Source organism: Solanum pennellii, chromosome 11 (genome assembly GCF_001406875.1).
Source record: "Solanum pennellii chromosome 11, SPENNV200".
NCBI classification, from domain to species: Eukaryota; Viridiplantae; Streptophyta; class Magnoliopsida; order Solanales; family Solanaceae; genus Solanum; species Solanum pennellii.
In genome coordinates this window covers 9,514,739-9,586,285 of record NC_028647.1, presented here as the reverse complement: position 1 = coordinate 9,586,285, position 71,547 = coordinate 9,514,739, and the positions used below count along the sequence as shown (strand labels likewise).

General features: G+C 32.3%; 8 protein-coding genes and 1 long non-coding RNA gene across 10 annotated transcripts; 4 read left to right on the top strand and 5 right to left on the bottom strand.

Moving 5' to 3' along the window:
- Positions 1-10,292: 10,292 nt before the first annotated feature.
- LOC107003631 (uncharacterized mitochondrial protein AtMg00810-like) lies at positions 10,293-10,856 on the top strand. Its single transcript, XM_015201952.1, has one exon. The coding sequence runs from the start codon at positions 10,293-10,295 to the stop codon at positions 10,854-10,856; it is 564 nt and encodes a 187-aa protein (XP_015057438.1).
- Positions 10,857-15,755: 4,899 nt separating this feature from the next.
- LOC107005043 (uncharacterized membrane protein At4g09580) lies at positions 15,756-19,782 on the top strand. The gene is made up of 4 exons (XM_015203507.2): positions 15,756-16,357; positions 18,002-18,272; positions 18,384-18,554; positions 19,231-19,782. Exons 1-4 carry the CDS (start codon positions 16,074-16,076, stop codon positions 19,360-19,362), a joined length of 858 nt encoding a protein of 285 aa, XP_015058993.1. The 5' UTR covers positions 15,756-16,073; the 3' UTR covers positions 19,363-19,782.
- A 209-nt stretch (positions 19,783-19,991) lies between these two features.
- On the bottom strand, positions 19,992-24,260 carry LOC107005042 (calcium-dependent protein kinase 11-like). Its single transcript, XM_015203506.2, has 7 exons — positions 23,470-24,260; positions 22,274-22,417; positions 22,004-22,156; positions 21,809-21,924; positions 20,892-21,059; positions 20,492-20,716; positions 19,992-20,315 (listed from the first exon to the last, which is right to left on the bottom strand). The coding sequence occupies exons 1-7, from the start codon at positions 24,038-24,040 to the stop codon at positions 20,175-20,177; spliced, it is 1,518 nt and encodes a 505-aa protein (XP_015058992.1). The 5' UTR covers positions 24,041-24,260; the 3' UTR covers positions 19,992-20,174.
- A 3,457-nt stretch (positions 24,261-27,717) lies between these two features.
- LOC107003630 (short-chain dehydrogenase reductase ATA1) lies at positions 27,718-29,332 on the top strand. Its single transcript, XM_015201951.2, has 3 exons — positions 27,718-27,794; positions 28,235-28,608; positions 28,727-29,332. Exons 1-3 carry the CDS (start codon positions 27,736-27,738, stop codon positions 29,149-29,151), a joined length of 858 nt encoding a protein of 285 aa, XP_015057437.1. The 5' UTR covers positions 27,718-27,735; the 3' UTR covers positions 29,152-29,332.
- On the bottom strand, positions 29,166-31,156 carry LOC107004360 (subtilisin-like protease SBT3.10). The gene is made up of 3 exons (XM_015202570.2): positions 30,990-31,156; positions 29,899-29,996; positions 29,166-29,551 (listed from the first exon to the last, which is right to left on the bottom strand). The coding sequence occupies exons 1-3, from the start codon at positions 31,130-31,132 to the stop codon at positions 29,484-29,486; spliced, it is 309 nt and encodes a 102-aa protein (XP_015058056.1). The 5' UTR covers positions 31,133-31,156; the 3' UTR covers positions 29,166-29,483.
- A 2,031-nt stretch (positions 31,157-33,187) lies between these two features.
- Positions 33,188-41,741, bottom strand: LOC107004729 (long chain acyl-CoA synthetase 9, chloroplastic). 2 transcript variants are annotated; one of them, XM_015203051.2, is made up of 12 exons: positions 41,564-41,739; positions 39,761-40,217; positions 39,470-39,550; positions 37,928-38,194; positions 37,293-37,424; positions 37,023-37,196; positions 36,690-36,919; positions 35,548-35,665; positions 34,346-34,477; positions 34,116-34,250; positions 33,770-33,976; positions 33,188-33,534 (listed from the first exon to the last, which is right to left on the bottom strand). In XM_015203051.2, the coding sequence occupies exons 2-12, from the start codon at positions 40,205-40,207 to the stop codon at positions 33,367-33,369; spliced, it is 2,091 nt and encodes a 696-aa protein (XP_015058537.1). In that variant the 5' UTR covers positions 40,208-40,217; positions 41,564-41,739; the 3' UTR covers positions 33,188-33,366. The 2 variants fall into 2 exon arrangements, with proteins under 2 accessions (XP_015058537.1, XP_015058538.1); XM_015203052.2 differs by having other exon boundaries at positions 33,367-33,534; positions 41,530-41,741.
- A 2,123-nt stretch (positions 41,742-43,864) lies between these two features.
- On the bottom strand, positions 43,865-45,283 carry LOC114074879 (subtilisin-like protease SBT3.12). Its single transcript, XM_027912962.1, has 3 exons — positions 45,099-45,283; positions 44,900-44,997; positions 43,865-43,944 (listed from the first exon to the last, which is right to left on the bottom strand). The coding sequence occupies exons 1-3, from the start codon at positions 45,281-45,283 to the stop codon at positions 43,865-43,867; spliced, it is 363 nt and encodes a 120-aa protein (XP_027768763.1).
- A 5,843-nt stretch (positions 45,284-51,126) lies between these two features.
- Positions 51,127-52,136, top strand: LOC107004297. The gene is made up of 2 exons (XR_001454716.2): positions 51,127-51,448; positions 51,810-52,136. It is a non-coding gene; the product is annotated as an uncharacterized LOC107004297 (long non-coding RNA).
- Positions 52,137-60,538: 8,402 nt separating this feature from the next.
- On the bottom strand, positions 60,539-66,399 carry LOC107003157 (50S ribosomal protein L25). The gene is made up of 3 exons (XM_015201423.2): positions 65,901-66,399; positions 64,343-64,472; positions 60,539-61,095 (listed from the first exon to the last, which is right to left on the bottom strand). Exons 1-3 carry the CDS (start codon positions 66,306-66,308, stop codon positions 60,875-60,877), a joined length of 759 nt encoding a protein of 252 aa, XP_015056909.1. The 5' UTR covers positions 66,309-66,399; the 3' UTR covers positions 60,539-60,874.
- Positions 66,400-71,547: the final 5,148 nt, after the last annotated feature.

Here is a 71,547-nt window from a genome sequence, read left to right as displayed (position 1 = left end):
AAGACAAACAACAAAAACTAAAACATCTTCCTCAACCAATCCCGCAGAAACAACAAAATGGTACCAACTGTCTGATAACCTCCGCTGATTGATAAAACAAGAGGAACCTACATGTAAATGGTATATGTCTCCACATTCATTATCAGGATATATAAAAGTTAGCATAGTAAAAGTTGGGTCTGTCGGAAAATATGGAGTTATTAATTGTGGTAGCAACTACATTAAACAAAAATTCACAATAAATTAATTCATTATTGTACAAAACAAGCAAATAAAAAAATAAAAGCAAAATTAGTGATATACGAAAAATTACCATTGAAAATTACCATTCCCACTTAACGAGACAAATGCTGAATTTAGTTTAATTTTGAACAAAGGCAAAGGAGGATTACACACTGGAGTAAAGGCTCCCATTGGTTTATTGAGAAGAGATTGAGATTAGAGTATGGTGTAAATTGATACCATGAACCAAGAGTATACCCTAGAAGAAATGGTATTCTCAAATCGTGGCACGACGTAACCAATCGCTCGGAGGTCTTGTACAAGCCCTTTGACATCATTCATTGCATATATATATATATATGAAAAGTAGTGCGGAATTAAAACTTTTCACACAATCGAATAACACTTCAAAATATCTTTCATAGAAAATCATAGGAAATAGGCTAAGTCCCTTCTAGCCATCTAAGACACACGAATATCTTGGGTCATGACTCATACATCAACATAATAGAAACATCTAAGATTATTACAATGTCTTTAACAAGAAAAGCTAAACATAGTTATGTCCTCAAGTCAATTAAGGACATACCACAACTTTGCATGAATGGATATTAAAGCCCAAGCTTCACTTCAATGACTCCTCTAAATTGCCACCTACATCTTTAGAGATAAGACAAAATATATGAAATTAGTCAATTAGAATGCACTAAGTATGGTGTAATGCAATAGAATTATGCTAAAAGGACATTTGTATAAAACATGATCTTTTTGAAGAAAACTTCACAACATAAGCACAAGAATCATATACAAGTCAACATAAACACATACAAGTCACATTCCACAATATAGCATAAACATCACCTCAATACATATAAACATACAACCCTTCTACCAAAGATTATCCTAAGACTTACTTAAGTAAGACAAGAAGAGAGCGCCTATACACCCTCTTCAAGCACACCTAACTAATCCTTAAGACTACCTACTATAAGATTGTTCTCATTAAAACATTCAACTCACCTCCTAAGGTTACTCTAAGATTCACTTGAGTAAAACATGAAGAGACCGTCCATACACCCTCTTCAAGTTTATTTAAGCAACCCTTAAAGCTACCCTAGATAGGGATCATTCTATTCAACTTGCATTAACCTAAGTCATAATCATTCATTAAGTCAACTAAGAGCCATTACATCAAAAGGACTTCACATAATGGTCTTGGAGAAGACCTAATGAACCTACACACTAGCATCTTCGAAGCCTAATCGTGCCATGTCTAGTAGCGTCCCATTCCACTTCCTAAAAGTTTTCGAACTTATTCAACACTAGAATATATCCCACACGATGAGAATAAGCAATAACCAACATAGAGCATACTAGCTAGCATGGAATTCGGAGTCTACCCTACTCCGATAGAGGGTGTTCTACTTGACAAGGGTAGAACTAGGACACATCCCGTGTAGGCACATGGTTAAGGAATATCAAGGGTTCCTTTGTACTCTATTCTCATCTTAAGTAGAGTCACTCCCCAAGCATACTCACTCGATGCTAGCTTTTGTTTTCATAGAGTAATTCAATCTCAAGGGCATATGAAAAGGTACCATATAGTAGTCACAACCAAATCATAATACACCTTACTAAAGATGGAAACACTAGGGCTGCCACACAATGGTTAAATAGGATAGCTTATGACTTTCTTAAGGATGGTGTCATGCCATTCCAGCCAACCTGCCCCTAAGTTCATCATTCACACAAGAAGGATACCATCACAACTTTCAACTTCAAGGATATCATAACTTTCTATCTAGTTTGAAGGTTCCACATTAATGACCCTCTTAACTATATTCAAGGTCATATTTTAATAACACATACACATACATGACAAAGGTGCTTTAGCCTACTAAATCAAGAGTCATATTCATATTCTTCATGTATCAAGTAGAAGGACATAGGTCTACCACCACAAAACACATTTCATCATCTTACCATATGTACAATAACATTCAAGTAGCACTAGGGTCAACTAGGTATACTACAAGTCACCCCACTCATTCCTATTGAAACATCAACATAGTACATCTTAGGACTCATATAGTCAACTAGGAAGATTCACAGTTCAACATCAAGTAACACACATTAAGCATCACCATAGTCTACTATAGACATATATCATCCACTAGAAAAACTCATGTTTTGACTTCACATATACACATAGGTCATATATAGCTTCACAATGATCACAAATCCAAGTTATAACATGATAACATCATAATTCATAAATTAATGCCGACGAGTCCACATTCTTCACAATTATCTCACATAAAAATTGTCATAATAAGCAGACCATACCAAACATCACAATTGGAACACCTATACTACACAATATAGAAGAGGTTAGGTCAACGTACCACCATTCAAAAAATTGACAACTCCAATACATAGCCAATCAACCAATTCAATCCACAAAGGCTTTTCCTATAACCATAATCACCAATTTAAACCAATGGTCAAATATAAATGATCTAACATAATAAAATATAAAACTCATCAAATTAGGACATCCTATATACAATCCTAACATGTTTCTTACATAATTCAATAGCCCAAAGTAATCTACATAAGAAATCAATACAATAGAGACATAATTAAATCACCCATAATATAGTCAAAATTAGGATTTCGTGATTTGCATGGGTTCATAAGGAATTTTATCCAAAATCATTCAATTAACATCAATCATATTATAAATCATTTAATGCAAGAACTCATGGCTAGATATCAAAATAGGAGAATTTATCTTTTGAGAAGTCTTAGAAAATACTTTGAAGTTTGACTCCTTGAAGAAAGAGAGTTCAAGGATGAAACACCATACCTTGATTGATGAAAAGCCATGAAAATGATGAAGAATTGATGGAGAAATCAAGCTCCAAGCTCCCACCTTGCTTCAAGCTCCAATGGAGTTATAGAGAGTTCTCGTTGGGGTTTGGGTTTTTATTTTTGAATAATGACTTAACTTGGGATTGTAGACTTATAAAACCACTTAAAATACCCAAAATCCCTTAAGTAACCTCCCAAACTATTTTTATAATGCTAGGTGAAATACCCAAAGTATCCCCAGCTTGGCCGAGACACCTGCTGAAAATCTGCAGGTGTCAATCGACGGATGCATCAACGACTCGTCGATCCACCAACGAATTGTCCTGTAGGTTCGTGTCTTGGGTTATAAACTCATAATCAAGGGGGCTAAGCTCCCACAGTAAGTATGATCCACTCCCCCAAACGACGGGGCGTCAACACGACAACGGTCTGTCGATTGGCCATCATTGATGGAGACTGCCTTGGGCAGTTTTGATCCAAAGGTTGGGTACTCCTAAAGGACCCTTGGGGTGGTCCTTGGGGAGTCATGCCCGGACGTATCCAACTCAAATACAATCGTACAGATGTTAGGAACCTCTCACATTAATTTGAACCAAAATGAACACGTAAAACTGCAATGGCACACTAGAACACACAAACGCGTCTCAAGGCTAACTTCCAAACGTCTTAGACGTTTAACCTACAAATTCTTCCAAACTTCATACACTCACTCTAAACACTATTATTAACCATTTTAGGACTTTATAACCTCATGACACATGTGTTAGGATCTAGCTTCTCCTTGTTCATTTTAGAGGTGTTACATTCTCCCCCCACTTGGACAATATTCGTCCTTGAATGACTCTTGCTACATTTTAGGCACTATCAAGAGATAAAGACTCAAGACTAGTAGATCAAAACCATACCACACCATGTACTATACACATATATAGGAGGAATATCAATTTCCACATAATCAAGAGACTCAAAGCATAACAAGCTAGTAGAAACAATCTCTACAACTCATCATGCAATAAGACTCAAATTTCTTTATTTCATATAAGATAAACTTCCTTCTCCACACATTATCATGCTCATTTACAGAATTTCTAATCACATTTTAATCACGTGCTCACTAGATCACTAATGCAACATTTAAGAAATTTATTAAAGAAGCATGACTATGACATACAAATTTATATAAACTCATTTTACAACATAAACATAACTTCATGAGATGCACAATGCAAGGAGATCAATGAAATTCATTTTCAATAAGACTCCTAAACAACATGCAACATTCAACATGCTACTATGACATTCTATCTCTCAAGCTTGAATAGAATAGAAGAGAAGAGACAACAATCTACAATCCAACTACTCACCATACTCCCCCACTAAGAAGGAACCCATCACAACACGAGAGAGAAAACCATGACTTACCGGCATCATTACCCGAATTCGCTCCTTTAGCTTGAAGAACATAGAAGCAGTTCCTCTTCGGAGCATCACCTTCCGGAGCACTAGGAGGAACTTTCTTGGCCTCTCTTCCTCTAGCAACAATAGTAGGACAATCCCTCTCCTTCTGACCATCCTTACCACAGCCAAAGCAACCACCGGTACCAGCTAGACATTTCCCGAAGTGCTTCTTCCCACACCTAAAACAAGTAGGCTTAACACCTTGAGAACTACTACTACCCTCAATCTTGACCTTAGGAGCACTAAATCCATCTTGGTTTGGAGCCCTCTTCTTAAACCTAGGTTTGTTTTGTTCATCGAATTTACCCCTCTTCAAGTTCCTTGAGATCCTTCTAAGTTTGGACTCCTCAATGGATTGAGCATACATCATAAGTATAGAAAAGTTCATGTCATTATGGAGCATGGCCGTACGACATTCTTCTTTCACAAGGTCGGCAACACCGGTCACAAACCTACTCATCTCATCCCTAGGGTTAGACACCAAGGATGGAGCATACCTAGAAAACAAGGAAAACTTCAAAGAATACTCTTCAACACTCATATTACCTTGCCTAAGGTTAATGAACTCTTCAACCTTAACCTCCCTCTTATCCCAGGGAAAATACTTTCCTAAGAAGGCCTCCTAGGACCCGACTCAACCAACCTATTATCTTTCCATTGAGTGTACCATAATTGAGAAACTTCACTCAATTGGTATGAAGCCAACTCCGCCTTCTCCCTGGAAGTCACCCCAAGCACTCAACACCTTGTACACACAATCAACAAACTCTTGGGGATTCTCTCCCACCTTAGAGCCAAGAAAGACAGAAGGATTCATTCTCACAAAGTCTCTCAACCTAGAGGTTGTAGTACTCTCTAAAGTATTCACCCTAGTCTCAATACCTCTATTCACATGAGTTGTCATTGCTCGGTCTAAAGCAAGTAAAGTCTCTCTAATCTCCCATTAGTCATGTCCGGGGGACCACCAGAACCTCATTAGCTCCACTTACAATAGGGACTTGATCAACTTGGGGAGGAACCTGGGCATATTGAGGAACTTGAAATCCTTGTGGGGCTATTCTACCATGGGGAACTCCCTCATTCACTCTTTCCTTTTCCAACCTTCTTGCGACCATTCTTCTGGTAGTCATCTCCTATAAACACAAGAGAACAGATTAGGAATAGACACTTATAACCTCAAATCGATTGGCGCAACACAAGAGTGATAAAGAAAGTGAAACTCTATCGTCCTATAGCCCGATGAACAAGACTCTACTAGACGTGGACTTAAAGAGACTTTGGATTCCTAAGACTATTTCATAACCTTATGCTCTGATACCTAGCTTGTCACGACCCGAGAGTATACACTAGAAGAAATGGTATTCTCAAATCGTGGCATGGCATATACGACCTCTCGGTAGTCTTGTACAAGCCCTTTGAGATCATTTATTGCATACATATTTGAGAAGTAGGAATTAAACTTTTCACACAATCGAATAATACTTCAAAATATCTTTCATAGAAAATCATAAGAAATAGGCTAAGTCCCTTGTAGCCATCTTAGACACAAGAATATCATGGGTCACGGCCCATACATCAACATAATAGAAACATCTAAGTTTATTACAATGTCTTTTACAAGAAAAGCTAAACATAGTTATGTCCTCGAATAAATTGAGGACATACCATAACTTTGCTTGAATGGATACTAATGCCCAAGTTTCACTACAATAACTTCTCTCAATTGCCAGCTACACCTTTAGAGATAAGACAAAATATATGGAATTAGTCCATTATAATGCACTAAGTATAGTGTAATGCAATAAAATTATGCTAAAAGGACATTTGTATAAAACATGCTCTTTTTGAAGAAAACTTCATAACATAAGCACAAGATTCACTTACAAGTCAACATAAACACATATAAGTCACATTCCACAATATAGCATAAACATCACTTCAAGACATATAAGCATAAAACCCTCATACGAAAGATTATCTTAAGACTTACTTAAGTAAGACAAGAAGAGATCGCCCATACGCCGTTTTCAAGCACGCCTAAATAATCCTTAAGACTACTTAAGATAAGATTATTATCTTTAAAATATTCAACTCACCTCCTTAGGTTACTCTAAGATTTACTTGAGTAAAACATGAAGAGACCTCCCATGCACCCTCTTCAAGTCTATTTATGCAACCCTTAAAGCTACCTAGATAGGGATCATTCTGTTCAACTTGCATTAACCTAAATCATAATCATTCAATAAATCAAAAGAGACATTTCATCAAAGAAGGACTTCACATAATGGTCTTGGAGAAGACCTAGGAAACCTAAACACTAGCATCTTCGAAGCCTACTCGTGCTATATCTAGATAACATCCCATTCCACTACCTAAAAGTTGTCAAAATTATCTAACACTAGAATGTTCCCACATGATGAGAATAGGCAATAATCGACATAGACCATACTAGCTAGGCATGGAATCTGGAGTCTTCCCTACTCCAATTAAGGGTGTTCTACTTGCCAAGGTAGAACTAGGACACATCTCATATAGGCACATGGTTAAGGAATATCAAGGGTTTCTTTGTACTCTAGTTTCAACTTAAGTTGAGTCACTCCCCAAGCATACTCACTCAGTGCTAGTCTTTGTTCTCATAGAGTAATTCAATATCAAGGGCATATGAAAATGTACCATATAGTAGCCACAACCAAATAATAATACACCATACCGAAGATAGATCTACTGGGGATGCCACACAATGGTTAAATAGGATAGCTTATGACTTTCTTAAGGATGATTTCATGCCGCTCTAGCCAACCTGCCCCTAAGTCCATCATTCACACAAGAAGGATACCATTACGACTTTCAACTTAAAGGATATCATAACCTTCTATGTAGTTTGAAGGTTCCACATTAATTACCCTCTTAACTTGTTCAAGGTCATATTTCAATCACACGTACATATACTTGAGAAGGGTGATTTAGCCTACTAAGTCTAGAGTCATATTCATATTCTTCATGTATCAAGTAGAAGGGCATAGGTCTACCAGCACAAGACAAATTTCATCATTTTATCACATGCACAATCACATTCAAGTAGCACATAGGGTCAACTAGGTATATTACAAGTCACCCCACTTATTCCTATTGAAACATCAACAATAGTACATCTTAGGACTCATATAGTCAACTAGTAAGATTCATACTTCAATGTAACACTTCGTATTTAAAACAGACCAGAAATCAGATTTTCAGAAATCTACAGATGCAACTGATGGTTACCATCGACAGACCGTAGTCTGAATCTACGGCTCGTACTATGCATCCTTCGTTTGAGTATGAAGCCTCCAAAAACTCAGCCCAGAAAATTTGACTAAGTGTCGAACAACGGACGGACTGTACGAACCTACAGTTCGTAGTCTATGTCCGTCGATCAAGCCCCCATTTACCCACTCTCTGACAAAAACCATGAATGACCAGTACAGACTGTAGATGGACCTACGGACCTTAGGTATGACCTTAGGTGAAAATTAGCAGATAGTTAAGGGGAAAATATTGTTGGGTCAACTTCAAATGGTCATAACTCTTAGCAAAAAATGAATTAGTGTCCCATGACCTATAAAAAAATAGATAATCGATTTAGCTTTCCATATCCACCGAGTTTGCTAAAATCCAACCTCCGAGTAAAAGGTTATGCCCGTTTTACTAAAGGCATGTCGAGCAGACCCAACATACGGACCCAAACGATGGACCATCGATCTAACGACGGCCCGTTAGTCCAGGTCGTCATTTGGTCCGACAACAATTAACTCAGGGGTCTTTTAGTCTTTTTCCACTTCGTTTAAACCCTAAGATACGTTGTTTTGACCCTAAATCATCTGATTATAGTCAATTTAAGCCTAGAAACATAACTAAGACTTACCTAAGTCAAATCATTAATAAGAAACTTGGAAAATTAGAAGCAAGAAAGGAGAAAAAGGTCAAGAACCCTAGTTCAATAATGCAACAAGGTTCTATCAGTTCTAGCCCCGAATTCTAAATATTTCACTATGGATTTCATCACCAGGTATGTGAGATTTCACTTGTGGGTTCCTTTCACCCATTGGGTCCCTGGTTTTCAGTTAGATTTTTTATTCTCATATCATGATTAGACCTAGGGTTTTTAGAACTTCAACAGAACTTCATGAATTTCTTAGTTATATATTCTAAATCAAATTATCATGTTATTACTCAGATTATTGCATGAATTTCACAACCCTATCTATGTATTTCTTTAGTTCTTGAATTACACATGCTAGGTCAGATATTTCAGTTACTTCAGATATACTTGCCTCAGTTATAAATTCATAATGACCAGATTAATTGTTGCATTCTCAATTTGCATGTTCAGTTTTGAGCTATCCAGTATTTACAGAAACTTAGTCATAAATAGTTAATTACAGAATTTATTGGGAGTAGTGTAATACCTAGTTGGACTAGGGTTCAGCCTACCCAATTAGTCCCAGAATTACTAGCCAAGTAGGTTGTAAGTCCCCTCTATGGGCAATCAGTTTAGTGATCATGCCAGCATGACTTTATACCTCTGGCAGGGTATATTGGGTCCTTTCGATGGGGCGTACACATCGGACTCCACATTTAGCTCATATGGTTTTATTATCGGTTATAAGTAGCCCCACAGTTCAGTCAGACTCTAATGCATTGACCATATTTACAGTTCAGTTATCATTCAGTCTCAGCATGTTATAAATTTGGTCATTGCATCCAGTTAGCTCAGAATTCAGTATATCATGTTCAGATTATTATACTTGCTTTTGTGCTTGTTCAGTTATGTTCTATTTTAACTTTACCCTATACTACATGCTCAGTACCTTCAAGTACTGACGCAAACGTGCACAATATATTCTCGTGATGTAGGTTCAGGTTCTCAGCATCCAGATCATGTTTAGATCGATTTCTGATCTCCAGTTCAGCAGATTCAGTGGTGAGTCCTCATTCTTCGAGGACAATAGTCATGAGTTTCTTTTCAGTATTTTAGTCATTTAGTTTCAGTTTTTGCTAGACTTAGCTGGGCTTGTCCCAGCATTTCTAGTCAGTTAGAGGCTTATTTTAGACATAGTTAGTTTCATATTAATAGTGAGTTAATATCTTCTTTATATTAAACTCATCAGTTTTCAGATATCTCAGTTTTAGCATATAGGTATTCCCCATCTTTTCATTTTAAATTATGATTTAGTTTCCGCATGAGTTTATTATCTTTAGTATGCTCATGATCATGCCAACAGGGTTAGGTTGGGATCACTTGTAGTCCTAGGTCCCGTGTCTGCATCTCGAGGGTAGCTCGAGGCATGACAAACTTGCTATCAGAGCACTAGGTTTAAGTGTCTTCAGATGTCTGAAAAGCCGCGCTAGGCAGAGTCTTTTTCATAGGTGTGAAGTGCACCACATCTAGAGAGGGAGGCTTTGAAGTGTTTTAGGAAAAACTTCACTTTCTTGTTACTCTTATCGTGCGTAAGGTATGATCCAGTTCCATTCTAACACAACATTCTGCATTTCAGATCATGCCTCCTCGTAGAGCTAACGCCAGGAATGCGAATGCCAGGAATACAAACACAGCTCCTCCAGTCCAAGATCAAGAAGTCTCCAATGCTGAATTCAGTAATGCCATTCAGATGTTGGCTCTGAGATGGACTTTTACTTAATCAAAGGAAGTATGTTTGCAACTTATTTCAGAAGTTGGGTTGAGTGGTGCAAAAACAATGAGTACTCCTTTAGAGTTCAATCACAAACTTACCAGTCTAGAATATGATCAAAGTGTTGGTGTTTCTAATGATCCTGAACTAGATGATGTTACATTTTATCAGAGGTTGATTGGGAAGCTGTTATATCTAACGATTACTAGGCCTGATATTTGTTTCAGTGTGCAAGTTTTAAGTCAATTCATGCAACATCCTAAAACTTCTCATTGGGAAGCAGCACTAAGAATTGTGAAGTACATAAAGAGGTCTCTAGGATTTGGAGTTTTGCTAAGTAAAGGAACTGAACCTTCAAAACTCACTAGATATTGTGATTCTGATTGGGCTTCATGTACAAATACAAGGCGATCAGTCACAGGGTACATGGTAAAACTTGGAGATTCGTTGATTTCTTGGAAATCGAAAAAACAGCAGACTGTTAGTCGAAGCTCTGCTGAAGCAAAATATAGGAGTTTGGCAGCTCTAGTTGTGGAGTTAGTGTGGTTAGCTGGCTTACTCAAGGAACTTCATTGTCCAGTTGTTAGTCCAATATTATTTTTCACAGACAGCAAATCAGCTACCAGATAGCAGAGTACGAAACACATAGACATTGGTTGTCACTTCATTTGGGAGAAAGTGAAATCCAATTTTATAAGTCCTCAATACATATGTATTGCTATGCAACTTGCTGATATCTTCACCAAAGGGTAGGTGCTACTCAGCATCATTTTCTATTGACCAAACTTGGTGTGTTAGATGTTTTCTATCCTACAGTTTGAGGGGGAGTATTGAAATATAATAATACTAAAGAGTAGTCAAGTTGGTAGGAAGTTAGGCAGTTGAATCAAGTGGTTTAGAGTTTGTTAATTTTCTGTTATCAATTCTGTTAAAGACATGTCATACACATGTGAGTTGGTAGTTTCCTATATATAGGAACATTCTGTATTCGGCATCTCATTCAATCAATTTGAAATGAAAATTGGTTCATTGGCTACAATGTGAATTTGTTCTTGTAAGCTCTCAATTTAGTTAAGATCACAAAGTTTTCAAGTTATATGAAAGAGCCCAATGGAGGAAATACATGTTCTGCCTAGTCTACGCACTACAGATAAAGCATATGTGGATATGCTATTAACAATCAGCAAATACCGAAAAAATTGACAGTGGAAAACTAAAATAAAAATAAAATTATATCCGCATTATTTATTAATATAATATTTTATTTCTTCAAAATTTGTTTATAATTAATTTATTTTTTATATACTTAAAATTTATTGTATACAAACATAATCAAGAGATTGTTAAAGATAAACTTTTTTTTAGTGTTTCCTTGTCTTACTTTGCCAATGGTCATAATTGCAGGGATATGACAAAGGATTGAAGTGGCCATTTCACCTTATTCTGGAAATTAAATATTCCTTTAATAGATTAAAAAAGAAAAACTTTTAAAATGATACTATTACCTCGAAGTTACTAACATAGCCCAAAACATTATTAAGTATTCCCGATCTATGTTCAAAATAATTGATGTACATATAAATTAGGTTAATTTTCACCTATAGCAAACATAAAATTTATATTTGTATGTCATAGCAAAGTTTATATAATTGCGCTCCATAGCAAACATATATATGTATAATTCGCTATACAAGCAAATTGTACAAAACGAAGTGTATAAAACGAGAAAGAGAAAAAGACTCATGGGCAGAGAATTGTATAAAACGAAGTGTATAAAGCAAAATATATAAAACGAATTGTATAATTATAAGTGTATAGGACGATTATATACAATTTGAATTTGTATAAAGGGAGAAAGACAAAAGAGACTTGGACAGGAAATATATAATTAAATCGAATTATATAAAACGAGAAAGAGAGAAATTATTAATATTGATTAAAATATTTATATAGGCTATTATTCATAATTGATTCATAAATTAACTAATGGTCTTAGACCATGGTGTTGGAGTATCCGGTGATGTATGAGATGGTGTATAGTCAATTATTATTGAATCATCAACCTCCATTTTGTAAAGCTTGGTTCCACTTGTATAAGCTTCATTTGATTTAATTTCTCTTTTTTCAATTCTTCCTGCTAAATCTTATAACAAAGGGAAAAAAAATTATTAACACTATATTATTATAATACTTGCAAGATGAAATAATTGTGACATATGAAAGAGTTGCACTTACCTTCTGCTACTAAAACAATAGACCATAACAAGAAAATTATCTTCAAAAGAAGAAAATAATTTGTTGCAACAACCTTCATCATGATTTTTATTTTTTTTTGGTAATTAGAGATATGATATTTTTTTTGCACTTTGTGAAACCTTTAAATAATAAAAATGTTCACAAATTCCTTGTTATAATTATGGTAAAAACGATTAATAATATAACATGAAAAAATTGACTTCTTTAATAATGAGGAAATTATGTTAATAATTATTCCCTCTAGTCCATATTTAGTGGATGGTGGGATTTGACGTATCATTAGGAAAGATACTTTAGGGTATATAAATTGATTACCATTTTCCATTTTTTTTAGCAACTAAAAAATGTGAATGAAGAGCAAATATGGAAAAATAATTCCGACAATCTTGAATTTTTAACTTTATTTTATTCAATAAAAATATAATGGACAATTTTCACATATAGCAAATAAAAAATTTATATTTGTATGCTATAGCAAAATTTGCATAAATGCACTCTATAGTAAACATGGAAACTGTATAATTCGCTATACATATACAGTTGAAGCAAATTGTATAAAACGAAATGAATAAAACAAGAAAAAGAAAGACACTTGGGCAAAGAACTGTATAAAAACGAAGTGTATAAAACGAATTGTATTATTATAAGTGTATAGGACGAAAATATATGTACTTGCATGTGTATATACAATTTTCTCACGCTTTATACAAACAGAAACGCAATTTATACATTTCGCTTCTATTTGTATAAGCGAGAAAGGCGGGGGTGGCGAGCGAGATCTGGAAGAGGGGAGAGAGGGGAACAAAAATATATGTATTTATACAATTTTCTCTGGTTTATATAATTAGAAACAATTTTTATACACTTGTGTTTGTATAAAAAGTGAGGAAGCGAGCGAGAGATTGGAGGAGAGTGGCGAGCGAGATATTTGGGAGAGAGGCGTCTGACAATTTTTTGCAAACGTTTGCTATGGAGCACAATTAAATCAAACTCTAACTACTCTATTTATTTTAGGTTATTAGTTTGCTATTATATACAATTTTTCCAAATATAAATTACGTTTTAAAGTAACTTATCACTCATTGAAATAAAAATGCATTGTTATGACAACATATTCAAAATATTTACTAAAATTTTTGCGAACAATAATTAAATACCACTTCATTGATTTGATATTCGAAAATACCACTTCATTGATTTGATATTCGGAAAGTTGTTCTTCATCACTTTGCTTTTTAGCAAGTTCATTAACTTTTTCAGTACCCACAATTTTAATTTTTATTTTGGACTGTTGAATTTATTACTTTCATGGGTATAAAGATCATGCCGAAATTTAGATATGCTATCTTCAGCCATTTTAGCCGCATAACTTAAATTTTTTAAAATTCTTGCGAATTCATAGATTAAAAGAAGGAGAATCCACAAAAAGTTGGTGATTATATAGGATATCTCTTGTTATCCTCTTTGAATCAGACATTAAGGTGAAAATCGCATATTCTCTCCTTGCCTAAAACCCTAGAAAAAATATTAAAATTACTAAACACACAACAATGTATATAAAATCAAACAAAATATATAATATATGAATGTTAGAGGTGATCACTAATCAATCACAAATATCAAATAAAACTCACTAAAATCCAAATTAAAATGGTAAATTATGAAAAATCATAAATAGACAATATTAGAAAAATCTCTAAGAAAGTCTTTGAGATTTAAATCTTTTGCTTGATTGATAAGATCTCTAAAAAAAATTATATATGGAAGAGAGATAATCTGGATTTTGACTTTAAGAAGAAAGTGTTTGAAGAAGGAAAGATGGAAGTAATTTGAAGTGAGAAATTTTGTTGGAAAATGTGAGAGGAATAGGGAGATAATCTAGTTAAATAAGAAATTAGATTTGGATACATTTAATTTGCTTTACTATTAATATTGATATTTTTAATAATTATTTTAAAGTGTAGTTATTTATATTGATTATGTTAGAAATTTTGATTAATTAACTAATTTTTTTTCCAAATAATTTATCATGTTATGTCTATTTTATACTTGCTATTAAATATTATTCATTTCTCAATATTTAGATAACTTATATCTAATCAAGTGATTTGACAAAATTACCCCTATCATATTTAGTACTTCCTTAATTATGTGCTAAATCAATAGCCGACAATCATTAATGAATATAGAAAATATTAATTAGGGATAATTTTAGAAACCTTCCTCCAGGTTTCTCTCTATAACACTCATCTCTCATGTGGTTTACGATATTCTGTCTATCTTTTCTATTTTTATATTTTTGTAACCATTCGTTAAACCTATTTAAAATAAATATAAATTTATTTAGATTTGGCAATTTTATCCTTATATATGCATATTTAGATCTAATTTTCAACGATTTATCTCTATTCGTTGGATCATATTTCTTTTTTGTTCGTGAAAATATTTAACTAGAATAAATATGATTGTTCTTATCGAATTTCTTTCTTGAAGAGTTCATTTTTATCCTCTATTTAAAGAAATTGTTGCTGAAAAATATGAGTTATTGTGGGGGGGAAATCTACGTGAACTGATAAAGGTGAAACAGATGAAGAGTTAATATTTGGTGAAAATGGTGGATCAGCTTGAATGAAGACTTTGATTTTTGTATGATTAAAAAAACGTATTTGTGTTGATTTATTTTTAAAATATTTGTTAAATAAGTTATTTTTATATAATATTTATGAAGAAACTAATATAAAAAGGGTAAAATTGTCAAATCTAAATTAATTTATATTTATTTAAATAAATTTAAAAATAATTTTTAAAAAATAAAAATAAAAAAGATAGACGTAATATCGTAAATCACACAAAAAATCAATGTTATAAAAGCAAAATCCGAAGAAATGTCTCTAAAATTATCCTTATTAACAATGTGATTTTCTAAATTACAAATTAAAAAAATATTCCCTTCGTGCAACCATCTTAGCTCTCACTTTCTTTCATCTCCACCAAATCAAGAAAAGCATATACTACTTTATTAAAAAGGAAATATCCCAAACAACAAAAAATTCTAAAAATAAAACAATACTTTTTGTCAATTTTTATTTTTCATATCATCTTTTCAAAAGTTAATTTAGTTAATTTTTAAAATTAAATTAAATTAATATTTTAAATAAGAAATTTAAATATTTAAATATTATACATATTATAAATTATAATTTTTTATATATCAATTAAAATAAAAATATCATGAGAATTAAAAATGCACGAGTTACCACAAGAAAATATCCAAATCCCTAGCTTATATTTCTCCTTTCTCGTTAGTAGTTTTTCTTTTCTTTGTTCTTTGTGTATACTGTGCTGTAAACCCAGCTCCCAATTCTCTGTTTTCTGCATATTTCCATTCAGTTTTTTTCAAAAAAAAGGAATCTGGGTTTGTTTTGTTTTTGATTTAGCTTTAGTTTGATATATTTTCAGTAATGTATTGGGATTTTTCTTTGGCTAGATTTGTGAGCTGAACAACACTCGTAAATTTGAAGTTTTGTGATTGGATCAATATGATTGAAGATTAGTATAGTGTTTGTTACGTTCATCATCACCGTGTTGTCAATGGCTGCACCGAGGAATATAGTGGTGGACACAAGTCGGTTAGTTACAAGGGATGAAGAAGAGAAGAAGAGTATGGATATGTTGTGTGCAGATGAATTGGATTCGCCAACAGCTAAGAGGTTTAAGGAAGGGAGGTTTCCATTGTCAAGTTGGGAATTTGCAGCAGCTTTTGGGGTTATTTTGGTGTTCTCAACAGGATTGTTTTGCTTATACTTGTCAATGCCAGCTGCTGAGTATGGTAAATTGAAGCTGCCTCGTACCATCTCCGATCTCCGGATTCTCAAGTAAACTCACTTTTGACATTGCTTTTTTTTTTTTAATATTCACTTACCTTTGACATTTTTGTGATGTTTAGTTAATGTATTGGAAATTATGAGTTGACTTAGATACTACTATATATTTGGTTCAAAATATGAATAACGAGCCCATGAAAAGCAAAGGGGATTCAGTATCGACTATGCATAAAATAATTTCAACCAAGTATAAATAGTGTAATTATGTGCACTTTGTGGGATTTCACTGAGATAATGTTTTATAAATACTGTAATTTTCCACTGAAGGGGTTCGGATATACCTACTTGGCCCTACTTGGCTCCACGTCTGAATATGTCGTTTGGTGGTTATGGCAGGGGTTCAATTAGTAACTGGATATTCCAACTCCTAGTTACTTCTCAGAAAAGCTCGAACTGTTTGCAGTGGCTCATGTGGCCAAACCTTATACAATTGTGTGATGAGTCTATGCATTTTTAGGCCTCAAATGTTCCTGAGGTTTGTTGATTATAACTTTTTGTATTAGGAAGTTGTTCTTGTGGATGTCACAAAAAAATTTTTCTTGTTTCTTGTAACCGCTTAACCAATATTCATGCCCTCCTTCAGTGGTGTGACAAGTCTATGCATTTTTACGCCTCAAATGTTCCTGAGGTTTGTTGATTTTATGTATTAGGAAGTAGTTCTTGCGGATGTCACAAATTTTCCTACTTGTTTCTTGTAACCCCTAAACCAATATTTGTGCCCTCCTGGATGGATTGTGACTTTCTCATTCACATAAGATTCCCCTCCCTTAATATTTGTGAAAGTTTGTGGCTTTATCATTGATTCGAACTCTTGTGAGCATGGATGTGCATGGCTCCCTCAATAAGTGATGATAATAATCTTAACAGAAGCAAGTATGAGGAGGCAACAGATTTTACCCCTTTTTCCTGTTGAAGATGTTCAGGGTAGCACATTATTCATATGCTATGTTTTGTGTTTCTCATTTTGTTCAAAATGCTAAAAGTCCACATCTTTTATTTTCAAAAGCTTGGACTTATCAGAAATATTTGGAAACAATTAGATCATTTTTAATTTCTTATGGAAATATCTTACACGAGAAATATGTGGAAGTAACATTAAGAAAATTAAACAGACATGATACTCATTGACCCCAAACATTTGGCTTGGGAACACCGACAGTAGCAATTATGAAAAATTTCAGGTACGGTGCAAGTATAGTAACTAGGCATCATCACCTGCAGGATTTTGGTTTGGTGGTAAGAGCGCAATGCGTGATATGTGGGTTAGGTGCGCGTCGTGGGTTCAAATTCTTCCCAAGACAAAAACCTAATATTTAAGTGGAAAGGAGGGGGATGGCCCATTATCCACTTAGTTTCGAACCTTGCGCTACTGGCTTTCAGGGATTTCTTGTTTGTCAGAAGGAAAGAAAAGTAAAGTAATTACACGTCTAATATTAGCAGTATTTCTCACTGGTGGTCCCCACCTGAATGTATTGTTGCTGTATGATTGAAAATTTTCATGTAATTTCTGCTTAATGATGTTATACTTTTCTTAATTTGGGTTTGACATTGTATCTCTTGCTTTGTGAGGTGTGCTCTTATTTTCTCAGCTGGTTCTGTTTTGTTTCAATGTTAATATTATGTTTTCTTTTCCAGGGATAATCTCGGAATGTATGCGGAAGTATACCCCACAAAATTTATTCTTGGTTACTGCTCAACATACATATTCATGCAGACATTTATGATTCCTGGTACAATTTTCATGTCTTTACTTGCTGGAGCACTTTTTGGCGTTTTCAGAGGGCTTCTCTTGGTTGTCTTTAATGCAACAGCTGGGGCATCGTCCTGCTATTTTCTGTCTAAATTGATCGGCAGGCCTATAGTTAACTGGATGTGGCCTGAAAAGTTGAGATTTTTCCAGGCAGAGGTCTGTAGTCTTCTTGAAGTGATTGCTAGTGATGTGCTGCCTCTTTCATCTACTATATTCATCGTCTTTCTGGTGCACACTGCACACTAATGTGAAATGTTTTGGTTTTAGATAGCCAAACGTCGGGATAAGTTGCTCAACTACATGCTGTTTTTGAGAATAACTCCAACATTACCAAATCTTTTCATCAATTTGGCATCTCCTATTGTGGATATACCATTCCATATTTTCTTTTTGGCCACCGTGATTGGTCTCATCCCAGCTGCTTATATTACAGTGAAGGTAAGTCTTTCTTCTGTTAATAGTAGCGGTTTCTTTCTTCCTTTTGTTTTTATTTTTTCCTTCCCCGCTTTCTCTTGCTTGTCTGTATTTTCTGCTCCTTGAAGTCTGTTTTAGACTGTTGTATCCTTGAATCGATTATTGATACATATGGTAAAGAAGTTCTAGAATAACCTGCATGGTTCATCTTCAAGAATGCTAGTGTTATTCGTATAGTATAAATAAACCATGATTAATCTGTTGATTGGCAGGAGAGTTAGCTGTCACAGAAAAGTTGCAACTTTTTTTGTGTGGGAGTGATGGGGTGGTTTTATCAAGAGCGTTCTTTGTTTAACTCCAGTAAAAGAAAAAGGAAAATAAAGTGGACTAATGAACTGAGAAATATTGGGCAGAATAGTATGTTGAAATACTCTGTAGTTGAATAACATGGTGATTGATCTGCCTTAATAGCACGTACGTAATCCTTCTGAGGGATTATTTTTTTGTATCTCTCAAGTCACACCCACACCAAAGATCCCAACAATTTGCAGCCAACTCAGCTTTGGGCAGGATTCGAGGCTGAGTTGGCACATTTTGGTTGATATCTCGAATGTGTCAATATTGCTTGTGCTATCCAACCGATCATTCTTTTGTATCATTCTGACCTCATAAGTGCTACTGTCATTCTTCAAATTGCTAGGCTGGCCTAACCCTTGGGGAACTGAAGTCCGTCAAAGATCTATATGATTTCAAGACTTTGTCTGTGCTTTTCCTCATTGGTGCTCTCATAATTTTGCCAACCGTCTTAAAGAGGAAGCGGATATATGAATAGAGATTTCTTGAAGGACCAACAGATTGTACCTTGTAAAGGGACTTGAAGATTTCTTTATTATGACTTCACTGCAAATTGGAGTGGCAGCCGGCAGGACTGAGGTAACAGCCCTTCATTTTCGAGTACCTGAATCACAGTGAAGAAGGCATTTTCAAGTGACTGACAGATTTGCCTGAGGCAATCACAAGGGCTGATAAGTGTTCCATACTGTGTTCTTTGCCCTTTTCTTATATTAACTAGATTACTCCCTGTAACCGGTTGTAAACAAAGGTGATAGGTAACACGATAATATTGTTATTACAATTCCCTTCAAAGATGAATGCAGTGTCGCGAGCTCTTCTAATGAATTGTTTTTGGTCAAGTTCATCTACACAATTGTCAAAAACACTAAGCTGGGAAATATAGTGAATGGTCAAGGAACTCATTGTACTCTAAAAAACTAGTGAAAGAACTTGCTCTAGTGCTTATTTTACGGCTGTTTAAACATGTTACACAGTTGATTTTTAAAGGCCAGTATAGTTGTTTGCACATATAAAATGTGTGTAAATCATCATTACATAGAGGTTCATGAAAAGGAATTCTAACTTCTCCAAATTGAAGGACAGGTCTTCTAATTGAAAAGAGGAACAAACACTACAATTTACCTTCATAAAAAAGTGTAATAATTTAGTTAATTGGTAAAATACAATATCTGTATAACTATGTCCTTTAGCCAACTATATAGGCTTCTGAATCACAAGAATTTTTTTAAAAAAATTACATTGACAAATTGGATTTAACATTGATGATGCTATACAAATGCAAAAAATCTCCTATTGACCATTGTCACTGTCACTGGCTCCAAGAGCATCTGCTAAATTGAAGGTCAGATTGCCTCTCATTGTTCTAGCTGCTAGTCCTGTATTTCCCTTCTTCATCATAGTTGCGAATTCCCCATAATCTATGCGTCCGTCCTGCCAAACGAAAAAAGATTATTAACTCGGAGATCCTGAGTACAAATTTCACGATCTTTCAGAGAAACCAAAATATATATTCACGTGTTTGGTTGATGAGAAGAAAAATGAATTACGTTCACACGTGTGGAGTACGTTGAGGCAAAACCAAGTAGTTTAGCGTTGTGGGGACTTACATTGTCTATATCAATCTCTTTGATAATATCCTCCAATTTAACATCACCTAACCCAAACTCTTGGCAAGCTTGTTGAAGCTCATCAATGGTGATATAACCACTACCATCCTTGTCGAAGTAGGAAAATGCAGCAAGCAGATTCTCCTCCCTCTCCATCTTGTTCAAATGCAATGTTGCAGCGATGAATTCACCATAGTCGATAGTGCCGTTGTTGTCAAAGTCAGCCTACAGAAACATTATGGTCACGTCATTTTGCTACTTGTGTGAATGGACTATAAGTCTATAACCCCTACACACTTCTCTACTCAACAAATCCTACTACCAGGTGTCCAAAGAGGGTATAATCCAACTGAAATTTTTTCCGGATACTTAATAAAGAGATGGAATAAAAAACCAGTACCGCGCTCATCAAGGCCTTGATTTCGGACTCTGTTAAGTCAGATCCTACTCTTTTCAAACCATGTTTTAGTTCCTCATATGTGATTGTTCCACTGTTGTCTGTGTCAATCATTTTGAATAATTGCTTTAGGCCGCCTATTTCTTCCTCTGAAAGCCTTTCTGCTATGACCTGTTTACACAGTAATTCAAGTATAAAATCAATGCAACATGCAAAGTCTGAACTAGGTAAAAATATTTGTAGTGCAGAGTAAGTGACTCAAAAAAGACAAATGTCAAGTTTTAGCTCACAGGTGGTTCGTTTTGGAGTGACTTCATCTATATGTTAAACACGCGTGTACTACTCGCTGTGTAGTCAAATATCAGGGTGGGTTAGGTTAGTTAATCCGGCCCGAGACGAGTTCGTTGACAGAACCACCCTAGGAATCTCTATGCATTTCACCTCTCCGCCAGTTCAGGTCTCATGACCTCTTCAACAATATCAAGATACACATTAAGTTGTCCAAAAGTTTTCATGATTACTCTTTTGTTTTCAAGGTTATACTAGCTCATTATGAAAACATACTTTCTTCAGTCATCTTGATGATATACACCAAGTTCAGATTCTCAAATGACAAAGCTCTTGGTAAACAACAAATGGTTAAACTGCTTTTAGGTACTCAGTGAACGGCATCGTGCAACGATATCAAATCATAAAATAAAGTAAGCATGCTGATCCTTCAATGAGTGAAATTATCTTGACAACATATCTAAACATGTCTGAAAATTCCCATAAGAGGCCAAGTTGAAACTGCATCATATCTTCATAACGGCTAGTGCAGAAATACTTATGTTAGGCATATCATATACCAAACATCAAAACAAAGACAGCTAAAAAGCTGATTAAAAGAAAAGCAGGTAAGCTAATAAAAGAGTACTCACTCGTAAAGCCATCTTTTTAAGTTTGTTCATATCACAGAACTGCTTTAGGCGCGACAGAACTGCAGAACCCAAGGGTCTGTCCGGAGCGACATTATCATCCACAATCCAAGGATGACCTGAAAAAATGAACAAATTAACTACCAAGTCGAAGATGAAACAATTAATTTTGCGACTAACTTAAAAAGCTTAACACACATAGAACTTGATGCGCGGTTAATCTTGCTCTAGGATCCCTGGTGAGCATTTTCTTTACCAAATCTTTTGCACTATCAGAAATCTGAGGCCAAGGTTCTGATTCGAAGTCTATCTTTCCTTTCAATATCTGTTTGAAGATACCATTGTCTGTCTCTGCGAGTCGAAAATTGAGAGAAGTAAACTATGCATGAGAGAGAGAAGTAGAATTAGTCTTTGACCTTCCTTTTAAAAAAGAAAGATGCTACAAACAATCAGACGTAAAAATTTTACCAGCCCAGAAAGGAGGAACTCCACATAACAAGATATAAAGGATGACTCCAGCACTCCAGACGTCTATTTCAGGCCCATAGTATTTGTGCAACACTTCAGGAGCAACATAATATGGACTTCCAACAACATCTGAGAAATACTGCCCTGAAAGGCAAAATAGGAAGGAGGAAGATAGTTGGTTACATTATTAAGCACTCTCAAATTGTCCAATACTTCACCACGAGCACAGCAGATCATTGAAAAATTTCCTGCCATGCTTTGTTTTACCCAAGTTTTTTTACTTAATTCGTCTAAGATCACCGTTGAGAGATGAAACAATTGCATTTACAAGTCAACAAGAAGAATCTGACTCTAAGACGGAGGTAAAAAAAGGACATGTTAACAAAAGGCACAATACATAAACATGTCCTTTAACTTGACCTCGGTTGACATCTATGACCTTCAACTTTGAGTGTGCACAAGTAGAAACTTAAATTTTTATGAAATTCAACAAGTACACTACACGTAGGGCATAAATTTTCATGCAGAGATGTGATATGTGTCTATTTGTCCAATTTTATAAAAGTTAAAGTACCTACTTATGTACACCTAAAGTTAGAGGGCATAGATGCCAACTAATAAAAGGCATGTTTATGTTATTATGCCTAAATAAAAAGAAAAAGAAGGCTCTTGAATTGCTGAGAAGGCAAGCATACTATGATGAAACAAAAGTATGAAGAGTTGCAGGAATAAGTTCTTCACTTGGAGTTCCATTACATCATACAAAAGACCAAAGGTAAAGTTCAACCTTTTTAGTAAACCAACAAAGCAGTTAAAGTTTCTACCACTGCCAAAGCAAATTTAACAAGACAGATAACAAAGAAGCTCATTAATGAAATCTTAAAGTAAAAAAAAAAGACAAACGTAAACTTTAAAGGAGAAAAAACAAGAACAACATATTAATTAAATGGTAGAAAAGCAAGCAAATAACTTTTCATTGATGTTGACCAACCTTTCTTCAATGAAAATCAATCAATGCCAGATAAAGAAGGTATTTTGAAAAGAATTAAAGACAGAAAAGGCTAAAGCAATAATAAATATAGAAAAAGGATGGTTTTCAAGAATGGCATCAACAAGAAGCAATGAAAATCATTAAAATATAACCAAATGATGAAATTAGAGCAACCACATGAGCATATTGATTGAAGAAAGCAAACCTGGCTTATAGAAAATAGAGAGACCAAAATCAGTAGCCTTAAGCTTAGCATCTTCATCAGAGCTATCAAAAAGGAAATTCTCAGGTTTTAGATCTCTATGCATAACCCCAAGAGAATGACAAGCCTCAACAACTTTGACAATAGTTTTCATCAATTGTGCAGCTTTCTTCTCACTAAAATGCCCCTTTTGAACAATTCTATCAAAAAGTTCACCCCCTTTACAAACCTCCATAACAATATGTACAAAAAGATTATCCTCATAAGTCCCTTTGATCCTAACAACATAAGGGTGTTCAGACAAATGATGCATTATCTGAATCTCTCTCCACACATCCTCATAATCTTCTTTACAAAAAAGTTTCCTTTTTGGGATTGTTTTACAAGCATATTCAAGACCTGTTGCATTCTCTGTGCATAAATAAGTTGTACCAAATTGACCTTGCCCTAGTTTCTTACCAAGAGTATAATGCTCACCTATTCTTGGGGTTTGGTATGGAAGAACATTCATACATGATTTTGTTGATGATGAAACTGTTGGGGGTTTGCTATTTTCAGATTTAGGGATCTCCATTTTTGCTAATTCTTCAAATCAAGATTCAATCTTTTCTTCTATTTTCTAATCTTTGAAAAAGAAATAAATCTTGGGAAGGAAAAAGTATGTTGTTTGTTGATTCTGAGGAAAATTTATGGATTTGTGTTTGTTGTAAATGATGATTTTTGTTTCATGGTTATTATAATAATATGGTGTCTCAAGTTGACTTGGACTTGCGTTTGGGGAAAATGGAGGGAGTCACGTTACATTATTTTAAGTGAAAAATGTCCAACTCATCCTTAACTTTCCACTTTGGATCAATGTTTTTTCATGAATATTAAAGAAAGCGAAAGATCTCGTCGAATTTTGAGACAAGATATGTCTATGTCATTCGTTAAGAGTTTAGTTCATCTGTGTCATATTTTTGTATGAGAAAATATTCGCTCATGTCATTATTATTAATTGAAATATAGCATATAGATGAGTTAAACATTTAATAATTAATATGGATGAATATTTTTTCAAAGTTCGATGATATAAAAATATGATTTAATTAATGAAGTGGCCAAAAAATGATTCTACAAAATTGAAATTGTTTTCGATTGACAAATAATGGCGTGAATGAATTTTTTGTCAAACGAAAATAGTATAAATGAGCCAAATTTTTAATGGATGACATAGATAAGTTTTGTTTCAAAATCGGATCACATATTTGAACTTTTCTCCTTAAAGAAATAGTATGTGTTTCGTTTTAACTTTATCGTCAATTGATATCTATGTTGTGTATAAATCAACATTTAAAATTATATAAAATTGAATAAGTAGATACATATGTCGTGTAAATGGCATCATACATGATGGAGAAATTCTCACATATTGCCACTCAAAAATAACTTAATTACATTTTATAGTTATAGTTTGCTAATTACAATTTGTAGTTATATGGTAGAGAGTGGCAATTGAGATTGGGAGAGGGAGGAAAGAGGTGAGTGAGAGAAGGCAAAGAGTGAGAGAAAGGTAAATTGTATATGTATATTGGTTAGATAAATTGTATATTATACATATGTAATGAATATTCTAGCGAGAGAAATTGAACGAGGGAGGAGATAGGTGAGCGAGATTGAGAGAGGGGGGAGAGAGGCGAGAGAGAGAAGACAATAATTTGTATAATTCGCACTTCGTTTGTATAATTCTTAGGTACGTTTGTATGATTCACGCGCTTTTGTATAATTGAGCAGTATAAAATCTAAAATTATATAAATATAATAAGACTTGAAATAACGAATTAATACAAATATAAACATATGAACTTTAAATAATTATACAAAATATATTATATAAATTATATTATACAAAATCCGAAACTACACGTTTATATTTAATTTAAAAAGTTATACATAAAAAGATTGAATGTGTATATGACAAGATTAAAAAGAAAACCAAAGAAAATCATCGCCAGATATAAATACAAACTATCGTACAAATACAAATCAAACAAAGTGTTAGTTGCGAATTATATAAATGTGGCGAATTATACATACACAAACGTGGCTGATTATACAAACTCATTCCACTTAACTAATGGTTAATGTTAGTCGCAAGTGGTATATATACCAAACTATAGTCAGGATGAGTAATTAAGTAATATAAGTTTGCTTAACCGCGTAACTCCTTACATATAATCATGTAAAATGCATGTATATATTTATTTAACTTAATACAAATTTAAGTGTATGCTTATACATACCTAACAATATTAGAGAACATAAATATATTAGCGTAGATAAAGTTAAATAAGAAATTTATATATTATGTTAATATTAAATGATGCATTTTGAGTCCTTTAAATATTTTTAATGGGGGCATCTTTTAGTCTTTGTTAACTTTTTTTTTTTTTTGGAAAACTTAGGGATAACTCATACGCAGCTGTATGCTTTTGGTAGTGTATACCACGATAACGTATACTTGACATTATTAAGTGGAAAGATACTATCTGAATTTTTCTTCTTTTTATCCTTTTTTTAATTTTATAGAGAAGATAAAACTTATATTTCTTCAGCCCTTTTTAGTATCATGATTTCCTCATTTTTAGAGTCAAATAATAAAAACTTTAACTAATATTTTACGATATATTTTTTTATCATATTAATACGTAAAAAATACAATTTATTATATTTTTCATATAATCTTTAAATATCAATTTAGTTTAAAATATCGAATTAATATAATTTAATTTAAATTTAAAACTTAGATAAATTAAGCGCGCGACTGATATTAGAAATTTATAAAAATAAAAATGAAACATGTCACTATTCAGATTTCATACTTGATCATTCTGTTAAATTTCAAAATGTTAAACTTGAAAGTTCATATAAATTAAAGATTATCATCAGATTTTTTTTAAAAAAGGCAATTTCATATGTAACAAAGATAAAAAATTATATCTGCATAATATAATTATAGTTTGCATAATTACATTTCATAGCAAATATGTTATGGCTATTTTGCTATAAATATATACAAAAGAAATTAAGCTATTTCGCTATATATATACAAAAGAAGCAATTGTATAATTCGCTGACTCCTCTTCGGATTTGTATAATTTCGCTGACAGACCATATAAATTATTGTCAGCCTCTTGTTTATATAAATCATTGGCAACCTCTCATTTCAATTTTATGTATTTATATATCTGTATAAAATTTAAATTTGTATACAATAAAATCGAAATAAAACATTTGTACATCAAATAGAAATCGTTGACACACTACAATAAAAATGATCATTGACGGCAATTAATTCTTGATTGCCGCTAAATATGTATTTTTAGTAGCAATTGTCACTCTTTGTCCCTAAAGCCTTTAGCGACATCGGTTCTAATGACATTTAACTAATGCTGGTAAAGGCTTTAGCACTCTTTATTAATGTTAATATTTAATGCCGCTAAAAGTTGTTTTTGTTGTAGTGACAACCTCTCAATTAAATTGTATGGCTTTTCGTATTTGAACTTGTATATCATTGAATTGAAATAAAACATTTGTATATCAAATATCGCTCTCTCTCTCACTTTATACAAACATATATTATACATTGTATTTCGTATAATCTATATTTATATAAAACGAGAAAAAGAGAAAAACAAAATAAAACTGGGCAGAGAAATATTTGTATTGCATAATTATTAGTATATTTGACGAAAATATATGTATTTGCGTGTGTATATACAATTTTATCTCGCTTTATACAAACAGAAACACAATTTATTCATTTTTATTTGTATAAAGCGAGAGAGATGAGGGAGAGACTAGCGAACGAAAGCGGGAGAGTGGCAAGCGAAAATTTTAGGGAGAGAGGCAACTGACAACAATTTGCTACGGGGCACAATTAAATCAAACTGTAATTATAACATTTATTTTAAAATATCAATTTGCCATTTATACAGTTTTCATTTTAAAAAAAATAATTAATATCCCCTTAAAACTGATATTTTGCTAATGGAAAATCTAGGCATGAAATGCATTTTCCACCCCTAATGTATAACAAAAAAATATTTCTGGTAGGATATAGTTGTAAAACAAAATATATATGACAAACCTATTTTCCTGTGCTACTGATGTACTTGATCACATTTTCTTCACTGGAACTTACTTGCATTTATTTACTATTTATACATACTTAATATCTTTGATCATTTTGTTAAATTTCAATTGTTGTTATCTTGTACTTGGATAAAAATGGATCACAATACTAGTGAAACAAAGGATACTTTTGTCCAAATATTGTCCCCCCAAAGGTTAGTATTTTGATACTAGGAAAATGTTAAGTACCATCCAATCTATTTCTGAAATCTCATTCATACTATATTAAGGTTCTATTATTCCTGAACTTATTTTGTAAATAATTTTCTACCCTTTTCAGCCTACGTTGCACTATCTTCTGGCCCAACACGTGCTGATAATTTTTTCAAACTACCTGGTCGATAGTGTCACATAGGCCGAAAAGGGATAAAAAATTATCAATAAAATAAGTTTAGGGGATAATAGAACCTTAGTATAGTATAAATGTATCTCTGTAATTTCGGGCATAAGTTGAGAGTACTTATGCATTTTCCCTTTGATATTCAATACAAACTTTGAACCTATACTTACTGGCATTTCATTGAATTTAAATTATATTACTAATCGTTTGTCAGTCAGTTAGTGTATAGAACTTAAACTCTTTGAAATGTGTCAGGTTGAGGGGAAAAGTTGCGGTTATAACAGGCGGTGCGAGAGGAATTGGAGCAGCAACGGCAAGAGTTTTTGCTGAAAATGGAGCTCATGTTGTGATTGCAGATATACTGAATGAAGTAGGTACAAGTTTAGCTGAATCTATTGGAGGTCGTTACGTTCAATGCGATGTTTCGAAAGAAGAAGAAGTTGAATCAGCTGTTAAAGTTGCAGTTGAATGGAAAGGAAGATTAGACATCATGTTCAACAATGCTGGAATTGCAGGCTTTGGAGGAAGCATTACAAATATCAGAATGGATCAGATGATGACACTCCTAGCTATAAATCTTCATGGAGTTGTTCACGGCATCAAACATGCTGCCCGAACAATGATAGCAGGCAAGTAACTTTTGAACGAGTCAATAACGTACTCTCTACTTTGACATTACTCTGTGACGTGTCAAGTCAAAATCAGACAACAAATTGAAACTGAGAGAAGATATGTTTAATTGTGCAGGTAAACGTGGAGGCACGATCATATGTTCATCAAGTTCTGCAGCTATAATGGGAGGATTGGCATCTCACTCCTACACAATGTCTAAAGAGGCAATCTTAGGACTTGCAAGAAGCACAGCTTGTGAGCTAGGGGTTCACGGGATTCGAGTTAATTGTATTTCACCTCATGGTGTTCCTTCTGAGATGCTTGTGAGTGAGTTTCAAAAGTTTCTTGGTAATACAGAACTGAGGCCTAATGAAGTGAGTTCGATTGTAGGGGAAAGAGGAAGTCTTCTACGTGGGCGGGGTGGAAGATTAGAAGATGTAGCACAAGCTGTGTTGTTTCTAGCTAGTGATGAATCTGGTTTTGTAACTGGACATAATCTAGTTATCGATGGGGGTTACACTTCTGCATTTAGTCAAATGAGTTTCATATACAATGATTGAAGAAAACAACAGAGGAGTTAATCATACATGCATTTCTCTATTGTAACTCTCCGAGTAGAATATGTGCGTCTATTTGTTCTAAGTTTAAATACTATCCAAAGTTGGAGGGCATAGATGTCAGAAGGAAACGTCTATGTACTATGTTTTGTATCACATGTTGAACACATTTTGCTTTCATTTATTTAAACAAGAGTCACATCACCAAGTTTGCACTCGCGGAACAAACTTCCCTTTATGTATGCATATCATATAATGCTAAACATATATCACGAGCTTATACGTACACATATCAAGGTAAATTGGTCTGGCGATGGAGTCACAAGAATTGGTTTTCACTTAAGCTTCGGTCCATCTAAATGGTACATTCTGCTTGGGACAATTTCCAAGACCCCAGGTTTTTCTGCCAAAGAAAAAAGTTATAACTTAGTTAAGCTATAAAGCCAATGAGTTATGACTCGAAATCATGGTCAGTCAAAAAGAAAATCTGGATATGCATACTGTCTCCGGAACCAGTTATAAGGTTTCTCAAACTGAATAAACGAACGGAAGATGCTTAAAAATCATTCTTAAGATTGATTATTTTTCTTATAAGATCTACAAAGATACCGATAAGAGGGGGTCTAGGCCGGCCTATCATAAGTTCGTGAACTCATCATTTCTTATTCATTCCAAAACAAATCATTGAATCATGTAGTGTTCAGGTCAGGGGTGGAACTACGGCGGTTCAACTGAATCAATAGAACTTACTTGCAAGCTCAGAGACCTGCTCAGGAGTCAGCTTGGCCGCGAACCCACTGATCACGTGCTTGTAACTGTAAATCAAAGCCTCCTTTGCAGCATCCTCACTTTTTTTTACACAAAGATCAGTCTAGTAAATCTTTCAATCTTACGTATACCGAATAATAGAAATGCAACAATACTATAATGAAAAAAAAAAGAAGAAGCTATCTGGAAACTCAAAAACTAATCAGCTGATCAAAGACATATAGCCAAGCAATGATTAGTACTCAACAACTAAGCATTGATTTCAGTCGGACCCACACCATACGATGGGGGTGCACGTGCACCCAGTAACTTTCGAAAAAATCATATGTATATATGTATCTATTTTGAAAAACTGATAGAAATTAATATATAGTTAACAGTGCACCCATAAAAAGCATAAAAGTGCCCTAGTGCAATTGGTAGAAGTTAGAGTTACCACTATCTAGACTAGGGTTTGAATTCCACATAAGCCTGTTTCTATTTTAAGTTAGCTTAGACCTTATATTTGAGCTATGTTTATATTGGTGCACCCAAAGCCTTCAAATTCTGGGTTCGCCTCTTCACTCTTTACGCGAATTTTGACGGTAGTAACATATTACTAGCTATCAACAAGTCTCTTACTGTACGAAAATAACAACATTACCTAGTGAAATCCCGCAAAGCGATTTTTCTTCCCCGAAAAAGGAGGTTTCCACAATTATCAATCTTTACTTTCTGCTTTTGTCCCTTACCTACTGTTATTACTATCTTGTTCCATCAAACGTAAGTGGACGCATACATTCTTAACACCTAACTTATCAAAAAGTCCACATTAGAATGTCATTGGTCGGGAACAAGACAACAAGTTATCCCAGAATTAATTATCTGGACACAAGTCATATAAATAGTGGAATAAATAATATAAGACTTGCTAATACGTCCAACCAAACGCATCATAAAAGATTAGTGGAATAAATAATACAAGAGTTGTCCAACCAAACGCATGATAAAAGATTCTTGCATTATATCTCACATATGTGATGTGTGTATACCCAAAAAGAAATTAATTAGAAGAAGAGAAAAAAAAGAAGAACCTGCCAAGAACAGAAGCTAAGGTCTTGATATGAAACTCCTTAGGTTGAGGATTTTCAGTATAAACAATGTACACTTTTGCTTCTGCACAATCTGCAACAAACAATAACAAGAAAACCAAGAAAATAATTTGGATTTTCTGCATCACTACACCTTTTTTCTTTGTGATAATAATAATAATTTATCTTAGCAAAGTGAGCTACTTGAAACTTCTATTTATATTTATATTTAACAGAAAATAAAGGCTACAGCTGGAGGACTTTGTCACGCGTCGCAATATTCGTTGCATGCATGCTTTACCAATTCGGTTTTGGCTACGACTGAAATAAGAAATGGTCAGCTTTTTTGTTTAGTCATCCACTTATTTCGATTTATCAATTTGACTTATTAATTATAAATTTGGAAAAATATTAAATTGTATATTTACTTATTAATTATTGATTTAGTGAATTTTTTATCATTATCGATTTAACCTTTAAGAATTGATAAAAAAAATATTGTTAAGAGAAACAATGTGAAAAAATCAATTAACCATTCACTTTAGTTCACAAGTTACATCTCGCTGATTGTAGAATAACAAGTGTCCGAGACAAGCAAAAACAAAAATAGAAAACCAAACTTTAAGTCAAAGACTTTATGTACAAAATGATATAAATATAATTATTTAATTCACTATTGGATTATCGGTTAATCCGTAGAAAAAACGTCAAACCGTTAAGAACCAATAACCTGATAATAAAAAAAATCAAAACCGCTAAATCGATAACCTCATATTGATAAATCAATAACTTTATTTCGATTCAAATTATCGATTTCGATTCGATTTTAAACGGCCTATCCCATTAATTCATATATGCTTGCTCAACCATTCAACAATCATGTTCATTGACTCAACTCATTTCAGATTAAAAATAAAAATTGGAGCAATTTTCTAAAGTTGACAATATTTTTCACTCTCGTATATTTTAAACGGAAAATAGCCTAAAATACCCTTGAAGTATTGAAAATGGTATAAAATTACCCTTCATCCACCTATTGGCTCCAAAATGCCCTTTTCATCCACTTATTGGCTCCAAAATACCCTTGTCATCCACCTTCAGGTTCAAAATTGACCACTTCTTTAATTTTTTAAAATTAAACTCTTTAAAATCTTTTAAAATACTTGGCGTTCAACTGTTGGTTATAATTTAATTTATTAATATAATTTATAAATCAACCCACTACCCACTCATTACTAACTAAACCCCACCCAATTAATAATTCAATTATAATATCAAAATAGTCATGAACACTACTAAAACACGATGAAATTATAGATTCCTGAAAATGACATTCAAAATTATTCAAGTCCGAATCGAAGCTCCAACTAAATATAGGTTGAGCTACTTATTTAGGAGGACACTTTCAATAGGATTCTCTTTCAAGATTGATTTAGAAATTTATGATTATAGGTAAAGAAGTAATACATCCCGAATTAATTCATGCACTTTTCTTAAATATAATTTTATAAATATTTATGATTTGTTTTAAAACCTCTAATATATTATTTTGAAAAAAAAAGTTACCTGTGAAGTAACATCACATAATTGAGACGTAAGAATAATTAAGATGAACATGATAAGACTTTTAAGTTTATCGGTAATTTTTATTTAGACACTTGAATGTATGATAATCTACTTCTATAGATATTTTTGCCTCAAATTTTTAAAAATATTCAATTGGCAGTAGCGTTTATGTTGTTACATTAATAATGTGACGGGTTTATTAATTTGGAGGAGTTTAATTAGTAATGAGTGGTTCGTGGATTAATTTATAAATTATACTAATAAGTTAAATTATAACAAATAGTTGAGCGCCACATATTTTAAAAAATATTTAAATAGTTTAAATATAAAACCGTTAAATAAATGATCAATTTTGAACCAAAAGGTGAATGACAAAGAATATTTTGGACCCAATAGGCAAATGAGAAGGGTATTTTGGAGCCAATAGATGGATGACGAATTATTTTGTACCATTTCCAATACTTTAAAGATATTTTAGGCCCTTTTCCGTATTTTGAATATACCTAAAGTAAGATTGAATTGTGTCATTTTGATACTTTTTGTTGACTTGACAACTTTGGGTGTGATGATCTTCACCTCAAATTGGAATTCATGGGATTTGCATTTGTCATGCTATAGTTGTATCTTCCCAGATTAACAACCTTCACCTTTTTTGCTACATTCACTCACTAAACTGATGCTCAAAAAGGATACTTGAAATAAAAACAAAAGCACATAAAAAAAGCTATAGTTCTACGAATATTTATTGAAGAAATTTGGGGTGGGGGTCTTGTTAAAAGAAAAGAGCTGCTATGTCTGTAAATCAATCAATCAATCATGATGAATATAACTGAGCTAGTTCCTGTGAGAAAGCCTTCTTAATAACATCCCTCTTCAGCTTCAACGCTGCAGTCACAAGCCCAGATTCTGGTGTCCATGCTTCCGATAGCAACTTGATCTTTGCTGGGATCTCAAACTTCTCCAAACGAGCAGCCTTCGCTGCCTGTACAAGACACAAGTTCAATGAATTAGAGAAACCATAATATTTCACACTGCAGTCTAAACAACAAAGGATTTAACTCCGGAAATATGGAGTCGAAATGCTCAAACAAGCCCAAACCAGTTAATCCAACAAATGTGAAGGTTAGCAGACAAATGGTTAAATAGGAAAATACATCTTTGCTTATGATAATTGAAAACAGAAAGAAGCTCAATAACTTTGCTTGTATGAGAAATACCTTCACTAAGGAAGCATAGACCTCCTTGATAGTTTCTTCCTTCTGACATAACTCATGAAAATCGCCAAAGTTAATTCCATGCTTCCTAGCCCAGTCTTCCACAGCAGCTTGAGCAGCCACCACTATAGCTACACAATAACTGTGGAACGGATCGGCATGCAACATTATATTATCAACATAGGAACTAACAATAAGAGCAGCCTCAACCTGGTGCACATGACATATCAACTCCCACATGAGTAAATGAAAAAAAGAGAAGTGGGGAGTTGGGGTACTGAAACCAGGAGACATTCATATAACAATGTGCATATATTTCATATGCTAGAGCAAAGATACTAGATCGCACCTTTCCCAAGGAAACATATTCCCCGTGTTGAAGTTTAACAATGTCCTTTTTACGGTCAATTATCTCAAGGCAACCATCTGCATGAAATTGCCCTATGTCACCTGTATAGAACCAGCTCATTCCTCTCTCGTCAACCTTAGTACAGCATAAAAAGAATTTGTAATTTATCGACCAGTCACATTTGTAACATCAATACTCATCAGAGCATACAATTTTAGAGCAATAAGTACCTTGTACACTTCTTTCGTCTTCTCCTCATTTTTGAAATATCCAAGGGTAACATTTGGACCACCAATAATAATTTCACCTCGAGGCATTGGGGAGTCACTTGTTTGATATCCACCCTCAGCCCAATCTATCAACTACAGATGAAAGTACTACATTAATTAAGAGTATTATCTGGTGAAAGCTAGAAAAATTTGATTCAGAAGCAATTATAGAGCTGTTACAGTTTCTCATGACTTGAATAACAAAGGAAGTTTGGAAAGCAAGACGACCATAATGTAATTAAGGGGGGAAGGGGGAGGGGACAGAGATTCCAATTTTCTCATGTTCGGTTGGTTAAAGGTTTGGAGAACATCTTCTCTAGGAAAACAAGTACCTTAAAAATAAGGAAAATGACTTCCCAAGTGGAAGTAGGAAAACAAACTCCACAAGTGGCATTGTAAACACCTCATTTTCACCCCCTCCCATGTAGCCCCCATCCCCAAACCTACCCACCCCCACCCCTCATAGTATTTGTCTAGATTATAGACAAATGCCTTTAGGATAATTATATATTTGTTACATACCCAACACAAGAGAATAAGTAGGAAACCCACTTATTTTCCCAGAGAACATTTTTCAAGAAAACATTTTCCTTCGTACCAAGCACACCCTTGAAGTACAAAAACTGTGATGTTGTGATGGATCATGATCTAGTACTCTATCAACTTACAATAGAACCATCTGAAACTTAAACCATATAAAGATAGGCACAGGAACGAGAGCATTACATAAAAGATGAAAAAAAAAACAGGATTTAACAAATAAATGTAAGAAATGTGCGCAACAAGACTACTATAATGCTTTCTGAAAGTTTGAAATACATAATTCTTCACCTGAAAATGGGGTAATTTTTCTTAATTGCATAATTATCTCCTACTCTGTCAACTTACAATGTAACCATCTGAAACTAAAACCATATAAGGATAGGCACAGGAACAAGAGCATTACATAAAAGATAAAATGCAATCCACAGGATTTAACAAATAAATGTGAGAGATGTAAGTAATAAGATTACTACAATTCTTTCTTGAAGTTTGAAATGCATAATTCTTGACCTTAAAATGGGGTAATTCTCATATTTGGTCAGACAAATGAAGTAATGAGTATAGCAGTATACACGGATATAGAGGAATGTGAAGCTTTGACTCTTCTTATTCTACTTTACCTTGATGTACGAGCAAGGAAGTGGAGGACCAACACGTCCAACAGAAGTATCATCATAATCACTAAATGTTCCACCAGCACAGGTCTCGGTAAGACCATAACCTTGGCCTATTGGAGCACTAAGGAAAATAAACCAAGTAAGATGAGAAGTCTGCAGAAATAAAAAAAGATGCTAGCAAGAAGAGAAAACAATATAAACCTGCATATTATTTGCCACTGTTGTTGTTGACAATAATTTAGTAGTCTCAATTTAACCCACACCAGAACATGTCTATTTTGATGGAAGCGGATTCCTTGATTAAAGCATCACACTTTTTGTTAATTACCATTGAATTTCATCATTCTAGTAATTCACGATGCTAGTTGCTATTAGAACAAAGGGTCAACACAAGAAAATAAATGGCCACTCTAAAAGTTTAAAAGTTAGGTTTTCTCAGGATTCTCTTCCTACCATCCAGTAGACAGGTAAGGCAGATATATATTTTCAAGTCATCAGCTTCTCGATTTACATCATTATCGAAGCTTTTATAAAATTGAAAATTATTTCAGAAACAATGGCAAAGAGAACTTAAGGGGTAGAAAAACCCCTGAGGAACATCAACAAGTGTTCTTTGGACACTTTATATTAGGACAGTTAGTGAAAACTAGAACCTAAGGAGAGGAATAAAACTCTCATTGGTAAGACGGCAACAAGAGTTCCTATTTCCACCACAAAAACTACCCAACTCTTTAGTACGTTGTTTACAGACAGTTAGGTAAAAAAGTGCACAGTGGAGAGATTTCACGTATGCATTAGCTTGCTGAAAGAGATATTACGTGCAGCCAGATCAACCTGGAGACTATAAGAAGCAGGTGGTATTGAAGTTGAGAAGGTAACTCTTGCTGCAATCTAATCTCAAGAAGTGGTTAACTCATTATGCATTGTGTATATCAACAAAACACTTTAGACCATCAAGTCAATGGATTATGGATCATGCTAAGAGGTCAATTCGAACTTAATATATTAGTTTCATGTGATATTGAACTAGTGAATCCCTTAGATCATCATCTTCTAGGGTGAGAGGTCAAAATTACCACAATCAGAAATGCGCATATTAAGATTTCAGATCCTTTATGAGGGGGAATAGTTTCAGAGTTACTCACCCAAGGCATATGTTGATAAATCTCTGAGTATCCCCAGAGAGAGGAGCTCCTCCAGACAGGATAAAACGGATACGGCCGCCAAGAATTGCTTGAACCTTCTTAAACACTAAAAGGTTCCAGAAATGTCTTTCTAAGCCCCAAGCTCCAAACCAATTACCATTAATTGCAGACAGTCGACGAGAATATGCCAAATCAAACAGTTTTTTGGATAATCCACCTGCAGCATCTACCTGAATTCTACCAATGTTAGTTTCACATACCAACAACATGTAGTATGTATGCAGAAGCAACCAAATGAACTAAGAAAATATATATTTGAGTCCTCAGTTATACCTTTTTACGCACGCCATCTCGAACCCGATCAAGAATGGCAGGGACAGCTGCCATCACAGTTGGGCTTAAAGCAGAGGCATCTCCTTTTGTTCCTTTCTTTATCTTATTTGAAGTATCAGTAAGGGTCAGAGGAGAACCATATCCTATAGAACCACCAATCCCAGGTACTATGGTCTGAAGAAAATATCAGATTTTTAATTTAATAGAAACAAAGTAAAGACATGAATAAATCATACACCCAACAAATTTGATCAAACATTGGTGCATTACCTCTGCTGCAAGCTCGAGAATATGAGCAAGCGGCAGGTATGCTAAGTAAACATCCTTGCTTCCAAGACCGGGTACAATTGTCAGAACAGCAGAAGCTGTAGCTAGAACATTCCTGTGTGTCATCATCACACCCTGTGCACCAGATAAAATGTTAGTGCTTATGTAACGACTGTAATTTTTTCTTCCTAGAGATTTTCTTGACTCATCCAGGTGCATGAGGAGGAAAAAGATGGAATAAAGCTAGGAAAATCTCATTTTCCTACTACACAGTGGCGAATGTTTTAAGCATTTCCTAGACCTTTACCATGAAGCTCTTGAATTAGAACAAGAGTATGAAAATCCCGAGTCACTATTATATTCAATTATCATGTTTTCTATGCGTTTTTCTCTCTTTCATACTATTATCTTAGTTCTTTCATCTACTTTTATGGGTATACTAGCAATCCCCTATTCCTCCCACAATGGTGTGTGTGTGTGTGTGTGTGTGTGTGTGTGTATATATATATATATACACACACATAAGATTGGAACCTGTTCCTCCAATGGCTAAGTCTCAAACGTAATTTTTCAACCAAGAAAAAAATAAGACTATATTCACCAATTTGAAGCAGAAGATTGAGAGTATCGCAATTAACCTTGGGCAATCCAGTACTTCCGCTGGTATACATGATCACTGCAGTATCGGCTGCAAGAGGTAAATCTGGGTCAACAGGGTTTCCTCGGCCAAGAGTTTCCACCTCGGAAAAGGTCTTCAATACCCAGTTGCTCCCTGCAGCAACGATGGCACTTGATGGAATCTCATTCTCTATGCATATCACACGTTTGACGGTATCAAGTTGTCCACTAATGTCTGCAAGTTTCTTTAGTTCCTTTTGCCCACAAATGACAGTAGTAACCTCTGTCTGGAGAAGAGAACTAGTTGACAACAAGCTATGTAGCAACACTTGAAAAGAACAACAATTGAAAGAGTACAAGAAAACACAGAAATTATCTAATGAGCAAGACATAGGTATCAGATTAAGGTTCGCATAGCTTGTTTTCCAGCACAGAATCGATGGAGGCAAAATGTCAATTTTCAAATTCTCGAAATTTAGGTCTTGAATGGATGAGACGATGAGTTGCTGCAGTACTATATTGCTACTGCCTATTTTTTAAAATAAATTTACCCTTTCCTGATTTTTTTTGAATAAAATCTTGCATGGATAAGTCAGAGTTTAGCTGTAAAAGTAGAGTGCTGTGCTTTTCTAATTTCAGCTAGAAGCATGCTATTGGTTGAAGAGATTATGACACCCTCAAATAGATCCAAAAAGAACAAATCTATGTGGGGCTCTGCCAGAGATTATCAGTTTCACAAAGAAAAAAACAATTTCATCGGCGTGGGTACTTCATTTATCAATTTACCTGTTTTACAATACTTCACTTATCAATATACCTTTTTACAATACCACTGTCTAGAGTATTTTAATATCTTCTATGTCTTAAGGCGTTCCTTGTGTAACTGTGTCTCATATAGAACTTCAATGAAGTTACACAAGTAAAAGCAGATTTTGACCAACATGGGGTGTATGGAAGAAAACATATTTCATTTCAAACTGCTTGACACGCTAAGTGGACAGTACCAGTCGAAAATGAAGATCTAGAATAATCCACCGAAACTGAAGAAAGTGGTGAAGGCAAGTCAGACCAGTGCTTGACAACATATATCAGTTAAAAGAACAAGTTAACATCACATCAAGGTGATATCTGATAACTGACTTCGAGGTTTTAGTGAATATGATTATCTTTCTACCATAACTGATCTTTTATCCTAAAGGTGTACATTGATAATCTTGAAATTGCATGTTACTTCACGAGACGAGATCTTCAATTTCTGTAATAACTAGGAAAAGTATTTTTAGCATAAATCCTTGCAGACCATGTTTCACCATTTAAATTCACCTCAGGCCAACATTATAAAATCATTCTTTGTTCTTTACTAATTGAGACAGTTCCAATTACTACATCTGATCCAAGATTGGGCACATAATGGTGGTGTCACTAGTACAAGCCTCCAAGTATGATCTCTTTCTTATGTGCTAAACACTATTCATGAACCTGTCTTGTGTGCATGAACTGATTCATGAGTGAGAGGAAAAGAGAGAAACGAGAAGAGAGATAGAGCAAGAGAGATAATTGACCTGATTAAGTGAGTAACACAAGGCCTCTTCACCAAGTGATGCATAAATAGTAACCACTGTCACATTGCGTCTGAAGCAACTCTGGTGTAAACAAAGCGACTCAATGTTATTTCATTGACATGGAAAAATGTAAAAAAAGAAGAGCATGATTTGGAAATTAATAGAATCCTAGTCGTCTATAAACTAGTAAAAATGAATATTGTCTCTTGGAGTATATCTCGAATCTACAAATGGTCATCAGTGCAAACAAAAGAAACCTCTTTGTTCAGTGAGAACAGAACAGATATGTACCTGTAATGCCATTAACCATTCTTCACATGTATCAGCAAAAATGGCCACACGTTCATCTCTTTGGTGCCCAAGTAGTGCCAAACCAGAGGAAAAATTGCACACAATCTCAAATGCCTGACCATAACTCAACCACTCATAGTCACCCAAGTGTAGTTTCTCGAATGACCTTCCATCTGCAGATACTTCCATCTCTCTGGAAAGCAGTTTCCGAGTTCCTAGTAACTTCTTGTGATGATACTTTTTGCATGAATACTCAAAAAGCTCTGCCAAGGTTGTGATTCCATCCCATGCTGTTTCTACCGGTGCATTGAACCGACGGTTTCTGATAGCATAGCCAGGTTCACCACCAACATCAGCAGGCAAGCCTCGCTTTTTTCGACTTCTTCTATTCTGAAGGAGAATAGTTACTACCAGAGGAACAAGAACACCAGCAACATAAGGCCCCATCTAATTTACCCTGAAAAAAGCAAAAAATACACTGTCTCAGACTGGTTATAGATATTGGTTAATGTTTACGAGAGTGGTTAAACCAAGAATATCAAAAATTAGTACAAAAATATGCAACATAACTTCTAAAATAATTAGCCCCTAAAATTTCAAGTGAATTATATGTATCATCTAAGGAGACAGGGAAGACAATAAAAAAGTTCTTGACGATAATTATACTACAGACATGAATTCCTTCCCCTGCAACAAGGAAGAATAAGAAAGACCAAGAACACAATTCAACAATGTCAGATATTTTGTCATATTTTGAGTTCTTCCTCCGTTTCCATTCTTTCAGTTGCCGCATTATTTTGTGTTTTACTGCTTCCATTCCCTTGATGCTCTGTATTGCTCCCCTTGCTAATTGACATGTTTTCCCCATTGTCGTATACTTTAATTTGCTGCACTTGAGCAGGAGGTCTTTCAGAAAAAGCTTCTCTACCTCTTGACGATCAACGTACACTCTACCCTCCTTTTGAGACTCCAATTTTGGAATTACCCTAAGTATGTAGTTGTTGTTGTCCTCCTTTTCCATTGTTATATTCTAAAGGGGAATCGTCAAAAGATATGCATTACGTAGCAAGCAAGAACAAATTAAGAAAATAATAAGGAAACTTTTTTAGACTTCTTTTTTTACAAGTGTGGTGTCTGGGTCAACTTGTGTGCACCTCAACAGGATACCTTCCCACCAGGAACAACAACAATTCGACGAGATACCTATCACCTCCCAGCAGCAACAACAATTCGATGGGATACGTGTCACCTCCCACCAGCAACAACAAAAATTCAACGCGATACCTATCACCTCCCACCAACAACAACAACAATTCAACGCATCAACAACAACAATTCATCGCGATACATATCACCTCCCACCAGAAACAACAACAAGCACCGAGTAATTCTATCCACCAAGCATCTTTAACAAATACTCCATAACCATCATATCAACAGGTGCGCTCAAATTGAGACAAAAACTACCTAATGGTCGAGAGATATGGTAATTTACTAATCCTAATTCATTTTTCTTTTTAAACCACTTTTTTTTATTACTTAAAAAAAAAAAAAACATAGTACACTCTAAAAAAAATCAAGCTACCGTTCCTAAATTGTATCGAATCCAATTTTACAAAGTTAAAACATGACAACTTAACAATCTAGCAAACTCAAACAATTTATCAGATAGTTCAAAGTGGTTGAATAAAATGCATAGGAAAGAAAATGAAAATCAAATCTCTAATTAGCAGCACATTAAACATTTAATTGAGATTAATTCAAATTACCCATGATTGGAGCAGCGAAGAAGAAGAAGCATACCTTGAAGAAGAATGGGAGAAATTGAAGAAAAGAACTAGTGTTGTGTATTTGGGGGGTTTATTAAGGTTTGGGCGGAGGAATCGAGAGAGAGAGAGTTGTAGTTTCAGCCTAAATACAGTTAAAAAGCTGCAAAAGGCTTTGTTTTCTTGTGTCAACTATTTCTGATTTTGATCAAACACGTACGCTACCGCTTGATTTTGGGTGATGGAGATTGAACACTCTGATGACACTCATATAGGGACCACCATGTTTCTGAACTCACATTTGACCCAATTTTATAAATATATACTATTATTTATATATTTTTCATTAGCTTATTTTATTTTTTTGGAAAAAATATAGATTATTTTTTTCAAATAAACACCTAAAATCAAGCGGTAGAGATCTATTAAATAAATAGTGTTACATCATTTATATAAAATCAGTTAAAATTAAATTTTAACTCGCATAGATCCACAACTCGCTCTCTCCTCGCATAATTCTCAAAATGCTCACTTCAATCCGGCCCGCATAATCTTAAAATCACCTCACCTTATATAGCCTTAATTTACCCCTCCCTGCATTCACCATGCCCCATTAAATTGTCACCCCAAACGTTCAACAGAGACATTATTGAAGTTAGGATTTTGTTATTGAATGAGGCTAAAGAGTAAAATTGGCCTACCCGTTTGGTCATAAATTTCTCAAATAATATTTGAGAAAAAAATTAAAAAATATTTTAGCAAATTTTCAAATACTATTTTTTTTAGTATTTGGATCAAATCTCATTTTTGAAAATTGAAATTTTATTCCAAATTTTTATATTTTACAAAAATACCCTCTATAATAATAGTTTGCGTTGTATTACATACTTTTTTACGTTAACACCAAAGTAGCGCTGAAATATTCAATGAATATTAAATGATGATATGATTATTGATGAAAATGATGAACAATCAACTCAGGATAGCAAAGTCATGTGTTTTGTCTACTTGACGATATATAGAATGATGCTTGTTGCACTCACTCCAAATTACCACATTGCTCTAGTGCCATAAACACTATTTGTTATTGTTGCAAAGAAGATCCAATTGATTTGTAATATAAACTTATGGTTAGTTTAGATAGTTTTTAAAACTTATGGATATAAATCATATTTTTCTAAAAAAGTGAAATATATTTTTCAAATACTATGGTGAAACATATGGTGAAATTTCACCCAAATAATATTTGCCAAGAATATTTAGAAATCTATGACCAAACGCTAGCTAGGTGATATATGAAAATTGGTATATTACAATACTTTTTATTAAATATTTGAATAATAACGTTATGTAATTATGATTCAAAATATTATCTCATTTCTCTTAATTTATCTAACATATATTCTTTTTAATTTGTCGCTAAAAGAAGTAATTTATAACCTCGCAAAAGGTCAAGAGTGTTATAGATTATAAGTTTCAAAATTTTTTATTTTTTCTTAAACTTAATATCAAATCTCATATATTAAGACGGATGAATTAATCTTTTCCAGATGTGCAGTCCATGAAGGGATCAATGTTCGGTTCTTCATTTAGTTCTTAAAAAAAAAATTAATTTAGTTCTTAAAAAAAAATTAATTTAGTTCTTCAATTTCTTTTCTTTCTATAGTTTTGAAACATTTGGAGCTAAATCGTAAATTAAATACACCAAAACACAATTTTTAGGTATCCTCTGATTATTTTTATTTTTTTTGGGAGCAAACGAGAAGTGAGGAGCTTACGGCAATAAATTTTTTATCTCTACTATTTTTAAAAATGTTATAATTTTTTTTTTAGAGTTAAGGTATTATAATAATATTAATATCTGAAATTTGATTCGATTATCGAGTTTGTTAGAGTATCATTGAGAAGATGTAGTGTATTTTTTTTCTTCGGAAGCCAGTTTCACAAGTGCTAGTATCAATAGGAAAATTTCACTTCTGTTTACTTAGAGGCTTGAATACTCTGACAACTGAAACTCATCGACAACGATTATTACCCGATTTAAAATTTCAAATTGTCCTTTTGAGAGCTAAGAAAAAAGGGACATGCCCATTTCAAATTTGAAAATTTCCTCACTATTTTGTTTATTTTGTGAATGTCTAAAAGATTACCAGCTGAAACTCGTCGACAACGATTCTTACCCGATTTAAAATTTCAAATTCTCCTTTTGAGAGCTGAGGAAAAAGGGATATTCTCATTTTAAAATTGAAAATTCCCTCTTTATTTTGTGAATGTCTGTAAGATTACAAGAATATTATTTGGTTTTAAAAGCTTATTGATTATTTGACAATTGTCCTTGCTAATTGCTGGTTGGACCTTCAGATCCATCATGCAAGTAATATGTTGCACTTTCTTTGACACTTAATACATCTTCATGATCTGCAAATTATAAAAATGTTGATTTAGTTGGTGCATGCAGCATTTTCAATATCAATATTAATTTGGTGAAACCATATTTTATCAAAATAAAAATAAAAATTATAAATTTCAAAACTTAAAAAAAGAAAAGAAAAAAGTACAAAAGTCTAAAAAAACATCTTTTTTGAAGCCAACAAACCAAAAAGAATTGTCAGAAATAATATATATATCATTCTGATTTTGGCAACTCCTTTTGGTCGATTAATTTTATCTTTTAGACTTTAAACTTGACTCGAAGAAAAATTTACTAGTTAAAATAATAAACTAGATTATTTATAATATTCTATAGTAGTGGAGAAAGTATAAGACTTCAAATATTGAACTGAGAATTTACGTACTATGGACAACTTATAAACTAAATTAACAAAATAAACTATGTGGGTATACAATTAATTTATTAATTAGATAACAAGGATATTTTACGAAATTGATTCGTCTTTGGCATTCTACTGGAATGGTTGCTAAATATTGTTTTGTAATGTACTTGTTTTAATGAACACGACAATAGAGTGTACCGTTTTTTATCGTTACATAATTTCATACATCAATAATTTAAATGACAAATCTACAAGTAAAAGTAAAATATGAAGTAGAGTGACTAAAAAAAAACATGATTATTAAATATTAAGTAAAGACAAAATAAGAAAAAAAAACTATTACGATAACCATGTGAATATACCAAATCGATCGTTATACAAAATAAAACTTTTCATAATTACCTAACAATGAATTTAAACAATACGACATAATAAAATTTTAAATAACAAAAAAAACAATCATATGGTATTAAAATTAACAATACAATATAATACAACTGATAACAACGATGTAAACAATGTGTAAGTATATATTTCCTCTTTTCAACAAAATTAAGAATTAAATAAAATCACATAAAATATGAAAATGCAAATTTTACCTGATAAACGAGCAGCTTGTGCAAGAGTCAATGAAGCTGAAAATCCTCTTATTACATGATGATAAGTATACAATATTGCTTGCTTTGCTGCCTCCTCACTAAACAAATATTAAAAATGTAAGTTTATACTAAAAAAATGACATTAATTAATTAAAATAAGAAGAATTAACAAGAAAAATAAAATAAATATAAAATGAACCTTCCCAATACTGAGGCTAAGATTTTGACATAATCAGAACTATTAGTATAAACAATATAAGTTTTTTTATCCTTTGGAGAATAAACTATTGGTTGTACAACTTCTGCTATAATAAACAAAATATTATGAGAAATTAAAAATAGAAATATGAGTGTTGTTGATGACAAGTATTTGCCTTGAGCCATTTTTTAGGGATTAATTAAAATGGATGAGTAAAAAATGGGAGTATGATATAAAATAAAGTTTCATTAAAGCAACTTTTAACATGCGAAGTTTCATTTTGACTATAAATTGTAGGTCAAGTGTAATTAAAAAGGAAATTAAAGAAGTATGAGTAACAGATTTTAATTAATATTTTGCAGTTTCATTTTGATCACTTTAATTTGTGCTCTGCAGTTACTTCCGGTTGCAATACGATCCTTTTTGCTCTTTGATATAGTTTTTGAGGTCCTGGATGTGTCTGGTTTAATAAGGATATTTCAGGAAAAAAAAGTTTAAAGTACTTTTCATTTTATTTTATTTTGATTTAATTAGTGTATAATTTTTTTGTAATTATGGGAATCACTTTAGTTTTGACTTTTAGTTTTAAATACATATATTTTAGTTATTGATTTATTATTTTAAATATCGATAATATTTGTGTATGCTTTGTACTATTTTGAGTAAAATTCTAAAATCGATAAAGAAAAATACTTTAATTATGAGCATGTCAATAGATCTCTTTGTAACATTTCATAACTCGAAATAGCTAGCAATAAGTTAAGAAACTAAAATATTCGTTTTGGAAAAAAAAGGAGACATCTGGGAATTTTCCTAAGTTTAAGAAGTGAGTTTTGGTCATTTTCAAATGGTCATACCTCCTAGCTCAGGATGAGTTAGAGGTAGTTCTTTATATGGTTTGAAATCTTTGGAAAGATCTTTCCAATGGCTCCGAGTTTGCACAATTTCGATATCGTATGAGGGAGATATGTCTTTCGAAAGTTGGGCTGTTGAAGTAAGGAAGGTCCAATCAGGATTTAAGGAAGGGAAAACTAGTCTTTTTACCCATTTATTTCCTAATCCGTTTTAAGGGTATAATAGGGGTAAAAATAAGTTTTAGTTCATATTAGAAAATTTTTTTACGGTTAGGGTTTGGGAGAAAAGAGAAGAGAAGAATGAGAATGGAGAAAGATCAAGGTTTCGCCAAGAACGCCAAGGGATTTCGAGTGGAATTCGTCGGGGGTGATCCCTATCAAGGTATGTGATCTCTTTCATGTTGAGTTAATTCATCCGTACACCGATCTTATTCAGTTTATAAGTTTTAGAATTGATTACATGATTAGAAGTGAATTCTTGATAATTTCGTCGAATCCTTTTCGGTTGAATTGGTTAAATGCCTATTGATGTTGATTAGTAGTTTCCGATGTTGTTTTGAGCTAGATCTGATGGGTATTGAAGATATTGATGATCCTAGGGTTTTGGGGATGAAACTATGGAGGTTTAGGCGATTTAGGGCTAGAAAACGAGTTGAAAAATTAGTCAGACGCACTTGGCAAGGCTAGGCGCGTCGCGCCTGCAGTGCGCCAAAAGAGGGCTTTAGTTAACTGGGGCTTGGCGCGGCGCACTACCAGTGTGTCAAAACTAAGCCTCAGTGAACTGAGGCTGGCGTGGCTTGCCACCAATGCGTTCGGATCGACGTTTTTCGTCCAATTTTCGCAGTTTAGCCTCTTTAAGTCCTAATAAGGTACATTAACACCTTCCAATGATTCTAACTACTTCAAATGATTTCTAAACACCTAGAAATCACTAAAGAATGCAAATCATGACCTTGAATCCATAATCCAATTCAAGAAAAGTTAAGATCAAAGTCAAAGGAGCTTAAAGCCAAGTCTAGGAAATCTTAGAGTTCTTTCAAGAAGTCTTTTACAAATACTTTAAACTTATTTTAAGACTTAAATATCAGGTTGAGTAAGGAGTGAAGACAATAAGAAGAAGAAGTTCATTTCAGATTTTCATAAGTCTTTCACAAACGTGTTAACTTCGTTTAACACTTAAGTTGAATTTAGTTCAGAGTAAAGTGAAGTCTTTTCTTTAAAAACAGTATATGGGAACTAAGTATTTCCAAAGCACTATTAAAAATAATTTCACATTTAAGGGAATAAAAACTGGGATTTCCAAGAGCCTTAGGGCTAGTTTCAGAAAAGAACTATAGCTTTCTTAATGAAGCAAGCAAAGAAACTATGATTTTCAAGATAACCTTTGAGCTAAGTATATTTTGAGCACTATCTCAAACCACAGAATTAGTATGTTTTAAAAACATAAGAGTCAGTATATTTTGGGAGTAGTATTGAGTACGACATAGGGCAGAGTTCAGACAACTCACAACCCTCATAAACCATGTAACCACCATGGGTAGAAAATGATCATACTTTTTAGATGAACCCTTTTCACAGTAGACTAATGGATTCATTAGGCAGTTCAGGTCTTATACCTTTGGCCGGGTATAGGATGCGCTGGCAGCGTGAGGTAGGTCGATGTATCATCACTATAGCTCTTGAGTGATGATTGTCGTTTAGAGAAACTTCCCAGAAGTTATTGTATTTTTATTTACATCATTTTACTTGTATTTTTACATTCATCTCAGAGTTAATTGTATCGCTGTATATATTCAGAGTATACAACATGTTTTCAGACAACTTTTCTTTATATTGCAATTGTTTCTAAATTGCTTTATATTGAAATGAGTTAGTTATTCATGAGTTGAGCAGAGCCAAGGTAAGTGCTCCTTCCTACTCCTTTTCAAGCTTAAGTTGTCGTTTAGCATTCCAACTCGCACACTCGTACATTCAATGTACTGATGCCATGTTGGCCTGCATCATATCATGATGCAAACACAGGTAACCAGGATCAGCACCATCCAGCGTCCCGTTGATCCAGCTGAGCATTCAGAGTCAGTGGTGAGCCTCCTGGCACTCTCGAGGACACATTTATTGATTTTCAGTACTTTCTTTATTAGGATGTTATGGGGTCTGTCCCAACATCCATCTCAATTTTAGAGGTTTCATAGATAGACAATCTAATTTTAGTTTTTTTAGTATTATTCCTTTTGTTAAGACTTGAGTTGTCAGCTTTTGTCTAAGTTTGAATGTTTCAGCTTTATAAACATTCATAGTTATGATATTCCTTTCAGTTAAGTTATGATTATTGTTTTCCGATGAGTTAAGTCAGCTAGGCCAAGGGTTCGCTCGAGGCCAACAATGATCATCGAGTGCCAGCCAGTCCAGGGTATAGGATCGGGGCATGACACTCTTCACATTAAATTTGTGTAGAAAAGAATGACATAATTTACTATCACGAAAATATATATTATAATATACATTTAAAGCAAAAATTTTAAATCATTTAATTCATACCACTAGAAATTTATTAATATTAATAATATTTATTAGGTACTTATTTCATATTCAATGAGATAAATTTATAAACAAACATGGAACCCATGCACATCACGACTTCTTGAAAATTTGAAAGCAATAAATTCTACTATATTCATTTTTTAAAAAAAGAAGTGTATTGCTAATTCTTCTACAAACAATAAAAAAGGAGAGAGACTATAAGATGAGTAATTGAAGCACATGGGAAGTAAACAGTCCTAACGTCAAAGTAGTCGGGATAAAATTTTGATATCTTATTTAACTCTTATGTTTGGAATAACTTATATTAATATTATTTATAGAAAAAAGACATAAAAGCACCACTGAAGTTGTTTCGAATTTTTAAAAAGACACCTTAACTTTGCGGACATCCTATTACCCCACAAAAGTATTGAATATCTTTGTAAAAGGACCATTTTGATTTATTTTCTCGCCATGTTTGTGAACACGCACATGACGCGCGTGAAGGTCCACTTTTGCTGTAAAAAATTAATTGAAAAGTGCCACTTTTCTATCATTTTCTTTATTAATTATTTACCTCATGATCTTCCTCAAATTGGGTTACAATTACCTCAAATGTGTTAAACTTATTTAATGGCAGATCAAATATCATTCACACAAATTTACTTCATTATCTTCCTCAATGATGCTTTAATAATATGAATTAGAGTTCGAAAAAAATTATTATTGACAAAATAGAATCACAAAAAAACTATTTATAATAGATGTTTTAACAGAAAATAATTCATTTAATTGACACATCTCAAAAAAATTTCAAATTAGTAATATCAAGTTCAAATCTCCGTTGACTAATCAAAAGTGAATTGACGAAAATGGCGATACGTGGAGAATTTGGTTATGAAGAATTGAAGAAAGAGAACAGAGGAGGGTAATGAAGAAGAAGAAGAAGAAAGAGAATAAAGAAAGAGAAAAAGAAAGAAGAAGAAAGAGAAAAAGAAAAAGAAAATGAAGTTGCTAAAATAAGAAAAATAAAAATAAAAATTAATACATGACAGATTATAATTGGTGGGTGATTGAACTTCTTTTCTTGCAAGTGAGGATGGTTAAAAAATGGGGTATTTACAACACTTTAAAATTGTTAAGGGGGGTAATAGAATGTCCGCAAAGTTAAGGTGTCTTTTTAAAAATTCAAAACAACTTTAATGGTGTTTTTATGTCTTTTCTCTTATTTATACCATCATAATGAAATAAGTTGTTCTAAAATAATAAATCTTTGATAACTTATCGAACCAAACGACTCCTAAATGTATGAAATCAACATGATTGTGTACAAAAATTACCTCTAAAAAACTTACCTTGCAATTCTTTAGCCTAAATTATAATTAATTTGATAAACTATACATTCGATACATATACAACAATAACCAAAACTTTCATATTTCTTTGTTACAAAATGTTTTAAAACTTAATATACAATATTATGCATCAATATATAATAGGGAAACTTACATAAATATACTATAATAAAAAAATATTTACCATTTATAGCAATAATATTTTTACCTCACTTGATCACTTTTAATTCATTTATAATACAAGTTTAATACATATTACAAATTTAACAAAGCATTGCTATAAATGGTAATAAACAAAAAGTATCGCTAAAATCAGTAATTATTTTTTAAAATGTATTAATTTATGTAATTTTTCCAATATAATATTATACTAAATTATAATAGGTATTTTGTGCATCCATATACAATGATTATATAATTATATATACTATTATACAAACATTATATTGTTATACTTTGCCGTTGATTTCACTCAAACAATTAAATGAAGTCGTTTAAAAATTTGTGGAGAGGTAGATCTATAGCCTACTAAGTGATACATCATAAATAGCAATACAATTGATTGGAAAACATTATGAAAATGACTGACACTTTTCTCTCTTTAAATTTTGCTACAATAATTACATATGTAATTTGTAATTTTTCAAAGTTGTAGATGATATCATGAGACAATTCTTGTTACACTAGATTCATCTTATTAAGATTTATATTTGACTTTGACTTTAAATTTCTTGAAGGTCGGGTAGGACCCTTAAAACTCCTTTTTTGGGGGTGAAATTAGCTAAGCATTGAGAATTTAGGCTAAATTATATAAAATAACTTTATGGACTACACTTAATTAAGTAATTATCTCTATTGTAACCTCATTATTTTAGTGCAAAAGTTCTTTCAGAATTAACTAATACTTCTAATTAAACACAAGTATAAATTAATCTTTATCTCATAATTATTATTCTTATAATCTTATGTATCAAATGACCTTTTACAAAGATTTAATGTGATATAATTTGATCAATTGACATCTGCCCAAAAAAATATATAACACAACATAAAAATAAGAGTACAAAATATAAGATCAAAAGTAACCTCACACAAGTTACTAGGAGCAAAAAGAAGTGTTAACCTAACACTTGGGTCACACACAAAACTCTCAATAGGCATGATGTTTGCATTGTCCAACAACTTTCTTTTCTTTTTCTAGAAAATCATTTCCCTTTCATACCAAACACACCCTAGCTAGCTCAAACCTTTCTATATTTAAATGAGCTCAAGGTTGCTAGCTACTTAGAAATATAGATACAATATAATACTACTAGCTACTTTTATATCAACAAAAAAATGGAGGGGAAAACTACTTTAGTGGTTTTAATGGTTAGTATTACTTTAGTAATAGGATGCATGGGAGATGATGAAGTTAAAAAATATGGTGTTTGTGTCTTTGAGTGCATGAAAGAAAAACCTATGGATTGTATTTTCGACCCTGAAGTGTGTATTCCAACTTGTGCTGCAAAATGTGCAATCCATCTTCAACATAATTTTCATCCCACAATAGCTCCTAAAAATTATGCTTGTAACATTGCATGCACTTTCACCCAATGCCAAAACTACATGATGCTAAACGGTATCTCGCTTGTCACTCTCCCCTCCCTATCTCGCTCGATTATATGGTATCCCATATACATTCGAATTACATCAGATAGTGTGATTTGCATGTATCTGGGATACATAGACAAATTAAATTTTCTCCGCATTCTTCCTGTTCTAGCTTGCCTCTCTTTCTATTTCAATGTACGTGGTAGTAAAAGAAATATATCTAGCTAGGTGTATCTGACTTGAAATATTTAACTATTGAGATAAAACTAATAGGGAAAATCAATAAATATGGTATGAATGTTACTGTAATTATTTAGTTTGTACTAATTAAATAAAATGTATGCATATAAAAACTTACTAAGCATTCATTTGATTTTTCAACATTTCAGATGGAAAGAAGCTTGGAGAGTGCATAGCTAGTTGCAGTGACAACTACTGTGCCAATAAGGCAGCACTCATTTGAAGAAGTATGTAACATAGCTTGTTAATAATAAATGTTCATGCAATTGAACTCTTAAGTGGTCAGTGTGTGGTGTAATCTTGTGTTATGTAATAACAGAGTAACAATAATAATAATAATAATAAATGTTCATGCAAGAACTAGTCTGAACTTTTAGTGGCCAATGTGATCTTATGTACTTGTATAACTATATTTGGGTCTATTAGAGACAGTCTGTTTATCTAAGCTCTGAAATAAAAATATGGTTTAATTTGCATGCAGCTTATCTGTAATGACCCAATCGGTCATTTTTAGGAAAGTTTTAGGAATTCACTATTTTGCCCTTTCAATTTAGACCCCGAGTCTTTTTTGTTTGAGTTTTGATCTGCATGGATTTAGCCTTGTCTATTTGCAATATATAATGACAAATAGTCAAAATGTTTGGAAAATATTTTCTCTTCCTAAAAAATAACTTCACCAATGGAAAGGAAAAACAAGTTGCATAGGTAAAACTTCAAATTTATTGTCTCCGATCCTCCCCACCCACACAACTCCCCCAAACCCCACCCCTTGGCCATCCCACCTCTTGCCACCCCGAATCCCCACTCCCCACCTCATCCAACCTCCATAGTGTTTTTTCTAGATAAATTTTTTCTTGCTTACTTACCAAACACTAAAAAATAAGTAAAAAATAACCACTTATTTTCTAAGAAGATATTTTTTAGGAAATCATTTTTCGTAGAAAATATTTTCCTTCTCGAACATGTATACATATCTAAACCATTCTCTTCAAAGTTGCAATATACTTGAGGCTTTTAAAAGAGGGTCCAAAAAATGAAACCAACTTTATTTATATAAAATGATGACAACGAAAGTTGAGGAGTCTAACTGGAAAATGTGTCCAACATTATTTAATTTAGATTTGTGCATACCTAGCCAAGTCTATCTTTTCATTATTTTCAATACATAAATGATTAAAAAAAAACACAAGTAAAATCGGACTTGAAACCAAGTTTATTCATGTAAAAAAGTTTGTCAAGGGTATATAGTAAGCAGAAAGAGGTGTCAAAAATTACTTAGCTTTATATAGTAGTCAATATCCCTTAATTACTTTACTACTATATATATATATATATATATATATGAGTCTACGATAAGCAACTCTTCGTCAATATAACTGCTTGCTGATCAAGGGTAAATTAGGTATTATCAAACATAATCATTGTAATTGATTTGTACCAACTACTATCATGATTAATATAATGCTCTGTTGGATAAAAAAATTAATATATATTTATGTATTTATTCATTTTCTTCTTTTATGAAAGTGTACTACTACTCTGACTTATGAACCCAACTGATATTTAATTAATATGCTCAATATTTAAGAACTTACTTAGATGTTTACTACATACGCTCTTTATGCAACTTTTTAAATAGAGTTATCCAATAAAGTGGAGCCCATTAAAATTTTACTTTGACAAGTTCTTTCTTCTTTTGGTCTCTCACATTTTGTAACATGGTATCTTTAGCTTTTAAGTGTTTTTGTACTTCTAAAATATTACTCTTAATATTATTCCTCCCCTCTATTTTATATTATATTATATAAGTTACTCTGATTTGATACAGAATTTAAAAAAGAAAATTTTCAAAGCAATTTATGATTTAAAACAAGTTATAAATATTTATATAGCTATAAATAATTTTATTAAGATTAAAATGAACATTTTAAAGTTAAATTGTATCATTCTATTATATATAGTAGTAATATCTATATATTATTTTAAAGAAAAATTTCAAAGCAATTTATGATTTAAAACAAGTAATAAATATTTATATAGCTATAAATAATTTTATTAAGATTAAAATGAACATTTTAAAGTTAAATTGTATCATTCTATTATATATAGTAGTAATATCTATATATTATTTTACTACATATATGTAGTAGTCGTAATAGTAATATTTTTCATTACTATTTAATTTTTTTATATTAAATTTATTTCTCTGATATTATTCTTTCCGTTGATTATAAATTTATAAAATTGTATAAATAATAGAGAAAAGACATAAAGTGACACATAAAGTTGTCTCGAATTTTCAAAAAGACACCTAAACTATGCAAGTGTCCTATTACCCCCCTAAACAATCCTGAACTGGTATTATTACATCATTTTTTGTCCACCTGGCATGGAGAGTGTATACACTCTCTTAAAGAGCGTGAACAAACTAAAAAAACGAATATAATTTTATTTTTACAAGAATTTTACTATAAAAGATATATTTTTATTATTTTTTATTAATTTAACTTTTTCTCCTTATTATTTTTTTCTTTTTCTTTCTTCCTTCTTCTTCAAAAATTCATTGTCATCTTCATTAACTTATCACTTTCAATATCACTTTTTACCACAACTCCATCTCTTTTTTATTCTACTATCAGTATAACTCTCTTCAATTTTATAATTATATCTAGATATTTTTATACATTTCGAACAATATGATAAACTCATTAGATTTCAAGATGATTAGTAGACATTATTTAGTTTTTTATCCAAATTCTAGTTAAACTTTTTCAATTTTCGGAGAATTCTTATGCTTTCGAAATTATCATTTCTAGTTTTGAATTTATATGGCAATGAGATAAATTAAATGATGATACCTTCAAAATCTTGATCTTTCTTAGAAAAATAATTATTTTTGTTATCAATAACTCAACAAAGTCTAAAAATAGTATAATTTTGGAAAGTAAGAAATTTGGTCAATTAAGAAGAAGAAAAGAGAAAGAAAATGGAGGGGCTCAACTTGATATGGGTGTGGGGTTAGGTGAGGATAAGAGGTGAAGAAGAAGAAATAAAGAAAGAAAATGGAGGGAGCTTGAATGTTGGGGTGGAAGATAAATTAAAAATTGAAATGAAATTAAAATAAAAATAATAAAACTAAAATAAGTCAAAAAGTAAGAGAAAGAAATAAAGAAAAACTTAAAATGAAAAAAAATAATATTTCAAAATGAATTAACACGTGTCACACAATGATTGGTGTGTGATTACACTTGCCATTTAAAATCTGGAATTGATCCAAAAATGATGTAATAATATATGTTCGGAATAGTTTAGGGGGTAATAGGACATCTGCATAGTTAAGGTGTCTTTTTAAAAATTCGGGACAACTTCAGGTGTCACTTTATGGATTTTCTCTAAATAATACTATAAATAATAATTACAAAATAAATATTTAAAAGCTATAAAAATAAAATTCGATTGATTCTTAACATTCTATTGGTGACACAAAAAAATGAGTTTGATGATAAATATATATTATTTGAAATTGACGTAAAAACTATTATAAATTACAATAATTAACAATTTTAAAAAATACATACAAAAAAATCACTTAACTCCAAAAAATCTATCAGTTCCACATAAATTGAGACATGGGAAGTAACATGTATTATTTTGAAAATTATGTTAAAAAGTTACTATAAATTACAAAAATTAACAATTTAATATGTTTGAAAAACATAAAAAGGTAAATTTTTGAAATCCTATATATGCCACATAAATTGAAACAAAAAGAGTAATAAAACAAGTACCCCCTCCGTCTCATTTTATATGTCATTTCTTTCTATAAATAGTTGGACCACAATATTTGTCATTTTATAAATTTTAATGCATAAATTACAATGTTCATCTACTATACCCTTGATAGAATATTAATTAACCTTGAAAATAGATTCATCATTTATTATAAAAATTAATTCAAGAAAATATTGATTAAGGATGAAAGGGTAAAGTTACATTATTTTTTAATACAAGTGCAAAGTAAAATGTGACATAAAATAAGACAAAGAGAATATAAATTACAATAATTAACAACTTAAAATATTATTAAAATCATATAAAAGTTTTAATAAATTCTCAAGTTTCATGATATCATATAAATTAAGACAAAAAAATCAACATATATTAAACTCTGTACTGACACGAGATCCTGTATCTAATTAACAGAGATCTCCAAAATATAATACAACAAAGTAGTCTAAACAATTATTTTTAATTTGTCCTGCCTTTATGAACACACGTACATGACTTTTTGCATGTCCCATTTGTTAATTTTCTTTTAAATATCCACCACTAAATTACCCTCACTACTTGACACAAACCAAATATTTTCTCACTAATTACTAAAAAAAATTGTTCTTTGTTAAAAATTTATCTTTTCGAAGTTCTTTATACATGGATTGCATAATTACTTGTAATATCTAGAAATAATTAATTATCGAAGTTATAATTTAAATATAATGACATATGTTAGTCATTTTTCCTATAATATTTTCAAATGTAACTTTATTATTTTTTCACCGTGAAATACATAGGCGAATTCAAAATTTGACGGTAAGTTTTCTATTACACTTTTAGTGAATGTTTCGCTAGACTGGAAATGATATTCCTTGTTTCTAATTAATTAACTAATTTATTTTTTTACTTGTTTATTTTCACAAATTAAAAAAGGATAATTTTTTATGTATCATATCTTCAATTAATTATTTTGAAAAATGTAGAACTTTTTGAAAATCTTAAATTTTTAATTCAAATACTTAATAATTAATAGGGGTAAAATGATAAACTCACAATATCAATTTTTTTTTAATATGTGTGACAATTCAAAAGTACACGAGTAAACAGAAGGAGTAATACATTGCAAGTATATTCAAATGGATCGGGCATGACTAAGTGATTTATTGAAATAAATTTTTACTCTCTTAGTTCTTTTTTAGTTGTCTTAGTTTCCTTTTTTAGAGTCAAACGATATGAATTTTGACTAACAATTTAAGAAGTATCTTTTTCATCATATTGATATGAAAAAAATTGCAATTTATAGCACTTTTCTTGTAGTTTTTAAATATCTAAAATTTTGTTTTAGTATATTAAATGAACGTAATCTAATTTAATTTTAAACATTATTAGTTAAATTGACTCTCGAAAAAACACAATATGACAACTAAAAAGTTAATGGAAGGAATAGTTATTAATTTGCAAATGATCATGAATTAACCGAGGTGCTCGATATATAGCTTGATAATAATAAACTTCCATGCATGAAACACTGAGTTGTACGGTGTGATCTTATATATGTTGTTTAACTATGTAATATAGTTTATTATAATATATTTTAGGGAAAGTATATAAAAATTTCTCCGAACTTGGCAGAATAATTCACTTTATTACTTAAATTATACGGGTGTTTAAACATCTTCTTAACATTTTTGAAGTGAATTTAATTCCATCCTAATAGTACAGACAGTCACACACTGAAAAGTGCACTACACACGCGCCTCATCAACGCCACATCAAATCCATTTAAGAAATTATTTTATTTTTTTAAAAAAAATTGGGTGAATTCGAAGAAGAAGGGGAAGATTTTTTTTTTTTTTAAAAATAATTTAGTATCTCTGTTTTGCAATCTTCTTCCTCTATCTTTTATCTTCTTAAGTGACTTCTTGTTTTACTTACCCAAGTTGTAGTTCATTCTTTATAACTAATGTTTTAGTGAGATCTTTCAGGTAGATATGCCTTTTTCTTTTGAATTTATTACTTTAATTTCTTAATGTAATAATGGATATAAGTTGTTTGTGATGTCTGCTATTAGATCTTGAAGTCAAGTTTTTGTTTATGATTCTTCGATTCATTCTTAGGAGTCAATTTGGTGTTTTTTTTTTAAATTTATTTATTATAATATATATATTAAGAAAAAAAATATGATCACTTGAAATTTACTATCACTTTTTTTAAGAAAAAAAAGTATACACAAGCTGAATTTATTTTTTTGTCACCTCAGTTTTTTCGGATGGAATTAAATTCACTTGAAAGACGTTAAGGGAGTTAAAGTGCTAAATAAGTCATGCTGCCAAGTTCGAGGGAGGGGGTTTATGTATTTTCTTTAAATTATAATATATGTATACTAATAATAAACGTTCATGCAGGAAAACTCTGAGTTGCCTGTGTAATTTTATGTTTATTATGTAACATATAGCTTAATAATAAACATTACTTTGAGTGGCCAATGTGATCTTATATTGTTCAATTATAGTGCTTAATATATAATAAAAATTTTTGATGAGGGCAGACATTAGGTTGAATGGTTGTGATTGACACTAACGATTGTGACACTTATCAAGTGAATCATTAATCTCGTAAAATATACTATCAAAGGATGTGGTACAGTGGATGAGACTATTCATTTTTTAATCAGAAGTCTCAGATTCAAACCCTAAGCATGGAAAAATCCTTATTAGAGAGCACTATCCCTAAATGGGACCCTACATAATGTGAATCTAAATTAGTCAAACTTCAATGCAGATACCCATTACGAATACGAAAGGTATAAAAAATCTTGAAAGAGTTTAAAAGAAGACTTCAAAAACATTTAGGTCAATATGCAAAAGTTTTACACATGTATGTATGTATAAGTTCGTGGATCGAGGGTGAATATTTTCAAATGTAAATTTGTATTGTTTACTCACAATTGTAAAATTGAAAACTATTTCATGGTTAGTAAATGTATGACTAGCTCAAAACGATAATAACAATTATATTTAAATGGATCGTAATTAATTCAATTATTACGGTAAGAAATTTATTTATTTATTTTTGCTAATGATAAAAAAATTGAGGTTTGTTCAATTTATTGAGAAGATTAATCTCTTATTTTGATTCTAATGAAATTAATTAGAAAATAAATGATAAAGAAACTAGTAAAGAAAAAATGAAAATCGTATATATTAATCAGTCAAGTTAATGAAAAATCACAACTCTATTTCAATATTTCTTTTGTTAGATACAATAGTTCGCTTTTGTAATTTTTTATGTTCATATTTTGCTATCTTTATCAATATATTATATTTCAAAAATATTAAGATTAACACTTAATAAATATTCGAAGACAATTTTGTAAGGTATCGCAATTATTCATTATCAAATCAAAAGGGAATATATAAATATTTACTAATTAAATTCATTAGAACTATATATAAGTTCAACTAAAATTTTCAAGTTTTATTCTAAACGAAGGTTGTAATAAATTGGTAAGAACAAAATAATAACGTTGAATAATAAAACTGAAGAAAACAAAAAACAAAAGTTTGAAGCAGGAAGAGGATGGAAAAATCTAAAAAGTGAAAAGCAAAATTAAAATAACCTTGAAATAAGATAAAATTTGGGTCTCATTAGAAGAGAGACTTGTTTTTCAAAGTTTTATGGTGTATTACTTTTACTATTTTTTTTTTCAATTTATATTTTTCAAATTAGTGACCTAACTCATGAACTCACACAACCAGAAGATGAATGTAGCGAGTTAAGGATGTTGAGATGATGCGTAAGCATAATAGGAGAAATAAGATCAAGAACGAAAATGAGAAGCGATACTGAGATGATTCTGACATGTGCATAGGAGATGCGCACAAATGTGAGACTGGTTATGGTGAGTATAAAGAGAGGTAGGTAGGTTGAAGAAGTATTGGAGAGAGATGATTAGACAATATATGACACACCTGCAGTTTATCAAGAATTAGACCTTAAATAAGAGCGTACGGATATCAAAAATTAGGATAGAAGATTAGTAGGTAGTTGAGTATTGTTCAGTTCTCTTATTTCTATTGTTATTATTACTTTCCTATTATCTTTATCTTCAACTTTATTATTACTTGCCATTTCCTTTTTGGTCCTTTGTATTGATTGACGCTGCTATTTTTATATATATAAAAAAACTTAAGTAGAAGGTTCAATCAGAAATAGTCTATCTACATTTCCAAGGTGAAAGTAAAATTATTTTTACACCACCTTTCCTTTATCTCACTTGTCAAATTATACTAAATATATTATTGTACTAACTTTACATAATTGATCCATTATCTAGATCAAATACTTAATCAAAATAAGTAAAGTTTTTCAAATAAAATGATGAGTCTTTTTTTATGTTTTTTTCCCTGTTTCTTTTCAAAAAATAATGAGTTGTTAATCTTGCTGCAAAACTTCAAGCATTGTGAATGGTGGACATACCAACAATTGAGTTAAGGGAGGAATAATAATAATAATAATAACAATAATAATAATAATATATATATATATATTTTAAATTTTAGTAGCTAAACTAATAAATAACTTTGACAAAAATAAATTTTTCAAAAAAATCACAATTATGTGAAACTAAATAAATTCACTTAATTTATTTTTATATTAATACAATCCCTCAATTAATTAAATTTTCTCTAACAAAATGACTTTTTAACTTTCCAATCTCCATAAACATAATTTGCCATGTTTTAAAAATAAATTACTTGAATAGTAATGGGTCATTTTCTATTTTGTTATTTTAAAACCCATGCCAAATCATAGTTTTGGTGATTGGAAGGCTAAAGTGAATTCATAAGAGAAAATTCACGAGTGATTTTACTAATACAAAAATGAGTTAATTAAGCTTACTAAATAATTCCACATGATTAAGTGATCTTTCTAAAGATTTACCCCACATAAAATCCTACTTCAGAGGTACCTGTGCATTGATTCTGATACGGTTTAAACTTTAAAAACATCGTAAATTTCGACTATTCTTTAAATATAAAGTGCACTTCACCCTTGACAATATGTAAGACTTGTCTGCAAATTTGAAGACTATTTGTCCATCTTTAACAATCAAAGATTCTTTGCAACAATCACCAGAAAATATTTCAAAGATAAAGTTGAAAATCTGCAAATAGGCAGAGAACGTCGATATGATTCGAAATTTCACAGCCCAGTATAGAAAAATTATTGGGGATATTAGCAATTTGTTGTACAATTCAGCTACTGATTCCAAAATTGAGATAGCTATCACCTGATCACCCTATTTTGACTAGCACAAATAAACAAGACCGATCGTCCAGTAAAGTACATCAGCTAGCAATGCCAATGTTGTGGAAGACGTAACCTTCCGTTCCATAATAAGCTTCCTAAGATTTCCAGAGAAATGCTTCAACAAAAATTATTTCGATTTCTTTTGATCAGAAACTCTTGCTCCCGCAATCTTGACAACAGGATGATCCTTTGGTTGGATAAGCTTTAAAGCTGGATGAACCCTCAGGTCGCCCATTAGCAACTTTTGGTTGACATCCAACTCACTTAGGTCAACGTCAATGTAGGGAGGGATGAGATCCGCTGGGCATAGGAACTTTACCGTTCTCTTGATGATATTCAAATATGACCCTACCAAATTAGTTAACAGATCATTAGTAAAAAGAAAAACAGAAGTGCAAGCAAATAGGAAATGGATATCGCCTCACGTGTTAAATGTGTTTCCTTTCATCATTTTATCATTCAGCAAGGATGGTCTCTTTGTGAAATTGACCATCAATTCTAATTATGTAGCTCACTATCTCATAAGATTCAGATTTCATATACTGAAAGTTCATAGACAGGTATAACTATAAACAGATCATGAAGTCATGGTTTTCAACACTACTAAGGGAGAGAAAGAGAGAGAGATAGAGAGAGATTTATCAGTTGGGCTGACACAAATTGAAATTAAAAAGAGGTGTATACTCTTTACACTTTATCCCTCCTTTTATTGCTCCACTCTCTGTAATTACCAATTTTTGGTTGGATGGGAGAAAGGCAAGTTTAAGTATGTGTGTAGTAGTCGCACATCAGAAGTTATAATGTAAACAGCTGATTGGTACTCTCCAATACAAACCTCTACTACACAAGGTGGACAAATTTGAAGTGACTGGAAAGATTTTTTTAAAAAAGCAGTGAGTTATGCTCATTAAACAAGTTTATGTTTCACATATTTAAGAAAATATTTCTATTTAGTATTTACATGCAAAACCAATTCGATTGTCCTTTTCTTTTTATGTGTTGTCAAAATCTGTACATCTGCAGCAAAAAAGAAACTTAGCCAAAATCTAACCCTTCTAGACCTGTAGTGATCCTAATCACATCTAGAATAGATTCAGCCTCATCCGTTCATTGCATCTTACACTACAAAGAAAATAAAGGTGTACATTTGGATTTTATCTTCTGACTGTTGTTTTCAATGTCTCGAAAACAGCTTCTACTTCTCTCAATCCAAACACTTTTCCAGATAGCAGCTGGTGCAGTGTTCCATTTTGATTGTCTAATTGCTTACTACATGTACGTAAGTACTAACAGGTTAAGATGTTAGAACACTTCAACCTAAACTTTTCCTCTATAGAATTCATTGTATTCTTCTCAGCCCTCATGGAATTTACAGTTGATGGATCCAACTAATTATATATTACTAGAAGATGACAGAAAATGGTTGGTGGGAGTTAATCACAGCCTGCATTTGGTGACTCTGTGGAAAGAAAGAAATGCAAGATGCTTTGTGGATAAGAAAAACAACATCCATAAGATCAGAATGAATTGCCTTAGCCTTTTGTATTTTTGGTGTAAACAAGATACGATAGGGGATATAGAACTTTTTGCTGATGTCACAGAAAATTCGTAATCACACCCACAGGGTAGTTTTTGACATGCTCTGATGAGATTGTAAGTGATCTATGCTAATCATTTGTTTGATGATGAGCCTAATGAGAATACACAACCTTTATCTCGAAAAAGATAGACAACAAATGGCTGTAAAGGCCTTATCCAGAGAAGAGAGGAAGAGGTGACTGAACCATAAATGATAGTGCTGGAGATCAACCTTGGCTTAACTATAGCTTTTCACCAAAAAAAAAAAAAAGCAGAATGTTTAGAAATGGGATGCTCTAAACTTCTACCAATTCTATCTGGTAGGAAGATTTGAGAAGAGCTTCACCACTACAATCACCTTAGTAGTTGTTTCATAGGGTGTACAAGAATAGTGTTGAATAGGGTGTATTTAGTAATGTTGACATTAGTTATGTCGAGATTATTTCTAATGCATTGTTTGGTTTGGTGTATTAAAATAAGATACATTACATAATTTCTGCTTCACCACTCTAATTACCTTAGTGATTGTTTTGTGGAGTGTTTAAGGATAGTGTTGATAGAGTGTATTAGCAATGTTGCCATTAGTTATGCTGGGATTATTTATGATGAATTGGTTGGTTTGGTGTAAAAATAACATGCATTGCATAATTTCTGCTTCACCAATCTAATTAACTTAGTGGTCGTTTCGTAGGGTGTAAAAGAATATTGTTGAATAGGGTATGTAGTAATGTTGGCATTAGTTATGCTAAGATTACATCCGATTCATTGTTTGGTTTGGTGTATTAAAAATAACATACATTGCATAGTTTCTAAAAAAAAATATTTATTTGTTTACAAAAATTTGCTCCACAGATATGGTGAAAGGGATGTGGCAAAGGTTTTGAGGGGTAATTGTCGCTTTAAACATCTTTAATGCATACATTAAGAACCCATCAATTGATTATACCACGGTTTGTCATGTTTTTTATAAAGAACAATACCAAGGTTTGCCATGCTTTTCTTGACGAACAATACCAAAGTTAGCCATGTTTTTTTGGAGTAACAATACCAACGTTGTCATGTATTAGAACTAGATAGCATCATACCAAATACAGTGTATTACTAATGCTTGTGTTAGTTATACTGTTGATTTGTTGTAAAAGTGTACCAAGGTACTTCAAATACACGGATCTAAAGTTAGACTTGGCCAACTCTAATTGAAAATGTTTATGGCCAATTTAACTTAGTTTAGATGAAAGATCATTCTCTATTCTAAACTTCTTTAGTGCATAGGTGCCTATTCTTTGAAATTTGTAGTAATACACAAAGTCAATGCATGCATTATTTTTTCTAATGCATCCTACCAAACGACCCCTTAGTGCTCAAAGAAAGGGATAACTGAATGAAGAGACCCCAAGCTGATCTGTTTGGTAGAAAGTGCTATGAAGGATTTCAAAATCACTCGCTGAAAGACCAAAGAAGGTAATAATTAAATTAGGGCAAGGAGGACCTAGAGGTGTAAGACATAGTGAAGGCCTAAGATTGTGCTAACTAGAACTTCGTCCTGAATACTAAAATGATAGGATCTAATCGAAGATGGTTTCAACAGATTATACATTCAATCTATTGGGCAACTGTCAGTGCTGGTTAATGGCACAGCAGTAGGGTTTTCTTGCCTCCGCTCACCAAGACTTAGACAAATAGTGAGAAATCACCAGCATGTTTGACCTAATTTGGGATTTGAACCCTAGTCTTCCATAGCTCATTCCAATTTCAACAGCTAGACTACATCCTTAGGTACTCTACCTTGATAAACTTCTAGGTCCATCGCAACCATAAAATATTTGCATTGAATGAATTCAAGAAAACCAGACGTTGTGCTTCTGGATAAAGAACTGATGCAAGTGTAACATATGATAAGCTAGTTTCAACACATCCCCGTGGAAACCAACATAGTAAATAAATACAGAGACTTCACAAAGATCAGCATCTTTTAGCAAGTTACAAAGAGGAAAAGGCAGATGTATCTAGTACTCACCTTTCTTCAAACCGGGGGACACATCCTCTCCTCTAAATACAAGAGGAACCTCAACCTTTAATAAAGCACTTGATGGGGCTCTTATAAAGGTAACATTAAGAGGCGCATCTGAACCAGCTTCAAGATGAACCTGAACATTGAAATAGATAAATCAGCACATTGCCATGCTAAAAACCATCTAAAGCTCTGTTTGGCTCCAACAGCTTCATAATTCTACATAAGGTCTTCTTTTGGACAGAATTAAGCAGTTAAAGGTCTTTCTTTTGAACCGAGTTAAGCAGTTAAGGTCTTTCTTTTGAACCAAGTTAAGCAGTTAAAGGTCTTTCTTTTGAACCAAGTTAAGCAGTCATGGGTCTTTCTTTTGAACCGAGTCAAGCAGTAATAGGTCTTTCTTCTGAGCTGAGTTAAGAAGTTCCCTGAGTTTCAACCCCTTACACCACATACCTCAGTAGGCTGTTCGATATATCTCACCATGGCGACAGCATTTTTCCATCATTCTGATTTAGAATGTCACAACACACAAGACTTGTGAAAAGAACAGTCCATTAAACATCATTAAACCCTAAATGTGAATATTATTCTTCCACATAGGAAGTTTTGCAAACTATTTCATGAGAACTTTGTTGCCTTCACAGTTGTGGCTGCTTACTTTATGGACATCACAACCAGTATTTCCCAACAGCACAATGAGAATATCAACTCCTATTTCTAAGCATTAAATCCACCAAATCCTTTAGAGCCTAGCTTTGTTCAAGCATATATCAACTCAAGAATTTCAACCTTTTTCCCTATGAGTGTGTGGAACTGTGTTCAAATATTAGTGTGTGGCCTGGCGGTAATTGAAGTTAGTGAAAGCCAGGGAAACTAGGTTCAAATCCCATCAGCAACAACAAAACCACAATGTGATTCTTCTCATCTGCCTATACCTTGGTTGTCAAGAGTTACTAGGTAACTGTGCCAGTGACAGGGAGCAGTTACTCAATGTAACCCGTGAACTGTCAATTTGCGCGCAGTCTGACTCAGTTTCTATCATTATCAGAAAGAAATGTGTGAATCCATAACCAGTGCCCTAAAACTAGTGTAGTATAACAGTGCAGCCAGCATCAACGCTAACCTTATCCAGATCAGAAGTATTATTGACGAGTCTAAAGGTTAGGGGAATGATAAGCTGTCACTAGCTGCTTCCTCAGAAGCAATCAAAGTAAAAGGCAAGAAGCCAAAATAATTTAGATGAATCCTTTCCCGGAGTTGGAAAAACACGTTCTTCCCGAACCAAATCTATTTTCCACTCAATTCACATACTAACAAAGTGAGCCAATACCTTAAAATGTCCCTCTTGTCCGACAGTATGGAAGCATTAATATCCACACCTATACTTAAGAATCTAAAAGAGATAATCTTTTAAGAAACTGCTTACTCTTATTCGTAGGGGTGGCAATTGGGCGGGTCGGGTTTGATTTTATCATCCCTACTTATAAGCATATATATGAATTGAAAGCCAGTATCTATCTTCAGATCAATTCAAAGTAACCAAATCTAATAAACAGAGGCAAAATACCTTTCTCGGCAGAACCCGAACCTTCTCAACAACTTCTTGAGATTCCAAGTCAGGATGAACCTCAAGATCAAACAATCTGGACAAGAAATGAGACCGACCAAGATGGTTAACAAGCTTCCTTATCTGATTAGCCTGAACAGATATGAGTCTTTTGTTACCACCATGTTGACCATCCTCTTGTTCAAACACTATACTAGGTACCCTCCCAGCTTTCCTCTCTTTGGCGGCGATGTTCTTGCCGGAAGTGACACGAACAACGGCATGAATAGTTTCTGCGTATTTGGGGTTGGGCTTTGGGAAATCATCATCTACATCTGGAACAACGGCGGAGGCGGAGGCGGTGGCAGAGTTGCTCAAGAAACGGAAATGGTGGAGAGATTTGGTCAGCACAATGCGTCGGATCAACATTTTTGTACTCCAGTGTGATTGTGTTGTGTGCGAGAGTGGAGCTGAGGGGCTTAACGAGGGTTTTGAGTTCCACTCACTTTTGGCACACAATTTATCAATAATTTTTAAAATTGAATTAATTTTTAAGGTTTTTGAAATAAAATTTGATCACTTCTATATTAAAAAAATTATAATCATACTCCATAATTAGGTACTGTTATAAAATAATATATTATAGATATTCACTACATCAAAAAGTTACTCCATTACTTTCCTCAATTATGAAAATAACGATAACATTCGTAACTTTCACTTTTATAACCATTATTCTTATAACCTTTCACTTTCATAATCCCATTATATTCATGTTAATGTCATGTTTATGACTAAACTTTTATATGTTTCAATGTTAGAGAAGACATAAAGTTACCACTGAAATTGTCTCAAATTTTCAAAAAGACATCTTAACTTTGTGGGTGTCATATTGCCCCACTGAACAATTTAAGAGTGTTATAAATATTACATTTTTTTATCCAACCCCAATTACAAGAAAAGAGGTGCAATCACACACCAATTGTTGTTTGACACGTATTAAGTTCTTTTAATTTTTAGTTTCATTTTCATTTTATTATTTTTATTTTTATTAACTTTATTTTCATTTTTTCCCTCTTTCTTCTTAAATCTTCATTACTCAAATCCTTTGTTCTTTGTTGTAAATTCTTCAAAAGTAACAGTCATAGTAACCTTCAATGTAGTCTCCATGATGCTACCATTTTTACAACACTATTTTCGTCATCAAAACATCACTAAATAAAATCAGTTCAACTCTCAAGTTACTAAAGCAAGGTAATGAGACCAAAAAAAAGATGGAGTTTCATAGTATTCTCTAATCAATGGACTTTTTTCTTTTTTTTTTTTTTAAAAAAAGATAAAATAAAAAAAAAGAAACAAAGAAAAGCAAGAGACAAGAAAAAAAAAGTGATAAAAATGGATGAAGTAAATGGATCTTCTAAGTTGAAGAAGATAATGGGAAAGATGATGTAAATTAATTAAATAATTAATATTAAAGAAATATAATGACACATGACACTTTATAGCTGGTTATGGCAGTGAAAAGATTAGGTCACACGCCCCATTTGCGTGATAACAACTCAGACGAGAAAATATGTCAAAATGACCCATTTACAAAGATATTAAATAGTTCCATGGTGTGATATGACGCTTCCAAAGTTAAGGTGTCTTTATGCAAATACGGGACGACTTTAGGGGTGACTTTATGTCTTTTCTCCTCTATGTTACACTAAATAGAGGCATAGGCTTCATATTGTATACACTTGAAGATTTGGTGAATACTTGAAAGAAAAAAAATTATCTCATATTGTTCCTCTTATGTTATATTCTTCTTATCTTAATCTTTATATAATTCTTTTGTTATTAAGGTTTACAACACGTTATTTGCACGATTGTTCTACTATTAAAGAATTGAAGCAAAGAAAATATAAAGAAGGTAAAAATATTTGTGTTTATTTTTCTCTCAAGGTAAATTACTGTATAATTTATTTTTTATTTTACTTTTGATTATGCATCACTAATTTACTTACCATCTCAAAATCATATGAGTCCAACAAGTTGCTTTAACTTTTAGCGAACTTTTAATTTGATCACTTATATATTTAAAAAGTAAAATTAGTTTTGTAAGCTAACAATTTGTAAAGAAATTGTTCTTCATAATCTTGTTTTATTGAGTTATGTGGCATATACATATTGATTGGATTATTATTGTTGGCTACTTTTGTACCTCTTTATTTTTCTTAATCTAAACATTTAATTTTTGAGTTATTAACATATTATTGTATTAAAAAAGCTTGTTTTGTAGTCATTCTAAAATGGTTAGTAAAGTATAATAATCTTCATAACAATGTTGAGAGGGACTATTAAAATGTTTGAATTTATTTTAACTTGGGACTTTTATATGATTCTAACATGTTGTTCTAATTAATTCATTTTGTTCATTTTTCTTGTATATTAAGTCAAGTTCAGATTATGTTTATGATTTTTGATATTTATTTTTTGGTAATGCATTTGGTTTATTAAGGCATTGTTTGAGGGTAAGAAGGTGAATTCAGGTTTCACCGCACCAAGTGGGAAAGACATCGAGTTAAAGTCTTGGTGCACCATAATAATAAGAAGTTAGGTTCAAGTCCCATTAATTTATGACCAAAGGTGTCTTAATATGGGTAAGACATTGGGTTAAAGTCCTAATGCATTATACTGATGATATGATGATGACTAACATAAAATTTTATACTTTTGACTGAAAGTCATTAAATTTTACCCAATTAATTTGCTCCATTCTCTAATGTGATTGTGGGCAGTGTATTTATATGTATGAAAAATAACAAGTGGTCGAATGTATGAATATGAGTATGGTAAAATGTTAATGGTCATCATTGTGGTAATTAAAAGGAAGAACATTCTTAATATATTCCTTCAAATGTAAAGGTAATTTTGTCCATTAAAATTGTATAAAAGGTTATTGGACAAATTGTTTCTTAAAATGGTCCTTTATAGTGAAGATAATTGTTAAAAACACTTTTTATCAATCAAAGTGGTATGAGAACTTGGGCACATTGTTGTTGGTGCAAACCAATTTAAAAGGTTTTGTAAATCCTCCATCAAAATAAATGAATACAAAGTGGTAGTACATTTTGTATATTTGACCTCTTAAAGTGATGTTGAGGTGAGTCACATAATGCCAAAGTATGACAATGAGTTTGTAATAAAAACTTATGGGACATGTACAAGTGGTTATGGTCCATTTCTTAAAGAAAATGTGACTTGTGTTCGTAAGGATAAGAACATGTTCATGTATTGTTGGATGAATGTCACATCTCACCTCTACGGGAAGTTTGAGAGATTGATTGAAAATACTTTTACATAAATGATCATTGGTCATATATATAATATATATATACTTGGAGTACTAGACAAATATTGTGGTATGTTTTGAAATGAACTATTGGAGACAAAAGAAAGAAATAAATCTTTTCTGTAAAGGTTGTGGCCATGACCAAAATAATGTTGTTGTATGGCAACTCAATTTTGTCATTGGTTATCAAGAAATAAGTCTTGAATGTAATAATTTTAACCATGACAATAATAATAATTTTCCTTGAAGGAGATGGACACCATAAGAATGACATTGTGAAAATTGTGGTAGTACACAAAATTAATAGATAGTTTCGAAAGGTCTAATTTGTTACTATCAGGAGAAATGAAATTATTCATAATAATGTGGTTGTACTAAGTCTCAAAAAGAAACTTTTTAAGTTTTGAAAGAATTGAAAACAAATATTATATTGAGACTAAATTATGAAAAGATTTAATATCTTCAAATTATTACAATCAAAGTGGATTATAAATATTTACGTATAAAATTATCATTTTTTCCCGTTGTTTGTTGTATACAAACATGTGCATAATGATGGAATCATATGCAAAAGTAAACTTTTAGTAAACTAAAAGTTTACTAGGATAAATATCAGTTGGTGTAATCGTTTGACAATTTCGATTCAAATGTGATGCAAGAGAAATTAAGAATTCACGTGGCTATATATTGAAGAAATAAAAGTTTCTTCAGGAATTCTCTAATGTAGCTTGTTCTCGTGATAAAATGATCATTGTACCAGCTAAAATTGGGATTGTATCCTCTAAAATTATTTGGAACATACAAAAAGATGAATATGAGCTTGTTCACCTGTCATGTGGACCGTTTACTATCATGATTTAATAGATATGGTATGGTCATATGTGCATTTGTATCAACTTACAAATTGATTTTTGTAAGGTTGTTTGCTCGAATTATTAAATTAAGAGCACAGTTTTAAACTATAAAGTTATGTTGATAATGCTGGTTATTTTACCAGAAATTGTATGCCTTCAATTGTAGTTAGACCATTGATTATGAGAACAAATCTCTGAAATAAAATTTGATATGAAATGTGTTTATTTAACATGTATGCATCAAGCCAACAAGGTTCTCCTAACACAATTGGTTCAGGGTCAAGAACCAAATAGTTTCCTTCAAAAAAAATTGATGTGCATACATATGATTTTATTGCTCCACCATGCATCAAGATTAATCCTCAAATGAGGTTGAGGGTGAATGTTAGATTTCCTAACATTAGGGGGAGGTATGTGTAGCAGTTAAAAATTATGTGTGGGGTGAATTATCTAGATCCTCGTTAAAAAAAAAGTGAACTTAAAGTTCAAGAGATAATTCATTTTCAAAATGTTGCAAGTAATTTGCTAGATGTATTTGCTGACCCAATATTTTAATTAAGCTGCAAATGCTTCAATAAATAGTCCTTGAAGGACAGAGTCTACGGTACACCAGAAGCGTGATAGAACAATCGATTCCAAATGTAAAACTCCTTGAGAAAGGAGAGGAGCAAATTATCAAAATAATCATTGCTAATGAGGCAAATGCTTTGAAAGAACACTATGACATAACATTTCATAAAACCTTGGCAAAGGTTCAGGTACCTGAAAATGATGAAAAATGAAAGGATCTCGATAAGTTATGTCGTATTGAAATCGATATCAAAATGGTCTTCGACGGTATATTTGATATGATGTAGCACTCAATGCTATAAATGGTTACGAGGATCTTAAATTCGAATCTGTCATATCGTATGATAGATAAATGATTGACACTATTCAAGTATATATTTTTTTCACTTAGAAATGTGATGCTTTTGAACATATAGTCCATAGATCAAAATATATGTTAGTGGGGGTACAAATGATCATTGTGCGAAAGTATAACTGTAAGATGTAAAGTACGGTTCGTGCCTCGGGGCATAAAGGATTTTTTCGCAAAAAAATTTGACATTATTAAATAGAGATATGTTCTCCAATGGTGGATGCAATGAGACTTATTTCAGTCTGGCAATAAATGAAATACTTGAATATGTATAATGACTAATTATCATGTCTAACTAGACAATGAATGTTTTATGAAATTTTTTGAAGGATTTAAAAGGTCTTAAAACAATTACTTAAGTACCCAATGGTTCTGAGATTGCTTAACACAAAGAAAGAATATTTTCATCCTCCATGATTTAAAATGCCATGTATTAGTGCAATTGGTGCACTTACTGTTGTTGGTTGTGCAAATGCTAGAATATTATTTGATATACATAACGAAAGTTTTGTGAAACGATTGTCATATTATCATTCGAGCCATGACAAGAAACTA

Coding starts and splice junctions, on each gene's coding strand:
- LOC107005042 (XM_015203506.2), bottom strand. CDS start 24,040: ATGGAGATCCCTAAATCTGAAAATAGCAAACCCCCAACAGTTTCATCA. Junction 20,717..20,891: donor TCAAGGCCTTGATGAGCGCG/GTACTGGTTTTT, acceptor ATGTTTCTGTAG/GCTGACTTTGACAACAACGG. Junction 20,316..20,491: donor AAGAGATTGATATAGACAAT/GTAAGTCCCCAC, acceptor TTCGTTTGGCAG/GACGGACGCATAGATTATGG.
- LOC107004360 (XM_015202570.2), bottom strand. CDS start 31,132: ATGCAGAAAATCCAAATTATTTTCTTGGTTTTCTTGTTATTGTTTGTT. Junction 29,997..30,989: donor TTAGCTTCTGTTCTTGGCAG/GTTCTTCTTTTT, acceptor TGTAAAAAAAAG/TGAGGATGCTGCAAAGGAGG. Junction 29,552..29,898: donor GCAGGTCTCTGAGCTTGCAA/GTAAGTTCTATT, acceptor TTTCTTTGGCAG/AAAAACCTGGGGTCTTGGAA.
- LOC107003157 (XM_015201423.2), bottom strand. CDS start 66,308: ATGTTGATCCGACGCATTGTGCTGACCAAATCTCTCCACCATTTCCGT. Junction 64,473..65,900: donor TTCGGGTTCTGCCGAGAAAG/GTATTTTGCCTC, acceptor TTCAATGTTCAG/GTTCATCTTGAAGCTGGTTC. Junction 61,096..64,342: donor GTCCCCCGGTTTGAAGAAAG/GTGAGTACTAGA, acceptor CTAATTTGGTAG/GGTCATATTTGAATATCATC.
- LOC107003630 (XM_015201951.2), top strand. CDS start 27,736: ATGGATCACAATACTAGTGAAACAAAGGATACTTTTGTCCAAATATTG. Junction 27,795..28,234: donor CAAATATTGTCCCCCCAAAG/GTTAGTATTTTG, acceptor GAAATGTGTCAG/GTTGAGGGGAAAAGTTGCGG. Junction 28,609..28,726: donor TGCCCGAACAATGATAGCAG/GCAAGTAACTTT, acceptor TTAATTGTGCAG/GTAAACGTGGAGGCACGATC.
- LOC107005043 (XM_015203507.2), top strand. CDS start 16,074: ATGGCTGCACCGAGGAATATAGTGGTGGACACAAGTCGGTTAGTTACA. Junction 16,358..18,001: donor TCCGATCTCCGGATTCTCAA/GTAAACTCACTT, acceptor TTTCTTTTCCAG/GGATAATCTCGGAATGTATG. Junction 18,555..19,230: donor CTGCTTATATTACAGTGAAG/GTAAGTCTTTCT, acceptor TCAAATTGCTAG/GCTGGCCTAACCCTTGGGGA.
- LOC114074879 (XM_027912962.1), bottom strand. CDS start 45,283: ATGGCTCAAGGCAAATACTTGTCATCAACAACACTCATATTTCTATTT. Junction 44,998..45,098: donor TTAGCCTCAGTATTGGGAAG/GTTCATTTTATA, acceptor ATATTTGTTTAG/TGAGGAGGCAGCAAAGCAAG. Junction 43,945..44,899: donor ACAAGCTGCTCGTTTATCAG/GTAAAATTTGCA, acceptor TATAATTTGCAG/ATCATGAAGATGTATTAAGT.
- LOC107003631 (XM_015201952.1), top strand. CDS start 10,293: ATGAGTACTCCTTTAGAGTTCAATCACAAACTTACCAGTCTAGAATAT.
- LOC107004729 (XM_015203052.2), bottom strand. CDS start 40,207: ATGGGGCCTTATGTTGCTGGTGTTCTTGTTCCTCTGGTAGTAACTATT. Junction 38,195..39,469: donor TGTGTTACTCACTTAATCAG/GTCAATTATCTC, acceptor TCTCTTCTCCAG/ACAGAGGTTACTACTGTCAT. Junction 33,977..34,115: donor AATATGTTTCCTTGGGAAAG/GTGCGATCTAGT, acceptor CATGTGCACCAG/GTTGAGGCTGCTCTTATTGT.